The following is a 72,089-nucleotide window of genomic DNA, read 5'->3' as shown; positions in this document are numbered from 1 at the left end:
CCCTCCCAACCAAAAAACAACCTAGGCTACACCCCATGGAATGGAGTCCTCGGGCTGAGATTGGCCCTTTGTACGGTGGCCATGAGGCACTCCCCCACCAAATAAGAAATAATAATTAGGCCTCGCTCTGGGGGGTGGGGTCCCCGGGGCTGACATCAGCCTGGGGAAGGGGGCCTTTCAGGGTTGGATTGTTATAGGGGTTGGCTGCAGGGACTGGGGGCCTGCGGCCACTCCCTGCTGCCCACAGCCAATGGCCATGCACAGAGCAGAACTGGGTGGGTATAGGGGTTGACTGCAAGGCCTGGATTAACATATAGTTATCAAAATTACTTTACATAAAAAAAAAATAGAAATTCAGTGAAAAAATATATATGTATATATTTATATATATATATATATATATATATATATATATATACACATAGATTTACATATATATATACATATTTACATACATATATAATAATTTGACGTCTAATATTTAAATTATATTTTCATTGCTATTATGGAAGTTGTCATGAGTGCTGTAATATCTGGGGTAATTAGCATTTGTTGGAAAGTGAATTACTGGTAATGGCAGGTAAGTACCTACACTTAGCAATAGGCCACTAACCCCTACTAGGTCGAGTCAGATATCAATAAATTAATCCCCACTCAATCCTTGGTAGCTTGGCAGTGAGCAACAAGACTTAACTTACGAGACAGGTTTGTAGCATTTAAAAATCATAAAATAGTAAATAAGTAAAACACAAAATACAATACAAATCCAACAATTTATAAAAATAGAGTGTATTTTTATCTTTAAGATGACACCACAACAATTAAATTTGGATAAGGGGAACTAGAGATATGAATTTTTTAAGAATTAATGTTTTTTAGCGCATAGCAACTAAAAGAGCCAAACTGGTTTTCTGGTCACACTAGACCGGGACAAAGTGAAAGTTTGAAGCCAACCGCGATGGAGCTCTGCTCGGCTACAGCAAGTGGGAGGTCTCGGTCAAAGGTTTACCTTGGGACTCAGGTGGTCATTATGACATTGGCAGTCAGCTGACCGCCACACCGGCAATGGAGGTAGATCCGTCGCCTAGCTGGAGGTAAATACCACCAAATTATGACCATGGCGGTGATCTCTCCCATAGGCAGTCAAAGTATCACCCGAACTGCCAGTGCGGTCTGTCCTCTGACCTCGGCGGTTGCCGTCTTCAGGCTGGCGGAACACCACACCCCGCCAACCATATTAGGACATTGCAGACCGCCAGGATATCTGAGACGGGACTGCCGCCACCAAAAGCCTGGTGGAAACGAATCATATAAAGGAGACACTCACCTCCAGGGACACAGAGGAGTCTGCGGCCACCATGGAACCCGAACTGGAAGTCCTGCCGATGCTGTACCAGGGATGGCAGTCCATGAGCAGCAACACCGATGACGACAGTGAGTACAGCCACCTAGCACACAAGGGAGGGAGGGTAGAGTGACACACTCATACCCACAACACACAGCATATACACATACCACACACTGAGAACTATCTGCAGAGCAATTCAACAACAACAGAAGCCAGGAGCAAAGAAAGCCAGGACACATTTGGTCCAACCAATTCTGTAGGAACAGCAACCTCAATAAAATAAATTGTATATATATATATATATATATATATATATATATATATATACATACACAGAAAGGGCCATTGGCCAGTCCAATGTTAGTGAAAAGCCACAGGGCAATGCCCAAGGCCCAAATTGACTCCTGACAGCCAAGTCACTCCACTGGGCAGGGGCTTCATGCTGATGGTAGGAAGGCACCTCAGAGGGCAGGGAGGGTGGTGGGGTTTCTTGGGAGGGAGGTCATTGGACCTGGTTTTGGGAGGGTGCGGATCCTTGCTTTGTTGCTTAGGGGGCGGAGGTGATGGCTTGGAGTGGTGGGCAGGAGTGCCACTCTTGTGCCCCTTAGTGGCAGGTGTAGCTGCAGGGAGAGGGACATGAGTGGACTAGGAACGGGAGGTACTGGGCTGAGGGAGAGGGGGCTTCTTCTTAGGGGCAGGACGGGGAGGAGGAGGGAAGAGGTGAAAGCGGGAAAGGAAAGGTTTCTTAGGTCGAATGGGATGGGTTGTGGGAGGAGTTTTGGGAGTGGAGGTAGAGGGAGTGGTTGTAGGAGGAGTAGGTGTGCTGGAATGGGTTGCAGGTGGATGGACAGTGTGCGTGTGTGAGGTAGATGGATGTTGAGTGTCTGAGTGGGAGTATTTATGTGTCTTTGGAGGGGCAGACAGGGTGGGAGAAGACAAACAGGACGTGTGTATGTATGTTGTGGTATCTGCAAGTGAGGTGGGTGTGCTGCATGAGGTAGTGATGGTGGTGGTGGTGTAGTGAATCCTAGTTTGTTTTAACAGGAAGACAGGAGTTAGCTTAGCTGTAGGCTTGTAAACTCGTGCCCCCTGTCACCTAGTGACTTTTAACCTACTTAGCTTGCTCTGTCTTAGTCCATTTAATTATTTATTTCCTTTAAGATGGCGGCCTTGTTTATAGTTAGGCCACTTGTTATGAGTCTTATTATCAGTGTCACTGCGCCAAGGCATCAAGTTCAAGCATGAAAGACAAACAAACAGTAGATGTTCACACTTAGGGATTTTCCCTCTCTATGCTTTCGAGGGATTGTTGATATTAATTGCCGTCCCAAGCATGCCTGTTATCTATTGTTTTGAATTACACCTACGTCAGGGGACCTTGTAGATCTGTATAAATACATCACACTTTAGACAGATAATCAGAGGGATTCCGACCAGAGGGCATTGCCACCATCGCTGATACCGATGCTGCAGTCATCTTGACGCTGACCCAGTCTTCGTGTCCCTGCGGAGTCTGAGATAGAGACCTCATTCCAAGGTAACGAGGGTTGGGGGCTCCTCTCATGGACACAGCTTTGGCAGATTAGGTTTAACAAACCCAGCTCTCCTTTTAGGTAGGAGGTTAGACCTATTCTCCTTAGGGTATTAGGGTTTATTCCATCTTATACATATACATACATTTCTTTCATATATTGCACAATGGTGGGGGTCTTTATAACAATTACTCTCTTCTTCACAATACTGTTGCTTGGTATATTCATTATCCTAATCATTGCAGTTCATGCAACTTATCACAAATTGCAGTTATGTTGAATAAAGACTATTATAACTTCACTGCATCTGTGTTATTGCCTTTGTTTGTATGAGACATAATAAATCTGTGAGAAAAGGGTAATTTCCGTTTAACCACGACAACCCTGAGATATCATACTTTGAGTCCATGCGTAAGCGATTGCTACAAATCACCTTTTACTATTGTGTTTCTGGTGAGGTACTGCTAGTGAGCCGGTAAGGTTTGGACAACAGTTACAACTAGTTGTAGGAAGAGACTTAGGGGGTCATTCCAAGTTTGGCGGGCGGCAGTCGCCGCCCGCCAAACTTACCCTGCCAATTGGCCGCTCCGCGGTCAGAAGACCACGGGGGCCATTCCGACTTTCCCGCTGGGCCGGCGGGCGCCCGCCAAGGGAGCACCCGCCGGCCCAGCGGGAAAGGCCCTGCAACACAGAAGCCGGCTCCGAATGGAGCTGGCAGTGTTGCAGGGGTGCGACGGGTGCAGTTGCACCAGTCGCGATTTTCACTGTCTGCTATGCAGACAGTGAAAATCATGCTGGGGCCCTGTTAGGGGGCCCCTGCCCTGCCCATGCCAGTGGCATGGGCAGGGCAGGGGCCCCCAGGGGCCCCACGACACCCGTTCCCGCCATCATGTTTCTGGCAGTGAAAACCGCCAGAAACAGGCTGGCGGGAAGGGGGTCGGAATCCCCATGGCGGCGCTGCTTGCAGCGCCACCATGGAGGATTCTCCCAGCTGGGGGAAATCCGGCTGGAAACCGCCGGACCCGGCTGGGCGACCGCGGCTGTCGGAATTCCACATGAAGCACCGCCAGCCTGTTGGCGGTGCTTCCGTGGACAGCCACCCTGGTGGTCTATGACCGCCAGGGTTGGAATGAGGGGCTTAGTCACCTACAAACGAAAGTACTGTCATCCTGAGACCAGCAGTCTTGCTCAGAGCAAGAGTCCAAACTACGACAGCGGTGACTGCACATGTGGTGTATGGGGTGCTAGTCTGCATGTCTGCTGTTGTGGTGACTGTGGACAGGGCTGTACAGGTAGCAGGATCTGGGAATGAAGATGCAGTGCTTGCAGGTGTGAGTGTAGATGTGACTGTGAGGGAGGAGTAGGAAGGGGAAACAGTGGAGGCAGTGGCTGTTGCTGTATGTGTTTCTGTGTGTTGGCTGTGTGTGTGCGTGTAGAGTGAAGTGTGGTACCTGTGCTTGTCTGTGCGAGTCCCGTCTGTTTTCTTGGGTGCAGGCTGGTCTGATTGTATGCATGGGATGGTTGGGGAGAGAGGGCTTTGGAACTGGGAACAGGTAGTTGGAGGGGGGATGGAAGAACCAGAGACACTGGCTGTCGTCAAAGAGGAGGCCTGAGCCTGAAACTATCTCTGTAGGGCAGCCAAGCCACAATGAACTCCATCCAGGTAGGCATTGCATTGCTGCATCTGGGATGCCAGCCCCTGGATGGCATTCACTATGGTTGACTGCCCTACAGAGATGGATCTCAGGTCAATAGCCTTCTCAGTGAGGGCAGCATGGCTGACTGGGGTAGTACCTGAGGTGCCTGGGTTGAAGGAGATGCCCACCCTCCTGGCTGAGCTGGCACGGGCAACAGTTGGGGGGCTACTGGGAGGGCAGTGCTGGTACGGGGGTGGCTGAAGGTGATGTAGCTGGGGTGGTCCCAGAGGGTCTGCCACCACCAGGGAGCTTCCATCAGAGGAAAAATCAGATTCAGATGTCGTAGTACCTGTCGCCCGTGGTGCTCTCCTTGCCCTCCAACCCACTGGTCCCCTCGGCATCGGTGGACTCTGCCTCATGGGTCCCGTGGGCTGCAGCTCCCCCACTCGCCAGTGCCCATGCTCCTTCACCAGATGATGCTAATGCACACAAGGACAAGGTGAGAAAAGGAGAGAGGGTGGGGGAGAAAGAAAGGGAGCACAGGGTCAATCACTCACTGGGACTAACACTGTGCAGTATGAACCACAATGCCAAACCATAACCCGAGAACAACAGCAGAAATTAATTTAAACCATCTGCACTCCTACTGGGACTCACCAAGCCTTGTGTGCCATGGTATGCCAGCTACTTGCCATTACCAAATATACATGCCACCCTACATTGCTAAGCAGGACACCATGACAGGCAACAAAAAAGAATATCACACAGTGTGTACTCACCCCCTTATGGCTGCTGTTCTGCCCTCAAGCACCCATCCAACACAGGGTTGGCTACCGCCATTAGGTGGGCCATCAGGGGGGTCAGGGTCTGACGGGCATAGCTCCCCTCATTGGGAGGCCGTCCCTAGCTGGGCCTCTGTGGTCTTCCGGGCCCAGCATCTCAAGTCCTCCCACCGTTTCATGCAGTGGGTGCTCCAGCGGCTATGGACCCCCCAGGGTCCGCATGTCCTTGGCAATGGCACGCCACAACCCTTTCTGCTGATGGGCGCTGACGTGCAAAGGGTACACAGACAAATAGACACCATGAACTCAACACTCCATTGTGTAACAGAAATGGCTTACATGCTGCATAGATCCCACATCAAGCCACACATGACCCTCTGCATACACATTGCATACAGCAAAAATACACTCCCCAAATGGCACGCTGCCAGCACACATATACATCTTCATTCAGCCATGTCGCATCCAACGTACCCATAAGGTATTCACCTGTTGGGCTGGAGGCCCATACAACTGTCCATACAAGGGTAGGACCCCATCCACAAGCTTCTCAAACTCCTCCGATGTGAAGGCTGGGGCCCTTTCCCCTGTAGCATGGGCCATCACGGTTTCCAGACACAGGACACAGTAGCACACGCAGTGGAGGTGTTGATCTGTAAAGAGTCAGGAATCAAGTGAAGTGGGACAGAGAAAATGGCAGTCATGTCTGCGGCGGTGATCCTCATCAGTTCCTGTGCTCCATAGACCTCCATGTTAACCAATGAGGAGTTGCTAGGTGGTGCAGACCGCCTTCCAACATGATGCCAAACGCTAGTGTAGTAAGGTCACTTCCACCTGTCCCTGCATTCAGGAAAGGCGGTTGCCAATTCCTAATGCTGGTACTCAAGGCGGACAATATAATGTGTATCATAGGTACTGATGGTACACACCAAGACAATTCCAGTCTGCTACATACATACATGCTCTGTGTACTGTGATATTGTGTGTTCATACTTCCTGTAGTCACACACATCTCATGTTTGGTTTACTTAGATATCTACCATTGCGGAGGAGGAAGCAAACACCTGTGTATAGACTCCTAGTGGACTTGGCTACACTGGAGGAACGTCACATCCTTTATGACCTATTGTCTGGACAGGGGCACAATTACGGAGCTGTGTCAACAATTTGAGCCAGATCTGATTCCTGCTATCCATAGCACTACAGCAATACCCCCTGCAGTACAGGTACTGTCAGTGCTTCACTTCCTGGCAAGTGGTTCCTTCCAGGTGACTGTGGGCTTGGCTGCTGGAATGTCACAGCCAATATTTTTGAATGTACTTGGAAAAGTTTTGGCTGCCTTGCTAAAACACATGAGCAACTACATTTTATTCCCTCTTAGAAGCTTGACATAAGCAGTCAGGCTTATCTCAGAGGCAAAGTACAAAATATAAACACACGCACACACACACACACACACAGTAACACAGTGAAAACACCACAAAAGTACTCCACACCAGCTTAGAAAAATAGCCAATATTTATCTTAGTAAAACAAGACCAAAACAACTAAAATCCAACATACACAAGGAAACATGCATATTTTATATAGCACATAGAAACCCAATAGCTCCAACAGGTGCTGTCACAGCATCTTCACGGAGTGGTTCCCAACAGTACGATGCCACTCACGAGGGAGGGTGGGATGGTCACGGAATCACACAGACCCCAGGTACAGTACCTTGGAAAACCATGAGGAAACAAAGACATTGCATGGAGTTGGGGCGGTGAGATGTTGTTGTCACTGGTGAGGCATCGGTTTCTTACTGCTACCGGGGAGGTGAGGCATTGATTCCTTACTGCTAGGCATCAGAGGTCAGACTTTGGTTCCTTATGGTTACAGGGGAGGTGATGTGGCATTGGTGTGTCGAGGCAGGGCCACTCACCTGAAAAGCAGGATGTCTGCAGGGGCGATGGTATGCCCCCGACCTCCTGGAACACCTCTCAGCACTTCCTGGTGGACACAGAAACCCCGGAAGGTGTCCCAAAAGGAAAAGGGGAGTGGAAGAGAAAGAGAGAAAACACTGCCACGTCTTGCCGGTCCAGCCAGGCACCCTGTATCTTTCAGGGCAGGTCGTTGTTGACAGAGTGATAGTAGAGTTAGTGCACTCAACTTCCTTGAAACTGAATCTCTCTTTCTGATATGGGCACGGGAGCGGTGGAAGAACACCGGGATGCTCCAGCACTTTTCTTGGATAATAATAACTTGGCACAATTACTAACACTGCATTACCAAAAGCCCAAACTGAGTACCATAACAATAAGTACTGCAACACTAGGGCTGGCTTCACAGATACTCACTGTTGCACACTACAATTAGAACTGTGGTTGCACTTATCATGCACAAGAAAGACAAACAAGGGCATTAATTATATCACGTATAACTTTCCTCCAATCATAGGGTTAAACTAAAAGGAACAAAAACAATCCAATAAATACAAATGTCCACTCTGGGTTTAAACATTTAGGGGGTCATTACGACCCTGGCAGAAGGTGGAGAACCGGCGGTAAAACCGCCAACAGGCTGGCAGTCTTACTGCATGGAATTATGACCATGGCGGTTACCGCCATGGTCATCCGCCGGTTCACCATTCCGCCCGCCGGCCGTCACTATACCGCTGGCGGTATTTTGACCCGGCTTACCGCCGTGGATTTCCAGCGGTTTGAACCGCCATGAAATCCATGGCGGTAAGCACTATCAGTGCCAGGGAATTCCTTCCCTGCACTGATAGGGGTCTCCCCCACCCCTCACCCCCAACCCGACTCCCTCCCCTACCCCCCAACACCCCTGCCGCCCCCCAAAGGTGGCAGGGCCCCCTTCCCACCCGACCCCCAACATCACTTCACCCATACCCACACGACATGCACGCAGGCACCACCTACATACTTACACGCACACACACCGACATACATGCCAACATCCACACACACAGTCAGACACGCACACCCACATTCAAACATACACGCACACATCCATGCAGACATACCCACAGACATACACGCACTCATTCCCATACACACAACACACCCGCAAGCATACACGCACTCACACACCCCCTCTACATACACAGACGCACACCCCCATGGACCCACACAACACACAACACCCCCCACCTCCCTCCCCTCACAGACGATTGACTTACCTGGTCCGACGATCCTCTGGGAGGGGACGGGAGCCATTGGGGTAGCTCCGCCAACACCACACCGCCAACAGAACACCGCCACGGCGAATCACAGGATGTGCGGTGTTCTGTTGGCGTGGCAGTGGGGCAACCTCCACTTCCCCGCCGCCCACCAGTATGGCTGTTGGTGGCTCTCCATCCGTAAAGGGACGGAGAGCTGCCAACGGTCATAATAGGCCGAGCGGCAAACCGCCTGCACTGGCGGTCTTCCGCACGGCGGTCCCTCGGTGGTCTTTAAAAAAGACCACTGAGGTCAAAATGACCACCTTAGGGTGGCACAGTTTGGTTTGGTTTCACTGTGTGTGTGTGTGTGTGAAAAACCCTTCAAAAGCAAATTCCTCAAACCTGAAATACAGACATGAATGACACAATTTAAATCCAAGAGTTATGCTATTAGAGAAAGAAAAGTCACGTAAATGCTCTTTTAAAATTGCACTGTCACTTTTTGTAGTACTTGAGCTCAAGCAGATTTCCTGAAGCACATTTATGCAAGTAACTACAATAATAATGTAGAATGTTCAGAAATGTAATTGCCTCTTCAAGATAAGCACTCTGCCAAAATATAAGGTCTGAAAGACACCAGCTGTTCTAGGAAAGCGCAGTGCTCAAAGAACAAACTCCCTGAAGAATACTAGTCACATAGCTGCAGTCTTTTCCGGAGTGCTGGAGGAATGGCTGGTGTCAGCTGGTACAGGAACGAAGAAAAGAATTGCCTCAAAAGTCCTGAATATGAGGATGACAGCAAGGGCTGGACTGCCAAATCAGATGCTGAGATCAGGAAGCAAAACAAAGCCAAGCAGGGAGGCATGCTTCACTCTGCTATTGATAGCCATTCAGGAAAGCAGTTGAGTTTCCACATGTGGATGAGTCACCACATCCAATTAGAAGCATATGTCTACACCACACCCAATTAGAAGCACATGTCTACACCTGCTCACATTAGCAAATGAGCATTGGTAAAACAAGCACTGATAAAACCAATTGTGTAACACAGCACATTATGTTTACTTAGAAACATGAAGGTTTAACCAAGAACAGAGATATGATTTAACCCTAATCCCTAGGGATGCTGACAGATAACGCAGGAGGCACCTTGGGGATTCCTGACACGGTGTTGAGGTGTTGGTTCGTTACAACCTGACGAGGGTCGATAAATTCACCAGGTCAATATGCAAGGCATCAACTTTGTGGTATCGTGATCTTCCCAGGGGGCCACCGGTGCTGTGCGGTGTCGGAGCTGGGTGCCATGGATGTCAGTGACACAGTGCTCTGCACTCAGGTGATGGTGGCACTTTGGAGGTGCTGGGGTGGTGTTGAGCCTGCGGCGTCAGTCACTGTCATTGCACTCAGCATGGACTATGGCTCTAGTGCAGGCAGCAGCGCGGATTCAGACAGTGGCGCTTGTTCCAAAGTCACTCTGGAGTCGATGTGCTTGGCTTCTTCTTGGTTGCACCTGAACTCACCCCCAGGGACAAAGGAACTTTATTTGGCACCACTTGGCAAGTCAGGACTCTCAGTAAAAGGAGCTGGCAGAAAAAGTCTTTGATGTCCCTGAGACTTCATAACAGGAGGCAAGCTCAGTCCAAGCCCTTGGAGAACCTTTGTAAGCAGGATGTGGAAAGCAAAATCCAGTCCTTTCACTCCCAGGACAGAAGCAGCAAGCAGCAGGCCAACACAGCACAGCAACAGACAGAGTGGCAGTCCCTCCTATAGCATCCAGAACTTCTTCCTGGCAGAATGTCTTCAGTCCAGAAGGATTCTAACTTTGTGGTAACAGAGATCCAGTCCTTATACCAATTTCTGCCTTTGAAGTAGGCCTTTGAAATGACCTTCTGGTCAGCGTCTGCTCATCCCATCTGCGCAGCTCCACCTGTTGCTGCTGCTGATATGGGTGAGAGCCTTTCTGACTCTCAGTTTGAGGCCCACCTCCACCAGCAGGCACCCACCTGCACCACATCCCTGGTGGTTTAGTGACCATCTGTCCCTGTCTGTGTGTGTCTCTTTGCCTTTTTGTCATCTTTTTCCTCTTTTGGTCTTTTTTTTCTCCTTTTTTTCCACTCTTTTGCACTTTCCCCCCGCACTCTCAGTCCTTTCCGCTGCTTCCCCTGTGGCCCGCACCCCTCCCTGTGAGGGCCTTTCCCATCCTCCTGCCTCCTAGCTGACTGGATCCCTCCCACCCCCCTTCCTAGTGGCGGCTGCGTGCAGCAGGCACACCAAAGGCACCCAAAAGGCAAGCCCATCTGTGCCCATCAGCGCCTGGACCGTGCCCAGCACAACGGACCCTGGTTCCCGCACCACCCATTGGTACGACACCGGCACGCTGCACGCCCTCAACCCAAGAAGATGCTCAGCCTGCCACCAAGCTGATCCAAAGAACACTCATGGACCATTCTCCACATGCCACACTGCCCCACCCATAGCCCAGATGGACACCTCAAGTACTTGCTCCTCAAAACCCTGATCCATTGGCAAACACGCAGTAGAAGTCTGGGACCTCCTCAACTCAATCGCCCCTGAAGTTGCCTTCCTCACAGAGACCTGGATCACCCCAACCGAAGCCTCAGACATCACCACTGCCATTTTCACTGGCTACAAAATTGTCCACAAAGACAGAGTCAATCAACCAGGAAGCCATAGTCTACAGGAATACCCTCCACCTCTCAACCACCATCAAAACACAGAACCAGCCAACTAGCACAGAAAACCTACACTTCCAAATTCAGACCAGCCCAAACACCTCCCTTCATGGCACGCTCGTCTACAGATCACCTGGACTGTGGCCTCACTTCAGTGAAACCTTTGCCAACCTCACCACCCCCACGCACTCGCCTCCACTGACTACATCCTACTTGGCTACCACAACAAATCACGACAACCCTAACACCATATCCCTCCTGGACAACCTCGCCACTCTCGGTCTCAAGCAACTAGCCAACCTCCCCAACCACCTACTCAGCAGATTGCACCCTCAACTCGTCTTTTCGGCTGGAAACCATCCGAACACCATTGACCCGACCACAGGTGCGCCCACTTCACCTTTACTAAGACCACCACATGCCACCACGCCCACTTCCCCTGGCAGAAACTGGAGCAAAGTCACCAAAGCCCAGCTCACCAATGCCCTCAGCAACTCCCCCCACTGGATGCCACAAATGCGAAAAAGCTGACCACGCAACCTGCACAGCTGGATTACAGAATGTGCCAACACCATAGCCCACCTCAAAATCCACTGGAAACCAGCACCGGAGGAAACCTAACTGGTTCACAACAGAACTCCAAGAATCCAAACACAACTGCAGATGACTGGAACGAAAATGGAGGAACAGCAAAACAACCGCAGATTGCACAGCCTACAAAGACGCAGCCACCATGCACCACCTGTGCATCAGAACCTCCAAGAAAGCTGCCATTCAAGAACGGACACAACAGCAAGGAGCTATTCACCATAGGCAAGGAATTGATGAACCCCGCATCAGACATCTCGGACATCCCACCATCTCAAAACCTCTGTGACAACCTTGCCATCTTTTTCCACTGGAAAATCCAGGGCATACACAAAGAATTCAAGAACCAAAAACCGGCCCCACCACCCACCAGCATCACCACGGACCCCACGCAGCAGTCCTGGAACCACTGAACCCCCCAGAAACTAATGAACTCCATCCATTCAGAGGCACCATAGGACCGATGCCCACATCACATCTTCAACCCGGCCAGTGCCACCATTGCACGAGAGCTCTGCCAGACAATGAATCATTCCATCAAAGCTGCCACCTTCTCATCCAACTGGAAACACGCAGAGTTCAACCTGCTCTAAAGAAACCCTCCACCCACCCAAGGGAGATAAAAAACTACAGACCCATCTCTCTGCTTCCCTTGCCAGCCAAGGTAACAGAAAAGGCCCTCAACATGCAACTGCTGGAGTTCCTCGAGTCAAACCAAATTCCGGTTTCTGGAGCAAATACAGCACTGAGACAGCCCTCCTCGCAGCCACTGATGACATCCATGCCATACAGGACCACGGAGACATGGCGGCCCTCATCCTCCTCGACCTCTCTGCTGCATTCAACACAGTCTCCCACTCCACCCTTTGCACCAGACTCCGCAATGTCAGCATCCACGGCAAAGCACTGGAATTGATTTGTCCCTTTCAGACCAGAAGAACCCAGAGTGTCAGACTCCCACGTACACTTCGGCACCCAAAGAAACCTGCTGCAGATTACCCCATTAAACCTCACTAAGCCAGACCCTCTTCAACATCTACATTGCCCCGCTCACCAAAATCCTCTGACAGCAGGGACAAAACATTTTCTTCTAATCTGACAATACCCAACTGATCCTCTCCCTGACCAATGACCTATCAACAGCCAAGGAAACTTCCACAATGGTATGAGTGCAGTTGCTGCCTGGATGGAAGCTAGCTGCCTCAGGCTCAACTCGGACAAGACAGAGATCCTTGTACTCGGCTCCACCCCCTCCAGCTGAGACGAGTCCTGGTGGCCAGCCACCCTAGGAAACGCCCCACCGACTGCGCACGCAATCCAGGCATCATCCTGACTCCACACTTTCCATGACCTGTCAAGTCAACGTTGTCTCATCAGCCTGCTTCCACACTGTGCGTCTCCTTCGGAAGATCATCAAGTGAATCTCCACTGAGACTAGAAGGACGTTCACCCATGCTCTGGTCAGCAGCAAATTGGAGTAAGCAATGCACTCTCTGCCAGCATCACAAAGAAGCTACAAGCATAGCTACAGCGAATCCAGAATGTAGCAGCAAGACTCATCTTGGTCATCCCCCACTACAGCCACATCTAGGCCCACCTCAGAGACCTCCACTGGTTCCCAGTCAACAAATGCATCACCTTCAAGCTACTGACGCACAACTACAAGGCACTTCACAAAATCGGACCAGATTACCTCAGCCACTGCCTGACCTTCTACACCCCCACAAGGCAATTTTGATCCTCCCATCTCGCTCTTGCTGCCATCCCCAGAATCAGGAATAGCACAGCTGCAGGCGGATCCTTCTCCTACCTCGCAGCCCGGATATGACGGACACTGGCTTTTCAGGTGATCAGATTTCCCACAACAGTGCCTTGAGACCACACAGGTGAAAAGACACGCTCTACTAGTACTGATTGAGTGATTGATGGGCAAACTTCAAAGAGAAGTCTTTGTCATGCACAAGGCCCTGCCTTTCCTGCTGTGACCCCAGACACATTTCAGGGGTTTGGAGACTTCTTTGTGTAAGGACAGGCACAGAGTACCAGCTCCTCACACCAATCTAGCTCAGGAAGACCCATTAAGAATTGCATGGCACACCACAGCTCCCTTTGTTTGACTGTCTGGAGTGAATTCACAAACAGTCCAACTGTCATCCAGTCCCAGACGTGTATTCCACAGCCAGGCAGAGGCACAGAATGGTTAAGCAAGAGAATGCCCACTTTCTAAAAGTGGCATATAAAAACTTACAATTTAAAAACCAACTTCACCAAAAGATGTATTTTTATATTGTGAGTTCAGAGCAATATTTCATTGTCAAGACATGTAAAACACACCAGCACATGCCCTACCTTTTAAATACACTGCACACTGTCCATGGGGTGGCCCTGGGTCTAATTTAGGGGTGACTTACATGTAGTAAAAAGGAAGGTTTGGGCCAGGCAAGTGGATGTAGTTTCCAGGTCAAAATGACAGTTTAAAACTGCCCACACAGACACTGCAGTAGCAGGTCTGAGACAGGTTTACAAGGATACTCATGTGGGTGGCTCAATCAGTGCTGAAGGCCCACTAGCAGCATTTGATTTATAGCCCCTGGGCATACCTGGTGCAGTATACTAGGGACTTACTAGAAAATCAACATTGCCAATCATGGAGAAACCAATCGCCAATACAATTTAGACAGCGAGCACTTGTACTTTAGCACTGGTCAGCAGTGATATAGTGATAAAGTGCCCACAGTCCCAAAGCCAACAAAAAAAAAAGAAATTCAGCACACTGTCAAAAACAGGAGGTCAGAGGCAAAGGTTTGTGGATAGCCATGCAAAAAGGGCCATTGCCAAAAAAGGTACTATCCTGAGTATGAAATGATACATGGGGAGTACTTGCTACTGGGGGTTGTGATGAGAAGGTGGAAGAAATGTGATCACATATACTATGATATGGAAGGTAGAGGAGTGATGTGGTGGTTGTGGAGGGTTTTGGGCACATGGTCTATGAAGACTGAGAAGAGGCAGACAAAATATATTTTGATAGAGTGGAAGTGCAAAGACAACAATGGGATTGCCTAGTAGGACCATGTGTCAGTCTTTGTTGAATGTGTATTTGCAATATAAGGTATATAGCAATATAGATTGTTAAGAGTCAAAGTGTAAACATTTTTGCTTGGTAAGGGTGTTTTTTGCAGTAAGGGTTCGACCTTTCATCATTTTAAACATCCTTTTTGTTATAAGTTTTTTTCTGGTTGGCAAAGGTTTGCACCTTGTCTAAGCAGGAACCACAATCCTAGCCATGGTAAGTCAGAGGCACACCCTAAATTAACCAGTGCTCACCTCCTGGTAGCTTGGTACAGAGAAGTCAGGCTTAAATTAAGAGACAATATGTAAAGTATTTGTACGACATTTCAAACAATAAAACAGTGAAAACATACACAAAAAGATACAACACCTGATTAGAAAAATAGATCGTAATTTAATGAACAAAAGACGACCAAAATGACAGAAATCCAATAAGCAGAAGTCAAGATATGATTTTTTAAAGAATAAACTTAGTTGTAGTGCTTAAAAGCATAAAGCGCCAACCGCGGCTATCTGGTCATGCTAGAACAGCCAAATTTAAAAAGTCAGGCTGACAGTGATGGAGTTTGGGTTGGGTACAGGGACCAGCCTTGTCCCGCTTAAACAGTACCTTGGGTTGAAGATGCCTGAGATAACGGAGGAGGAAATCCATCACCAATTGTTGAGTAAAGGTACGTTTATTGTGAGTCAAGTAGGACATCAAGAAGCCTCATCCTGTCAGCAAGACTCCAGCTCCTAACTCCCACAGACAAACATTCTTACTATGTCATCCACATTCCATATTCTAAGGACTGTCTTGCTAACTAGGATGTGTGGCTCTCATAGCAACAGAACCCCTCCTAGTTTACAAGTTACAATGAAAGCATGAGTAAATGGACATTACCACATCACCTCCCTTCCATTATAACATCAAATAATTAAATAATAAAATATAACAAATCCATAGTTTCAAAACTTATAAGAAATCTTACACCGACATAGAAAATCATGAATAGTCTTGCAACCACATTGGTCTCTTTACAACCCTTTTAGATCTAGAGCACAAGTTTCCAGCTGAATTGGAATCAGGTAAAGAACTCTTCCCACCATCAAGAGTAGCGGGAACTCTTGTTTCTCCTTGTTCACAAAAACAACATTTCGCTACTCTATTTAACTTCCATATCTTATGGTCATTGGTTTTCATAGCGTTTTAAAATAATTTTTTCACTTTAAATGGACCCATAAACTTAGTAGGACCCTTTTCATGCCTTGGAGACATTATCTTCACCCAATCACCAATTTTTATTCTTGTATCCTTCACACTTTTGCGTATATCACACCATTCTTTCCTCTGAACTTTCTTACTTTGTTCTCTTCTTTTCCATCCATCCACTTCACTCACAAAAGGGTCAATAGCTAACCGTTTTTCTTGTACCCACCCAGGAGCCACTTCGTGGCAATGCAATCTCCCTCTGAACAGGTGAAAGGGCATTACACCTGTGGAAGAGTGTGGTGTTAAGCGATATTCACGCACCTTTCTTTTAATTTCATATTCCCACTTAACTCCTCATACCTTCGCTAGCTGCATACTTTCCTTAAGCACTTTAATAAAACGTTCCACAACCCCATTCGACTCAGGATGATACCAGGCCGCCTTTTTGTGTTTAATACCTCTATCCTTCAAAAAGGACTCCATCATCTTTGAAGTGAACTGAACCCCATTGTCAGTAAGAATTGATGAACGAAAGCCTTCCCTCTCAAAGAGTTCTTCCAAAAAATCAATCACATCACCAGACTCAACTGAATTCACAATATTTATTTCAGGCCACCTGGAATACATGTCAATGGATACCAAAACAAAACGATCTATTGATCCTAATCCCACATCCATTCATGGCCCTGAAGCCTCCCATCTTAACACCATGGGTTGAACCCTGCATTTTAAAACTTTGTCAGATCGAAGACATGCTTGGCAATCTCTTGCCTCCCTCTCCACCATAGTATCTATGGCAGGCCACCAATATGTAGCTCTTAGCCTCTCTTTAGTTTTGGAAATACCCATATGACTTGCATGTGCCACTAATTTATTCTGCAAAGAAAACGGAGAACTTAACTTACTACCTCTTACCAGGACATGGTCAACAACTGCTAATTCATCTCTTACCTGCCAGAAAGGTACAAGAAGCTCATCACAACCTTTTTTAGCACCCCAACCATGCACAGTCATGTCTATTGCTTTCTGAAGAATGTCATCCTTTAACAACTCTTCCCTCCATTCTGATTCTTGAATCACTGTGCTTGTTACAAGACAAACTTTTACATCCTGATCAAAATCCTCACCAGCAAAATAATCACCATCACCATCATCCTCAACTCCTACGCCCTTGGAAGAATGCACATTGCAAAGTCTAGAAAGGCAGTCAGCTTGTACGTTCAACACTCCTGGTATATAAGAAACAACATACTCAAATTCCTGTAAAGCTACAACCCACTTGCGAATTCTATGAGAAACCAAATCAATTCCTTTGTTCTTGAACATTTCTTTCAATGGTATGTGATCCGTGATGACTTCAAAGTTGCGACCCCACAAAATGTTCTCAATTTTCTATCTGCCCAATAAACACTTAGCACTTCCTTTTCAATTACTGAGTAATTGCATTCTGCTCCCTTCAAACTTCTAGAAAGGAATGGAATAGTCCTATTCACTCATTTGGCTCTCTGCATAAGAACAGCACCTATACCCTTAAAACTGGCGTCACACATCAACATGATGTCATCTTTAACATCAAAACTGCCCAAATCAGATGCACTTCACAAACTACATTTAACATCATGGAATTCCTGTGTGCACCGATCACACCATACAAATTCAACACCTTTCTTCAAAAGACTTCTCATACACCTTCTTCTCTTTGCAAACTTAGGTACAAATTTGTTGTGGAAGTCCACCATGCCAAGAAATTTTACTAACTCTTCCTTGCTCTCAGGAACCGGCATATTGGTGATAGTGTCAACTAAAGCCGCCTTTGGACGAATGCCTTTTTCTGAGATTTCATGACCCAAGTATTCAATAGTCGAAGTATCAAACATGCATTTTCCAGATTTTAGAGTCAAACCTGAGTCTTTTAAACTGTGTAATACTTTTTCTAACTTCTCATCATGTTCAGTTAAGTCAGCTCCATATAGTAAAATATCATCTTGATAAATCTTAATATCTTCTACCCCTCTCAAGACCATTTCAAGTGCTCTTTGAAAAACAGATGCCGCAGAAATTAGACCAAAAGGCATCCTGAGAAATTGAAGGTCCCAAAGGGAGTTATAAAGGTCGTGAGACCCTGAGATAACAGATGTAATTTTATCTGATGATACGCTGACGACAGGTCAAGTGTAGAAAAGTGCTTGGCACCATTAAGGGAAAACAACATTTCACTAATATTGGGCAGAGGATGATGATCTACTACCACAGCCTTATTTAGTTCTCTGAGGTCCGCACATAGTCTTGCTTCCCCATTAGCTTTCTTCGCCATTACCACCGGGGCCACCCACTCTGATGCTTCAACTTCCTCAATGATACTGCTAGAGAGCAATTTATCAATCTCTTCCTTCATCTGTTGTTTCACAGTTAAAGGAACAGTTCTTAAGTTAGCAACTTTAGGTTAAACCCCAGGCTTTAATTTGATCTCAAGTAGGTAATTGTTTAGACAACCTATTTTTTTATTGAAGACTTCAGGGAATTTACTTATCCATCTTTTCCCAGAGTCTTCCACCTGGTTAACAGAAGAAACATCTTTCAAGATAACTGAAGGAACTTCATTTGGATCCAGATTGACACGTAGATCACGCTGATGGAACCAAGAATCACCCTTTAAGGAAACATAAACTTTTGCCGGAATAATACGTTCCTTAAATTCAATAGTGCCCCAAAAGTACCCAAGTAATTTGATCGGTTTCCCACCATATCCTCTGGGTCTGATATCAGGCTTCAACAAGTTAAGATTTCCTTTTAAGTGTTGATCATAAAAACGTTTTGGAACAAGAGTTATTTTTGCTCCAGAGTCAAACAAGATCTTGACTGCTACACCATTCACCAAGATTGTTTCTCTGGGGTCACTCAAACATCCACTTCTGGTTTGCAAGATATCAACCTCATTTACAAAATCCACCTCATCACTTAAATCTTCACACTCAACTTCTCTCACTTTCTTAGTACCCATTTTTGTCCTGCAACATTTTGCCAAATTACCTTTCTTACCACAGTTTTTGCAAATTATTTTCCAACCTGGACACTTCTTGTTATTAGCCATGTGTCCTACGGTGCCCCACCTAAAACATTTCCCTGGAAAGGATTTCATTAATTTAGCATCATTGTTCCCTTTAGAAACTTAGAAATCTGCTTTATAATTGTGTACCGTTTTAACTGTAACACCCTCTTACACATTAAGGTCACCTGTTACCATTTTATGATTCTTCAAAACCTCAACACAATTCTTAGAATGTTCACATGTTTTTGCTACAGTAAGTACCTCATCCAATGACGGATTGTCCTTTTGCCACATGCTCTCTTTAGCCTTTTCTAACAAGCATCCCAGCATGAATTGATCTCTTAAGCATTCCTCATATGAATCTCCAAATGCACAGGTAGCGCAAGACCTCGCAATGAAGTGATGTATTGCTCTATTGATTCTCCTTGTCGCTGCATTCCTTTCCCAAACTGATAGCGTTCTAGAATTGTGCTAACTTTAGGAAAATAATGCAAATCACGTTTTTTTATACATACTTCATATTCGTTAGGACCGGCAGCGTCAGTAGCTGACAAATCAGGTACGTTTTCAAATATCTCTTGCCCTTCAGTACCAAGACAGTGCACTAGTAAGGACATCTTCCTTTCCTCACTGAGAGAGGTACCATAAACTTTATCGTAATTTGTAAACACCTTTTTCCATTTTTGCCATTTAATCGGAGGCTCCCCTGGAGATACCAAAAAGAAAGGTGCTGCCGGTACATTCTGCATGTTGTTATCAAATATCACAGAAAGAAATTTACACTATATAAATTTAGATATCACAAATAGTATACCAGTATTTCTATAAATGAAAGTGAAAATCAATAGCCTTTCAGTAGATTAAAAGGTGTGCACAACACTGTGGTGCATTCAAGTCAGAGATATTACAGCCTAGACTCCTCAAATGTTGATGTGCGCGTGAAGGTGAGCTCATCACCGTGGTATATTCACATTAAATGGTGTGCATATCACCGTGGTGCATTCAAGTCAGAGATATTACAGCCTAGAATCCTCAAATGTTGATGTGCGCGTGAAGGTGTGCACATCACCGTGGTATGTTCACATTAAATGGTGTGCGCATGACCGTGGTGCACTCACATCAACGATTAAAGAAATCTCCAGACGTGAGTTAGCGTCTTTACGGTGTCCTTGAAATATGCGCCACGCGTTTCGTGCTGGAGAGTCAAAGAACCCTGGATGCGTGTATGTATACAACCTGGCGTCCTATCACTACCATGGAAATGGATGCAAATGCATAGACGGTGTCCTTGAAATATGCGGAGCACTCGTTTTATGCTAGAGAGTCAAAGAACCCTGGACGCGTGTACGTATGCGACCTGGCGTCCTATTGTTACCATAGAAATGGATGCAATTGCGTAGACGCGCGTTACCATAGAGGCTAACATTCCACTTGTTCTGCATGTCGAGCCGTGCACCTGCCTGTTGTCCTCGAGGATTCGTGTAGGTTTTGTTTTTAGGTTGTAGTATTTACAAACAAAATCTCAGTGACAATACTGAGTGAAAGACTTGCCTGAATAGTTTAACATGCCAGATGCCTGCATCTGTTGAAGTTAGTTCAAATGTCCATTGCCTGTATCAAATTTGCAAGTGTGATATAAGTAATAATAATGGCCCAAAAGGTGCATTTAACCCCAAGTGCTAGTGTAAAATAAGCCAAAACATAATTTGCCCCAGATTTGGCATTAGTGGTTATAAGTTATGAAAAGCAAATTGCACTCACATGGACCACTGCCTGCTTTCAAAAAATTAAAAGACATTTTTTCAGTGTTCTTTTTGAAGTGCATTCCATTTTACTTTAAGGAAAGCTGGCTACAGTTTACAAATGCAGTCCATATTCCTTAAATGAAAACGGTATGCATTTCAAAAAGAAAAATGAAAATCTTTCTTTTCATTTTTTCAGAGTAGGCAGTTGTGCATGTGAGCATGAATTCACACAGGGGAAGTTGTCCAGTGGGGATGCCAATCTGAAATTGGTGTTAACTGCAATTTTTTTGTGATCGCATTCACAGTCACAAAACAATCACACATACCACTGCGACTCGCAGTTAGGAAGGGACACCCTTGGGACGCACCTTCTTAATTGTGAATCACAATCCCTAATTTGTGAGTCGGTAACTGCATACCGACTCACAAAATAGGGATGTTACAATGTATCTGCCCAGTTTGCAGTAGCAAACTGCGATTTTCGCCTTTTGCGACTGCAAAAATGCATCGTACATTAGGCCCATGGTCACTAAATCCAGAAGGCTAAAAAAGCATACCACCAAACACAAACACATTCTAATACCAGGTGCGGCAAATGTCCACATTATCAAGTTGAATAGTTTCATCAGTAAAAGCAAAAAGTCAGACTACTTTACCTTTTTGCCAAGTCAGGCAAACTGGTGCACATATAGCATCACTACTGCAACAGGAGAGGTTCCAATTTTAACTCTTGCAATAAAAAGGGGGCCTCCATCAATCACTGTGAATGTAGCTAGAACTGCAAATTAACTTGACAAGTGCATGTTCAACCTTGCGTATGGCTTTACGGCAGTACACTCATAGTATAAAGAAGCTTGCCCCATCTTAATCAGATTTTTTGCTCACCAAGCCATTCCAGTTTGGACCCAGCCATTTGCAAATCCGTCATGACCCTGTTCCCCATGGGAACAGTCCAGCTCGAACTGCCAGGCCAGGTCCTCCCTGGACCAGAAACAAGCATCCTGGGACCGGTTTCAGGGTATCACCCCTCTTCAGCCAGGCTGGCTTGAATTTGGTGGCATAGTGAGCACGGGATCCACGTCTGGGCATTCCCTTCCCACTTGGGGCAACAAATGCAAAAATAACAGTTGATGGACAGAATGCAGAACATTTTTGCTCACCATGCCATTCCAGTTTGGCCCCAGCCATATGCAAATCAGTCTTGACCCTGTTCCCCATGGGAACAGTCCAGCCCAAACTGCCAGGCCAGGTCCTCCCTGGACCAGAAATAAGCATCCTGGGACCGGTTCCAGGGTATCACCTCTCTTTAGCCAGGCTATCTTAAATCTGGTGGCATAGTAAGCACGGGACCCACGTCTGGGCATACCCATCCCACTTGGGGCCACAAATGCAAAAAGAACAGTTGATGGACGGAATGCAGAACAAATCAAACATTCACCCCAGTCACAGATCTGGGTTTAATCAATCAGTTTTTTTTCTCACCATGCCATTCCAGTTTGGACCCAGCCATATGCAAATCAGTCTTGACCCTGTTTCCCATGGGAACAGTCCAGCCCGAACTGCCAGGCCAGGTCCTCCCTGGACCAGAAACAAGCATCCTGGGGCCGGTTTCGGGGTATCATCCCTCGTCAGCCAGGCTAACTTGAACCTGGCCTGGCAGTTCGGGCTGGACTGTTCCCATGAGGAACAGGGTCAAGACTGATTTGCATATGGCTGAGCAAAAGAATTGATGGATTAAACCCAGATCTGTGACTGGGGTGAATGTTTGATTGGTTTCGTAATGACAGCTGTGTTGAAGATGAAATCAATCCAAATGAAAATCAAGCCATAGAATTTCAAGGTGTGGGCGTAGAAAATATTATGTTGACACTGTTTTCAGTTCATAGGTTGTATGTGCAGATATTTAAGTTTGTGCTGTGTAGAAATGTAAAGAAATATGTTTGCTTAACAATGAACACAAATATGTTATTGCCAGGTATAAGTGCATAAATAACAAATTAATCCTTGTAAAGCAAATTATGATATAATTGTTACCTCAGTGTGGTCAAATGTGTACTTCTGTATGCCAATGCATTAGGGACCCAGCAGTAATAAAATGACTGTAACGTATGTAACATTTATAATGTGTCATCAATAAATAAATGAGGTAATGTGTTTTCAAATCTGGTTGTGTGACACACATAAGTTGTACAGTGTAATGCTGCACTGTCTTTCCTCACCTGAGTATTGAGATGTGCCTTGTTGGTTGTAAGATGTTTGAAAGACATATACACATCTGTATGCCCTAAGCCTTTGTCACTTGTATCCTGGTCCTGAGTAACATGACTAGGTGTAGCCGCAAGTTGTACTCTGCACATAGCTCACAGAGAGCCACATCGAAAAAGTATTCGGCATGACTTGATGGGCTATCAGTGGACAGGAGGGGTGGGCGGTGGAGCTGCGCCATTCTCACTTGTTATTCAACTGGCTATGCCCTGTATTGATGCATAGGACCTATCACCCCTGCATCATACTTGCAAGCATTTTGGATGCATGGCAGGCTGACAGCTAACATCAAAGGTAACAAATTAAATGTCCCATAAACTTATCCTACTACCAAGGAGGCCCCAGGTATGAAACTAGTTCCACTATCCAGGTTAGTTACAGGACCTGCAGAAGGTCTCTCAGAGGGATGGCTACCTCTGTGGTCTGCTGTGTACTGCAGAAGACTGTTTTATTGTACCTGGAAGGGCTGCATTGCTGCCTTAGGAAGCCTTCATGGAACATTGATAGCAGCCCTGCTGTTTCAAAGAGGTTCTCATGATGAACTCAGGACTACCACAGTAACTCCAAGGCCAAGTAGACTGGCCTCCTGATGAATGCCTTAGGGACAGAAAGCATCCAAACATGAGCAAGGCACACCTAGAGTTTGCCTGAGTGAGTTGAAACCCCTCAATGGTGCCCTTCAAAAGCTGGAGCTTTGCTGTTTGTGCTAAAGGTGCCCAGATACTCAAAAAAATTGTAACAAGCATTTCATTTTAATAATGCTTTGACAACTGATTGGAGACTGGGACAAACATGCTTGTCTACATGCCCAAGGTGCATATGCATGTCTTACAGACTGCAGCATCTCCAGCTATGTTCAATCAACAGCAGCAAATACTGTCAACTAGTTATTTGCCAAATGTCTACAGTCTTGTAGAATGCTTGTTGGCTACATATCCCAGCCGAGTACCACTTGACTTTTAACAGTTCTAAAAAAGAGAACATATGCAAACAAATAAATCACTGTCCCGCAGCTCCCCAATAAATATGCTTCCTCCTCGGACTTCACCTTGAGCCTTGCCCTATTTAAGTTGACTTTTTTATCCGAATAATCTCCACATTAGGCAGATCATGAGCATCTACAGGTGTACATACACTCCATGTTGTGACTTGTCCTCCACAGTGGTTGCCCATATCTTAAGCCAATGACTTGGTTACATGCAACAAGAGGACTGCGTCTGGAACTTGGATCTGTGATATAATATCAATTATCCTAAAGTTGTAAAGATCATAAGTCTTGTCCTACATAATGTTTTGTACTTGTTCTGTCAAGCAATTTACTACATCGAAAACTATGTCAATTAAAATGTTGTGGGATTTGTCTTGTGTTGGGTTTCCAATACATCGCTGCCTGTGTGTTGCATTTACACTTTGGACATTCCATCTATGCTGTTAAAGACTGCTTTTGTGTGGCTAGCAGGGTACATGTTACATGCACAGGGTAAATGCAGATACATTAGTGGGTCGTCCAACAGAGATTATGGTTGCTGCCTGAGCAGGGTTAACATCCTACTCAATCAACAACCCTACTCCTAACAATCATGCCTAGTAGGTATCTACCATAGGATTCCATGAATGTGCTGTACAAATTGAGACTTGGGGGAAGAATTTCAAACATTGGTGGGATGCTTAAGTGCCACTAAAATGATGCTAACCTGCAAAAACACTTACTTTTGCATATTTATCTTCCATTGCAAAAATGGTTTTGCTCTGGAAACTAGCCAAAGAGTAAAGCCAGGCAGCGCTGAGCACTGTTCTGTGTTCCATACTGCCAAGTGGGTGTAACATGGGTGGTACATAGGCATTCTCATGCAACCACCCATGCTTATTGATTCTAAACCCTATCTACTAATATTAATCCACTGGGCTTCTTGAAAAAATTAAGGCTTTTCAAAGCAAGCGTTAAATGGCTAATTGTTTCCATTCCTCTGCACATTGCTAAATTTGCATGTGTGCTGCACTGTACAGCACATATACTCAGTATGAAGAACATCAAAACTTTCTAGGTAAAGTATGTTGTACCAGAACAGTACCTTTCCTGTGCAAAATTCATGCTATACTCACACATATACACTCACACACCTCAACACTGTGGTGCTAAGTTCTGTGCCTGGCGCACAGCAGCTAAATCATGCACTGGCCATAGGGAGAGGGGAGGAGAAGCCATATCTCTGTGAATCTGGAACTCTCCTGCTCCCTCCCTGTTATGCACAACAGCACAGCTTTTTGGCAGCTGTGCTGCGCTCTGTGAATAGTTTGAGATACCTGGTCTAATCATGAGCATTTACAGATACCACTAGTCCTGAATCAATATGTTGTACATGTTGGCATTATGGACATCATTTCTTCACATTCACAAATAGATGGTGGAGTTACCCATCAAAAACGTACTGAAATCACAACACATACTTTATACACACGTGAAACACAAGTCTATGTACACAACCATATCACAGTCTTTGAATAGATGTGAGACATAGGTTAAAAATTAATGTACATTTTGGTCAAGATTCTTTCTTTTGATGGTTTCTTTTGTAATGCAAACCTGATGCTAAACGTATTTGGGTATTCACAAACCAACACAAATTGGTATTTGTGTTGGTTTGTGGGGCAAAGCAACTGAAATCAATGCAAAATGCTGGTTTGCATTACTTTGCATCAGGGGGGTGTTACATGGGTGGTACATGGTGTATCCGTGCTAACCCCCCCATGTCAGAACCTTATTCTGAAACATCAGAATGAAGGGGTTAGCACCACAAATTTACGTCACTGAAAAGTAGATGTTAGACAGAGAAATGTTTTTATTTCTCCCTTCTTTGCCGACTTTTCATTTGTGCTGCACTGTACAGCACATATACAAAGTAGGAAAAACATTTCCACTTGTCTAGGCATAGTATCTTGTCCTGGCAGGGCACCCTTCCTGTACTAAACCTTTGCTAGACTCATACACTCACCTATCCCTTCTGGTGCCAAAGTCTGCGCATGGTGCATGGCAGCTGAAATCAGTGCCAATGTTAGGAAGAGGGGAACAGTGAGCCATATCAATGTGAATATGTCACTCTCCTGCTCTCTCCTTGTCATGCAACATAGCCTTGCATTTTTGGCTCCTGCGCTGCATTCCTTGACACCTTTCATAAACAGGGCCTATGTGTCTTATTACCATATATATTTTAAGGACATATATAAAAGAATGACACAAACATAAATATGTCTTACTGTTGATTTCATGGTGGAACAGAACCTGTCAGTCCTGAGGATTTGAATGTTGATATCTCTTCTGAAGGTAAATATAAACGTATTTAATGTATTTAATTATCTGTTTCATCAAACATGTGAACCTTTTTGTATTGTGGTGCTACGGTTTTAAGTCACAGTGGTAAACTTGACACATAACTTGGTATAGCTACCATAGATTTTTTGGACCATGTACGCTTATCCCAGTCAGTTACTATGCGTGTTCCCTTTTATTATTTAAACAAGCCATTCTACCATGGTGGTGGTGGTGGCCAATGTAGATTTACTGATTGTTATAGGTTTGAGGATAACAGCCAAGTGCTGTTATATGTGACTGGACAGGTGCACATTTATGTGCGTGTCAGACTTTTGCTCTACATGTGTAACATAATGTAGTACCAAACTAGAAAATTGGAGCAATGTTTTTAATACATTTGTAACACACACCCAAAGCAATTTTTTTTAGGTAATTACAAACCATAGCACAATAGAGATTTCCTTTTCTTGGTATTAAACAGTTAAGCATATCAGGGCCAATCGCACCTTTGTGTCAGTCAGCATACAGGGGTTGTCCCATGGATGTCAAATGGTACAACCTGTGCACAAACCCAGGAGTTTTTTGTCAAAGCACAAACAACCAACAACAGTAGATATGGTATAGACATGACTTGAATGCCACTTGGAAGCAGGCATCACAATCGGACAAATCCCTTGTTTTTTCATGGAAATTACAGATTTCCTTGTGTTCCGCCTTGTACAATTCATATCAAACAAATGCACTGAATATCTGCATAGTCATGGGAAATTTTATTGGAAGACTTACTTTCCTGTCAACCACCTATGTTACACTTTGGCAGACACACTTGCACTGTCTGACCAAGGTGTTTGCTTTGGCATTGACTACCTATAAGTATATCCTCCTGGCTTGTGAAGTTGGTCCTGCAGAGCAATTTTGTAGGCCATTGGAATTGCAATGGCAATGTTCAAAAAGCTGTGTGTGAGGGAGAGGATGCATGACTGCTCTGCAGGTGCCATATTGTTAATGTTTGTTTGCTGACTGACATTGTGTTGAGAAGCATGAATACATGGAATGTGTGTTGACATGCAGGTTTGATGTAGTAGATGGTGTAGGGTTGAGTGTAGGCATTGTTGGTGCATGTGTGGCATGTGTGTTGGGAATGGTGTTCCAAACTTTGATGAGTTGGAGGGGATGTGTGTGGCAGCTAGAGAACTGTCAGTAGCTGTACAGTAAAGCTCCTACTCTGGTGTGAGGTACCACTCAGCAGCTGTCAGTTGAATAGTGTCAGTGGTTGAGCATCCTAAGGAGTGCTGGAGAGTACTTCTGGGCCCTGATCAGACCTGGATTCCTTGTGCTATGTGCAGTACAGGTGCTAATGGGTGCAGACGGTGTGCTTTTGGCACATCATAGGAGTGCTTGCAGGGCTGCCACAGCAAACGCCCCCTGTGCAGCTGTGTTCTAGTTCAGAAACAGTAGGCCCTGTTAGGGTGGTAGAGTTCAGGGTCTGGTGATGTGATTTCCTGGGCTGGTGGGTGATGTCAAAAAGAGTCCATTTACTTGGCTTCTTCTCATGAAGAACATTTGACAAATGAAAGCATGAATAATCACTGAGCATAAGGGGCATTTGTGATCTGCACTGTCTCTTACTGTTATGTTGAACACAGTTGTACTGTAATCCAAGTATTTTAAATTTCAAAGCATAAGTACATATCAACATATTGCTCTTGTTATTGAGTTAGGCTTTCTGGATCCATGGTGTGGTGTGGCAGCAGCCAAATTGTGAGTCAACATAAGTGTTACACATATATATATGATGCAACACATATTAAGTACTTAATACATGGGTTATCTAAGTGACATATCTGAGGTTGTTGGCCATTATCAATCATTAGATGTAGATCAGGCTTTCCATGAAGTACAGTGTCAGCAATATATCTTTGCTACCTTCACATTCATGTGACAGTAACGTATGGTGTTTTACCTACATGTAATAATGTTTTAACTATAATGTTATTAGTTCCATGTCAGCATTATGTAGTGTGAAACCATGTCTCAGAAGTGTACATATATATTGCTACTGTATTGTGTAAATCGATACTTGTGTTTTCACTTGTATTTTAATTTGATCATGTTTCATTTTTGGGTGAAGTCAATCTTGATGCTGGGGCAAAGCGCATACTGGAGAAGAAGAAGACACTTCTGCAGCATATGGAGGATTTATCTAAATATGTCTGGGCTATGGTTGTAGCAAAAAAGGAAAAAGGGAACAGACAGCAGAAGAGTCACAGAGTTCAGGTGCAACTGGAGGCAAAGCACCAGCCAATGAATCCAAGCACACAATGCCAGAAGGCAGGGCACAGATTAGTGCTTCTCGCTCTGGCACTACTGCTAGCAAAGATTCCCCAGTTCCTTTGTTATTGTGGAAAACCAATAAGGCGTGAGGCCAAATTTTGTAGGAGATAAGGCTGTTGAGGAAAGATTTTAGAAGAAACCATACCCAAGGCACAGAGTGTAAAGTTTTGTGTTTAGCCAAGGTCTTATTTTGTGTGTTTTCCCAACCGATAGTTGCATGTTGTTCACACACATACTGTGCCAAAGCTTATGTTGTTATCGTTATGAGACACCATAGATAATGTTTTAGTCAGATTTGTTCATACAAATAGAAATGTTGTAATGTTGAAGCATTGTTTCAGACAATAAAGAAGGACACAAATGTATGTATTTGTTTTATTTAAATTTCGAGACTCCTACTTTAACAAAAATGGCACAGGCCAATTGAGTTTGCCTGATTACACCACATATTTTTGATGAATCTATGTTTTGCCAAAATATCTGAAGTCACTTGCTCAACAGAAAATCTTACATGTGCACTGGAAATTTGTAAGCTAAATGGTTATCCAAGCAGGATAAATTAAATTAAGATTACAGGTGACTTAATCTTCATTATTGTCTCACATTTCTAAGAGGAACTTCCTCTTCCTTAGACAAAATATTTGTCTCAGCATTAGCAGTCAAGACTTTTTCTTTCATTATATGGCTTTTCAGACATATCAATGGAAACAGACCGTGACTAATGTGATAATGCTATACGCTCAAGAGCTGATGCCATTCTTTCCTGAGAGCAGACCATTAACCTGTCCATGGTTATAAGAGTTTTCATATCTTCTCTTTATCCACTGACTGACTCTAACAAAAGTTCCATTATTGATGTTGCTTCAGCATCGTTTGTAGGGAAACAAGCACTTGACCTTTGATCATGTGACAAAGTGGTAGGAGCTAATATCTTCTTTTCATCTTTATGTTTTATGATCTTCAACATATCCTCATGGATGTCCATGAGGGAACTATCCATGCCATGTAAAAAATGATATAACCCTTCTATTTTTTTCTGGCAGGGACATAGTGGCCTTTAAGGAATTATTTGCCTTCTGTAGATCATCATGTAGTAGTCATAGTCCTTCTTTAACTACTTCCACCATTGTCTCCTGTGTAGACACGTACTTCAAATTCATGTACATTTTCAAGATTGTGAGACTGCAGGATGCGTGTTCCTGCAGTTGATGATACCACATTAGAGGTTTGCATTGTGGTCTGTGTTTCTACCTGTATACAATTAATTTGTATGTGATTTGGGTCTTAAACATTTTGGAGTAGTACATATAAGCTTTCTTCATCTATACTTGGTAAATACGAATTGTCATTTTATTGGGCTACTTCAGTATTGTTCTCCTGATTCTCTAACATGACGTTACCTACACATGACAGGAACCCATTTCCATCATCACAGGTAATGTGAGTGTGAAATACATGCAGATTTTCTGTTTATACTATGTTATTGATTTTTCAAAAATTATGTTATACTCTCTTGGAATTGCAAGGGTTTAGATGTGTGTATGTGTGTTGAGAAAGGTTTAGATGCTTCATCAGTTTATTGTGAAAGACTGTGTTCAAGTAGATGATATTATAATATATGTGCATAGCAATGTACAACACATTGTGGGCAATTTTCACAAAGCTATCAGGGAATGTAGCACTGCACCCAAAGATGCTATACTGTATTGTGTGACAGAGAGGGAGCACTGCAGCCCCATACTGACATCAATATGGCTCTCTCCTCCCCTCTCACTAGTGCCAACACAGAATTTAGCCACCATGCGTCACACACATATTTGCGCCATAGAGCTAGGGTGTGTGTGTGTCTAGCATGGGTTTTGCACTGCCGGCTACGCTTTCAGTTCAAACCTTTATCCTTGGACACACTTTAAAGTTTATCCAAAATGTGTATGTGTGCTGCATTCTTGCACAGTCACTTCTGCTATTAAACTTTCAACCTTCTCCTCAGTGAATTTGTATTTTCTACTCCGACTGCCTTCCTGTGAGCCTTCAAGGGAGGTGTTTTGGGTAGGATCCTGGGTCACCTGATGTGTGGTTATGGTCTCCTCAGGAGGTTGATTCACTGCCATTCTTCTCTATCTGTGCTCTCAGAATTCGTTGCTCTGTTTGGCACCATTTAGCGTGCATTTTTGTAGCTAGGGTGATGCATTGACTTTGTACGCTGTGTCACAATGTTTTTTTTTTTGCACGCATAGATTGGCGGTGCCTGGCTTTGTGAATATGATGCAATGCTATATTTTTAAAGTCACAAAGCGCAAAGCAAACAATTTTTGGTGCTGCACTTACCCATGAGAGCTTTGTGAATCTGGGCCACAGTTTAGGAGTCTGGCATTAGAAATCTTTTTAGGCCTACAGGGTGAAGAACACCTCTTTTGCATTATAGCACAGAAAAATAATTGGGCTGACATAGATCTTGCAATTCAGGCCCTGATTTATACTTTTTTACAACAAACTGCGCAAACGTATTTTAGCGTCAAAAAGTATACCTCCGGATATCGCCATCCCAAGTCGTCGGCCGGGTGTCATATTTATGGGAAGATGTTAGCCGGCAGTAAGGCCCGGTTAGCGTCAAAATAGTTGACGCCAACCGGGTGGGGGAGGCGTAGGGAAAACTGGAGGTTGTGCATCAAAGAATGGCGCTAGTCAGGTTGGAGTCAAGAAAATGACTCTAACCTGATTAGCGCCATATTTTGGCACACAACCCCCATGGACATGACTCCTGTCTAAGTAAAGACAGGAGTCATGCCCCCCAGCCCAATGGCCATGCCCAGGGGACTTATGTCCCCTGGGCATGGCCACTGGGCCCAGTGACATGTAATGGGGCCCAAGTTAGGCCCCCTTATGGCACTACAATAAATAAAACTAAATACTCACCTCTACTTACCTGGGATGGGGTCCCCACATCCTTAGGTGTCTTTCTGGTGTGGGGGGTGGGTGAGGGTGTCCCTGGGGCCAGGGAAGGGCACCAGTGGCCTCTTTCCATGGTCTCTGATCATGGATATAGGCCCACAGGTCCCCTAACGCCTGCCCATACACATACATTAAATAATGGCACTAAACAAGCTTAGCGCCATTATTTAAGGCCCCCATTCCCCCGTGCATGAATTTAGCACGGGGGATAAATATGGCGCAAGGGCCATAATGTTGTTTTCCGCACGGGAACGCCTACCTTGGATCTCATTGAAGCAAGGTAGGTTTCCACGTCCAGAAAATGACATTAACTCTATAACTTTGTCGCTAGATGTGCCCAGAGCCAAATTATTAATATGGAGTTAGGTTTGTGCTGAATTAGCGTTAAAAAAATGATGCTAATTCAGCGCAAACCGAGTATAAATACGCCCCTGAGTCTCTTCAATGGGAAGGTGCGTGAAACCAAGTTTAGAAATTCCTTTTGGTCCTGTCACCATGATTCAGACAATTAAACTAGCCCTTGGTCTTTATGTGTGCTTGACATAAATGCAGGAGTTCAGTTATTATGATTATTGGCAGACGTAAATAACCCAGAGTCAATCTCTAATTCAGAGAGAGCATTGCCAAGCTCCTGCGGCATTCATTTTACATAATTGCTGCACTTGCATTAAGTGGAAACAAATCAGATTTCGGTACCGGCAGTCACACTGGAAGCGACCCAGAGAATCACCACTAGTGGTGTAGTGTGCCAGTACCAGGAAACACACACCAGTGATGAAGCACATTCAGGGCCTGATTACAACCTTGGTGGATGGTATACTCCATCACAAACGTGACGGTTATCCCGCCTGCCATTTTACAAGTTCCATAGGATATAATTGAACTTGTAATACAGCAGAGGCAACACTCAGAGTGTCACGTCAGAGACAGCCTCATATTTAAGAGTGTTTTTGACTTTCCAAAGCACTGTATCTTTGTCAGTAATGTAGGTCTATATTCTCTGTCGCAGAGATAGGTGTGTCCGTTTTCTTTTCTGGCACTAACAATAACCTTTACATAACATACAGTGCAAACTGAATGTGTTGAGGCCAATTCTGCTTGCAAAGAATCCAGATCTATGTCCTAAAGTTACATTAAATGCTTTGCAGCATAAGTGTCATCTCTCTGAAGAATTATATTATGATTCAAACCTGTGACCAGAGTTTACGCATACACGTCTCCAGCAAGTGCTTTAAACACCAGAGTTCTACAACCAGTATTATACCATAAAACCTGTAGGTTACACATAGATCTATTACGCATGTGCCCTATTGCCCTAATATTTCTTGAAATGTGATTGTGACCAATTAAGAGAGCCACGTAGCCTCAATATTAGATTTTCATACGACCAAATCAAATGGAGACAGTTTGCTGACTCCCACTGTTATCTCTCAAATTTGAAAAAGGCGAATCAGCCCACCGAGATTATTTTTTTAAACATTTTTTCAATCAGGTTTTAAAAGTTTGCTCTTTCGTCCACATGGAAACATGAAAACATTTAAAATGGCCGCACTTCACTCATTTCCAGTTTAGTAGATAATAAACAGGCGTAGCTGCTTTCCAATAACAACAAAACTATAGCTGAGAAGAACCGGAATAGCGATGATATGTTTGTCGCCTAATCCTACATCCATTCGGATCTTTTTAAACTCATTCATTTTAGGTATGTTGTCATAGGAAGTAGTAAATTATTTTAGTCTTAAATAAATGTTCGTTAGTAACGGAAATAATGTTGACTGGATTAAATATGAAGAGCAATACTCCTTATTTGGTAAATTTATATACTGCAGTCTGGAAAGGGGCAAGGTTCACGCTAATACATCACTTTTATGTACTGCTGTCCAAGTGTAAACAGAGGTCTATAAATCTATCGCCCTTCCTTCAGATTCATATCTCCGACAAACAGAATTATATCTAGGCATATTTAGACGCCAATAATTATTGTCATACACAATTTGCCTTTACCGTTACTGCATATCATAACGTTTTTCCAATTGCATTAAAATCATGACTCGCTGCTCAATAGCCACATTTTATATAGATTTCAAGAAGAAAAAGCAGAAGCTTTTTTGAAGTCCTGAGTGCGCGTTTTTCTTTGCTGTTTTGATCATTATTTACCGGTCTGCTCTTACCGGTTCCGCGCCACCTCTCACGGGCCGTCTTTGCCCGTTTTTGAGCACTTGTTGGATATATATATATATATATATATATATATATATATACATATATATATACATATATAGATAGATAGATAGATAGATAGATAGATAGATAGATAGATAGATATCCACTGAAAAAGATAAAGGTCACAGGGACTTCGGAACCAAAGCTTATAAGGGTTGGGTTATAGGCACTTGTAGTTAGGCTCACATTTTAAATGTACAAAACCAGAGAAATTCACTATAGTTACCTCACCTAGCTATAACGTACGCCCCCGCAATGCACTGCTTATGATATCGCATACACCATCACTCATGACGTGGTCAGTGATATCACTGGTGATATCACTGATGACACCTCAAATGACATCACTGATGACATCATCCAGTGAGTGCGAGTGTTTTATAAAGGTTTCTTAGACTTTAAGATATGTAATAAACTACTGCATAATTTAAATTATTATTTGTTCTATACTACTAATAAGTGATACTTATACTAACATATGTCATCTAGTGGCTGTGTGACTATGAGTGTGGGATTGGGTGTCTGATTGGTTGTATGGGTGTGTGACTGGGTATGTGAGTGGCTGTATGGATGTGTAAGTAGGTTTGTGAATGGCTGTACAGTTCTCCCAGTGGGTGTGTAAGAGGCTGTGCAGGTCTGTGAATGGGAGTTTTTGGGGGTTGTGAGCGGCTAGGTCTGTGGTGGTATTGAAGTGTGAGTGTTTCTATGGATGTGTGAATGGGTGTGTGAGTTGCATATAAGTGTGTGAGTGGGTACATGTAAGTAGCTGTATCGGTGTGTGAATGAGAGTTTTGAGTAGCTGTGTAGTTGTGTGAGTGGGTGTGTAAGTGGTTGTGTGAGTGAATGGGCATCTAAGAGGTTATATGGGTGTGTGAGTGGGTTTGTGAGTGAGTGTTTGAGTGGGTGTGTAAGTGGTTGTATGAGTGTGTACATGGATGTGTGATTATATGTGTTTGTGTGTCAGTGGGTAAGTGAGTGTTTGTGTGGGTGTGTGAGTGATTGTATGGATCTGTGAATGTCTGTGTGAGTGCTTGTGTGGGTGTGTGAATGGGTGTGTCAGAAGTTGTATGGGTATGTGAGTGGTAATGTGCATCTGTGAGTGGTTGTATACATGTATCACTGGGTGTCTGAGTGGTCATATGGTTGTGTGAGTGGTTCTGTGGATGATGTCATCAGTGCTGTCATCAGTGATGTCATTTGAGATGTCATCAGTAATGTCATCAGCGATGTCACTGACCTCCTCATGAGTGATGTAATATGTGAGGTCGTAAGCAGTGTGTTGCGGAGGCATAAGTTATAGTTACATGAGGTAACTATAATTGGTGAATTTCTATAGTTCTGTACATTTAAAATGTGAGCTCAACTCTAATGTCCCTACATGCTTTGTATTCTTAGAGAATTTGTAAGGTTTTTCAATTCTATTTTCCTACCTGTACCGTCCCTGTAACTGTTGTTTTTTCCATTAATTTATAAGGTTTTTTATGTTTCTATTTCCTGACAACAACATCCCTGTAACCTTTGTTTTTGTCGGTGAATTTCAAAGGTTTTTTAAGTAAGTATAGTGTATCTATACTTTCTATATTTTGGTGGATTTGTCATAGTTTCAAATTTAATTTTTATAACTTTGCATCTGTATTTAATCTTCGAAAATTAAAAAAAGTGTTATACTACAAAGTGTAATACTATTTACTTTTGCTATTTAATGTAACCGTTTTTATTATTTAAATTGATAAATACTTTTTAAACATTTTAAAAATTTAAAAAACAAATTTTGTTAATGTAAAATATATATTGATTTTGTGAAGTGAGTATAATAATTTGTTTTTTTTATTTCTTTTTTGGAACAGCGGATCTTCTGTGGGTCTGAAAAAGCAAGACAGGACAAAAAGTACTCTATGGTTTGTAATTCCGATCACGTAATCAGAACGAATCTGCAAATTCGGAATCACAGACTCATCAAAAATAAAAATAAATATTTTACATATATATCCCCCTATATTCTCATTAATAACACCATTGTGGACATATTTATATGTATACATGGCACCCTATATTTGCTTTCAGACACAATTGTTCATTTTTCACTCTTTGCGAATCCGTGAATCTATAGACTGGAACTGCGAACTTGCTCGATGACATAACCAAACCTTGCCTTTTCATTGGGTACATTAGGACCCCACCCACCTATATCTGAAACCACATCCTAAAGCAGTTATTTCTGCTTTTATCTGTGTGGAGAACAGTGCTGCTCTTGTTTTCAGTTTTATACATTTTGATTGAAAATGGCTGAAGCGTTATCTTCCCAGGAACCACATGCAGATCCTGTTGTGGATGAAGAACAGGACAGAAAACCTCCCAAAAAGGAGAGTGATATTTGGAACCATTTCACAATTCCATTGGGAGAGAAGAAGGTTACTGCAAGGTATGTGCATTGTAATATCTGTGGCAAGCAACATTCAAGGGGCAGGGCAAAGAAGTATTAACATGGAGCCAGCTTCATGTGGAAGCACCTAAAAACAATATATGACAGGGTGCAGGAGAAGGCAGGTGCAGCAGGTCCAGCAATATCTTCAGCACCGTATAGAGAAGCATCATCACCATCAAAGGTGAGTGTCCCAGCTGTTTGGCCAGAGTTGAGCATAATGGTAACCCACCACAGCGACAGATGCTGATAGCTCTCAAAATGTGCCTTCTGACACTGTGTGAAATCATCGCTGTTATTTTTTAAAAATTCCAATTACCAGTTCCTAGTTTTTGAACACTGAGACCAAATGATTCCTTCCATTTCCCTGTTTTACTACCCCTTTTAATTTTGTTGAAAAAAAAAACAATTTACAAAACCATTCTACAGAAAACATGCAGTTCTTTTTAGAACCATTCCATCTGATTAAACAAATAGATTACTACATGTTTTATGTTTTTGTACATTAGTCTATGTGTTCATGAATTTTTTCTGTTTATACATGTGATAGATGCCATATAAGTGAAATTAAAATTGTACATGTGACTGTGTTTTAATATTCACCTAGGGTAATTAACAAATAATGTATTGAAGAAGAGATTAGCACATATTTTACAATGTCATCTGTAATACTTATATGGAAATTAATGTGTATGTATCTGTTACTGAGTATGTCAGTGGGTATATGGTTGTATGAGTTCTTCATGTAAGTGTAAGTTAGTCTGTGTCTGTGGTAAGTTTGTTAGTAAAAGTGTCGGTTTTTGACTGGGTGTGTTAGTGTCTGGATTGGTGTGTGCTTGGGTATGTCAGTGTCTGCATCTGTGTGTGCCTGGGTGTTTCAGTGTATGCATCAGTGAGTGCCTGGTCACGTTAGTGTATGCATCAATGTGTGCCTGGGTGTGTTAGTGTACACATCAGTGTGTGCCTGGGTGTGTTAGTCTATGCATCAGTGTATGCCTGGGTGTGTTAGTCTATGCGTCAGTGTGTGTCTGTGTTTGTTATTGGATGTTTTATTGTTTGGTTGGGTGTGTCAAGGTCTGTATCAATGTGTGAATGGGTGTGTCAGTGACTGCATTAGTATTTGGCTGTGTGTGTCACTGTATGTCTCGGTGTGTGCCTAGGTGTGATAGTAGTTGTGTTAGTGTGTGGCAGGGTATGGAAGTGTCTGCATCGGTGTGTACCTGGGTGTGTCAGTGGCTGCATTAGTGTTTTGCTGCATGTGTTAGTGTCTGCATCGTGTGTCTTTAGGTGTGAAAGTGGGTGCATTAGTTTGTGTCTGGGTGTGTCAGTGTCTGCATCTTTGTGTGCCTGGGTGTTTCAGGGTATGCATCAGTGAGTGGCCGGGCACGTTACTGTATGCATTAATGTGTGCCTCGGTGTGTCAGTGTATGCATCAGTGTGTGCCTGGGTGTGTTATTGGATGCTTTAGTGTTGGGTGGGTGTGTTAGTGTCTGCATTGGTGTATACCTGGGTGTGTCAGTGTCTGCATCAGTGTGTGCATGGGTGTGTCAGTAGCTGCATTAGTGTTTGAGTGGGTGTGTTAGTGTCTGGATCGGTGTGTGTTAGGGTGTGTCAGTGGGTGCATAAGTGTTGTGCCTGAGTGTGTCAGTGTTTGCATCCGTGTGTGTCTGGATGTGTTAGTGTATGCATTAGCGTGGGCCTGTGTGTGTTATTGTGTGCATCAGTGTGTGCCTTGATGTGTTATTGGATGCATTAGTGTTTGGGTCCGTGTGCTAGTGTATGCATTGGTGTATGCCTGGGTGTGTTGTTGGATGCATTAGTGTTTGGATGGGTGTTTTGGTGTATGCATTGGTGTATGCCTGGATGTGTCTGTGAAGCATCAGCGTGTTCCTGGGTGTGTTAGTGTATGCATCTGTGCGTGGGTGTTTCAGTGTGTGTATCCGTGTGCACCTCGGTGTGTTAGTCTATTCGTCAGTGTGTGCTTGACTGTTGTATTAAATTTATCAGTATTTGGCTGGACATGTTAGTGTATGTATCGGTAAGTGCCTTGGTGTGTCAGTGGATGTATTAGTGTTTGGTGAGTGTGTTAGTGTCTGCATCAGTGTGTGCCGTAGTGTCTCAGTGTATGCATCAGTGTGTGCCTGGGTGTGTTAGTCTATGCATCAGTGTTGGCTGAGTGTGTTAGTGGATGTATTAGTGTTTGGCTGGGTGTGTGAGTGCTTCAGTGTGTGCCTGGGTGTGTTAGTGTCTGTATCGGTATGTGCCTGGGTGTCTCAGTATAGGCATCAGTGCATGCCTGGGTATGTTAGTGTATGCATCAGTGTGTCCCTGGATGTGTTATTGGATCTATAAGTGTTTGGCTGGGCGTGTCACTGTCTGCATTGGTACATGTCTGAGTGTGTCAGTGTATGCATCAGTGTGTGCCTGGGTGTGTTATTGGATGCATTGGTGTATGCCTGGGCATCTCAGTGTACGCATGAGTGTATGCATGGGTGTGTCAGTGGATGCATTAGTGTCTGTCTGGGTGTGTCAGTGTCTGGATCCATGTGCATGGGTGTGTCAGTGGCTCCATTAGTGTTTGACTGGGTGTGACAGTGCCTGCATCGGTGAGTGCCTGGGTGTGTCAGTGGCTGTATCAGTGTTTGGCTGAGTGTGTTGAGGCCTGTATCAGTGTGTGCATGGGTGTGTCAGTGACTGCATTAGTGTTTGGCTGGGTGTGGTAATGTCTGTCTTGGTGTGTGCCTAGGTGTGTTTGTAGTTGTATTAGTGTGTGGCAGTGTGTAGCAGTGTCTGCATCGGTGTGTGCCTGGGAGTGTCAGTGGCTGCATTAGTGTTTGGTTGGGCATGTTAGTGTCTGCATCGGTGTGTGTTAAAGTGTGTCAGTGGGTGCATTAGTGTATGCCTGGGTGTGTCAGTGTCTGCATCAGTGTGTTTGCATGTGTTAGTGTGTCCATAAGTGTGTGCCTTGGTGTGTTAATGCATTAATGTTTGTGTCTGTGTGTTAGTGTAGGCATTGGTTTATGGCTGGATTTGTCTGTGTAAGCATCAGTGAGTGCCTGGGTGTGTTTGCATGAGTGTGTGCATGGGTGTGTCAGTGGATGCATTAGTGTCTGTCTGGGTGTGTCAGTGTCTGTATCCATGTGCTTGGGTGGGTCAGTGGCTGCATTTGTGTTTGACTGTGTGTGACAGTGCCTGCATTGGTGAGTGCCTGGGTGTGTCAGTGGCTGTATCAGTGTTTGATTGAGTGTGTCAAGGTCTGTATCAGTGTGTGCATGGGTGTGTCAATGACTGCATTAGTGTTTGGCTGGGTGTGTCACTGTCTGTCTCGGTGTGTGCCTAGGTGTATTTTTAATTGTATTGGTGTGTAGTAGTGTGTGGCAATGTCTGCATCTGTGTGTGCCTGGATGTGTCAATGGCTGCATTAGTGTTCAGCTGGGTGTATTAGTGTCTGCATCAGTGTGAGCCTGGGTGTTTCAGTGTATGCATCAGTGTGTGCCTGGGTGTGTTAAGGGATGCTTTAGTGTTGGGTGGGTGTGTTAGTGTCTGCATTGGTGTATACCTAGGTGTGTCAGTCTCTGCATCAGTGTGTGCATGGGTGTGTCAGTGGATGCTTTAGTGTTTGGTTGGGTGACTTAGGGTCTGCATCAGTGTGTGTTAAGGTGTGTCAGTGTCTGCATCCATGTGCATGGGTGTGTCACTGGCTGCATTAGTGTTTAACTGGGTGTGACAGTGCCTGCATCAGTGAGTGCCTGGGTGTGTCAGTGGCTGTATCAGTGTTTGGCTGAGTGTGTCAAGGCCTGTTTCAGTGTGTGCATGGGTGTGCCAGTGACTGCATTAGTGTTTGGCTGGGGATGTCACTGTCTGTCTCTGTGTGTTCCTATGTGTGTTAGTAGTTTTATTAGTGTGTGGCAGAGTGTGGCAGTGTCTGCATCAGTGTGTGCCTGGGAGTGTCAATGGCTGCAATAGTGTTTGGTTGGACATGTTAGTGTCTGCATCGGTGTGTGTTAAAGTGTGTCAGTGGGTCCATTAGTGCATGCCTGGGTGTGTCAGTGTCTGCATCAGTGTGTGTCTGCATGTGTTAGTGTGTCCTCAGTGTGTGCCTTGGTGTGCTACTGGATACATTAGTATTTGTGTCCGTGTGTTAGTGTATGCCTGGGTGTGTTATCGGATGCATTAGTGTATGCCTGGGTGTCTCAGTGTATGCATGAGTGTATGCATGGGTGTGTCAGTGGATGCATTAGTGTCTGTCTATGTGTGTCAGTGTCTGTATCTATGTGCATGGGTGGGTCATTGGCTGCATCTGTGTTTGACTGGGTGTGACAGTGCCTGTATTGGTGAGTGCCTGGGTGTGTCAGTGGCTGTATCAGTGTTTGGTTAAGTGTGCCAAGGTCTGTATCAGTGTGTGCATGGGTGTGTCAGTGACTGCATTAGTGTTTGGCTGGGTTTGTCACTGTCTGTCTCAGTGTATGCCAAGGTGTGTTAGTAGTTGTATTAGTGTGTGTCAGTGTGTGGCAGAGTCTGCATCAGTGTGTGCCTGGGTGTGTCAGTGGCTGCATTAGTGTTTGGTTGGGAGTGTTAGTGTCTGCATCAGTGTGTGTTAAGGTATGTCAGTGGGGGCATTGGTGTGTGCATGGGTGTTTAGTATCTGAATCAGTATGTGCCTGGGTGTGTTATTGTATATATCAGTGTGTGCCTGGGTGTGTTATTGGATGCATTAGTGCTTAGCTGGGTGTGTCAGTGTCTGCTTCAGGGTATACTTGGGTGTGATAGTTTCTGCATCAGTGTGTGCCTGGGCATCTCAGTGTATGCATCAGTGTGTGCCTGGATGTTTTTTTAGATATATGAGTGGTTTGCTGGGTGTGTCAGTGTGTGCATCAGTGTGTGCCTCAGTGTGTCATTGTATGCACAAGTGTGTGCCTGTGTGTTAATGTTTGGCTAGGTGTGTCAATTTTGGCATTGGCATATATCTGAGTATATCAGTGTATGGATCAGTGTGTGCCTGGGTGTGATATTGGAAGCTTAGTGATTGGGGGGCTGTGAGTGCATTGGCGTATGCCTGGGTGTGTCAGTGTATGTATGAGTGTATGCCTGGATGTGTCAGTGGCTACATTAGTGTCTTGCTGGGTGTGCCTGTGTCTGCATCAGTGGGTGTGTCAATGGCTGTGTTAGTGGCTGCCTGGGTGTGTAAGCGTATGCATCAGTGTGTTCCTGGGTGTATCAGAGGCTGCTATAGTGTCTGGCTGGGTGTGTCAATATTTACATTAGTGTGTGCATGGGTGTGTCAGTAGCTGCATTAGTGTTTGTCTGGGTGTTTCAGTGTCTGCATGAGTGTGTGCATGGGTGTGTTAGTGGCTGTGTTAGTGTTTTGCTGAGTATATCAGTGCCTGCATCAGTGTGTTCATGGGTGTGTCAGTGGCTGCATTAGTGTTTGGTTTGGGGTGTCAGTGTCTGCATGGGTGTGTGCATGGATGTGTAAGTGACTCAAGTAGTGTTTGGCTGGTAATGTCAGTGTCTGTCTCGGTGTGTGCCTGGGTGTGTTAGTAGCTGGATTAGTGTTTGGCAGGGTGTGTCAGTGTCTGCACTGGTGTGTGTCTGAGTGTGCTATTAGCTGTATTAATGTTTGGCTGGGTGTGTTAGTGGCTGTGTTAGTATGTACCTGGGTGTGTCATTGTCAACATCGGTGTATGCACAGGTGTGTCAGTGCCTGCATCGGTGTGTCCCTGGGTGTTTCAGTGCCTGCATCAGAGTGCGCCTGTGTGTCAGTGGCTGTTTTGGTGTTTGACTGGGTGTGTCCCTGTCTGCATCAGTGTGGGCATGGGTGTGTCAGTGTCTGCATCAATGTTTGGATGGGTGTGGCAGTGTCTGCACCGGTGTGTGCTTGGGCATTTTAGTGCCTGCATTGGTGTGTGCCAAGGTGTCTCTGTAGCTGAATTAGTGTTTGCCCGTGTATGTCAGGGGCTGCATCAGTGTGCGCGTGGGTTCGTCAGTGTCTGCATAGTTTTCTAAGATTCTTTCTCAGTGTGTCAGTTACTGCCTAGGTATACCACTTTTGGGTCTTTTTTGAGACTATAACTGGGTATGTACGTGCAGTGGCTATGCTGTGTGTAGCATGCACTGGAAGTCTGTTACTTTAAATTTATAAATGTGTTTATGAGTTACGGTATGGATAAGTGACTCAGTGCATCAGAACCTAAGTACATATCAAAGTGACTGTATAAGTGCTGCTGTGGCATTGGATTTATAAGTAACTGTGTCAGTGTGTGACTGTCTTAATAACTCTACAGGTCTCAAATGGGTATGTAAATGCCTCTGTGTATTGCTTACTGACTGTGTTAGTGAGCGTTGGCATTTCTAATTGTGTCTGAAAGTGTTTCTGTTTCTTTTGGGTACATAACTTATATCTAGATGTGTGAATAAATGTGTAAATGGTTATGTCACCGTCTGACTGGACGCAAAAGGGACCCTATGGTTTTGAAAATAGATATATCAGTAGCCAAATTAGTCAGTGACTAGTTTTATACCTGGATGAATGGTCGTCTGCATCTATCAGTAACAGAGTTATTTTTGGGTAAAGAAATGGCTATATATTTTTGTGAGTGAATCATACAATGTCTGGATGGTGGTGTCAAAGTCTATTTTACTGCAGTGTGTCAGTTACTCTCTAGCTATACTAGTATGGTGGTCATGGTCAGTTCTATAAATATGCAATTTGATGTATAACTACCTCTTTGAGTTTCTGAGTGGGTACAAAATATGTACTATTCATTTATTTACGTTAATTAGTCATCTACATCTCCTTACAAAACATTAATTTTTAGCAGCTTGATAAAATAAGTGTTGTTACTCCTTACAGATTGTTCTTCTTCGTTTGCTATTCACTGTACTTTACCGTACTATCATCATGTACCCTCCCATTTATATTCCCTTTTATTCTTGTATATACCCTACACACTTTCATCCACTTCATATACACACCTGACTTTTCGAAATACAATTTTAAAAAAGTACAATCTAATGCACATATCTGTTAAATGTGGTTGTTGGTCTGCAAGGTTTTTGACAGTATCGGTTAGACTCTCTTCTCACTGACAATGTGAATTCTCAAGCACAAGAGTCGTATATCACTCTCATACAAAGGAACAATGAATGGCAACCTTTTCAACTATGCTATCAGTGATAATCATGTAGGAATTGAATCACAACCTTCCTTTTATATTTAACTTTTGTTATACTACTTCTGAATGGTCAGTCATTTTTTCACCCTTTTTAAGACTCCTGTAAAGAAGTCTAATTTGATATGGGTTTGTGTGGATCCGCTGCAGCCCTCAGCGCAGACCCCCAGTATAAATTGGCAGTGGATCCACACAGAAGCCCATAAAATCATTCACTATTCTGCTGATAAACAATGTCATTTATACTCCAGTTCTTATAAATGACTATGGGCCTGATTTAGATATTGGTGGATGGGTTACTCTGCCACAACAGTGACAGATATCCCGTCAGCCAGAATCTAAATCCAATTAAATCCAATGGGATTCAGATTTCGGTGGATGGGATATTCGTCACCATTGTGACTGAGTACCCCATCCACCACTATCTAAATAAGGCCCTAAATTTGAACCCAAATACTCCTTATTCATTTCTTTTAATAGCTGTCTCCTTTCATTTTAACAGTCTAGTTTTTGTTGTTCCCTTCACCCCATGCTCTTGTAGCTCTGTTTCCACAGTGACCAAGTTTGAAACATTCACTGCTATCACTAGATCAAAAGTTCAGAACACTCTTGAGAGCAGCATACTAGCTTCAAAACCAGCTGTAGCTGGTGTGGTTGGGTGTTCGGAGTTATAATCATATCCTAAACACCATTACTTTTTGGTTATTTCTCCAAAGCCAATCATACATTTACTTACTTCTAACTCAATATCACTACCTAGTTTTAGCCAGTAGCATATTTACGACATCCAATCAAAAATGATTTTTTAAATTTTAGGAGCTATCCTCTATTTTAATTGCCTTTCATTTAAAATCTGTCTCATTCAGCTGCAGCCTTCTCGTGTCTGCTACTCCAGCTTCCCTCCAAAATGCTCAGAGTGTGGATTGTGGGGCATAGTTTTGTGTTTTGGGCCAGAGAGAGTGTTTGAAAGAGTTGCGTCAACAGGCACCTTAGTTTACCTAATGTGGATATTCGGTGGGTTGGCCAGAGAGGGTTAAAGTAGCATCCATTGCTACCTTTGGTTGAAAGCCTTATGAATTGCCAACAACCAGACCTCATGATTGTACACTGTGGTGGCAATGACCTTGAGACAATTACTGGAGTAGGACTCAAAATCTTAATGATGGATACCTTTGGTAAATTAATGGCATTTTTACCACACTCTGCCTTGGTGTTCCCTAACATTTGCTAAAGGCAGAAGTGGAAGTGGTCAACTGAGTTCTGTCCACAAATAGAGAAATCCAGGAAACATGTGAATAAAACAGTTTCCTCATTCCTCAGAGATCACAATATGGGTTCAATATACCACAAGAATTTACACTTTGATATGAACAGTATATATAGAAATGATGGAGTTCATTTGACAGAGGAAGGCAACAGAGTGTTCCTCAGGAACCTGAAAGACTCCATCCTGTTTTATGTGTAGTTATCCTCTACACATCATAAACACAAAAACTCTTTTCAGAGCCAATCCTTTTGCCAAAAACAGATTTCTTGATTTTTCATTTCCTATATTTAAAATCTCATTCGGATCTGCAGATCCATCCAAGATTCACAAACTCAAAGCACTCATCTAATACACACCAGCGACACTCAATGGGTGTATCAATGGATGTGTGGGTCTGTGTGTAGGTGTTTAAGTCTTTGAGTGGGTCTGTGAACGGCTGTGTGAGTATCTGAGTGGGTCTGTGATTGGGTCTGTGAGTGTCTGAGTGGGTCTGTCAGTAGGTATGTGAGTGTCTGAGTGGGTCTGTAAATGGGTCTGTAAGTTTCTGTTAGCGGGTGTGTTAATGTCTGAGTGGGTCTGTGAGTGGGTGTGTGAGTATGGGAGTGGGTCTGTTAGTGTATTTGTAAATGTCTGTGTAGGTCTGTGAGTGGGTGAGTAAGTGTGTGAGTGGGTTTGTGAATGGGTGTGTGAGCATGTAAGAAGGTCAGTGTTAGAAATGGGGTCTTTGGTTGACAGTCAGGCTACCCCCTGTTCTAGCAAGGACCCTCACTCTAGTCAGGGTAAAAGAGAATCACCCTCAGCTAACCCCTGCTTACTCCCTTGGTAGCTTGGCAGAGCAGTAGGCTTAACTTCAGAGTGCTAGGTGTAAAGTATTTGTACCAACACACACAGTAACGTAATGAAAACACTACTAAATGACACAACACCAGTTTAGAAAAATAGGAAATATTTATCTAAACAAAACAAGACCAAAATGACAAAAATCCGACATACACAAGTCAAGTTATGAATTTTTAAAGATTAAACTCAAAAATAGCGCTTAGAAACAAAAATGCTTCAATGAGATGTTAACAGGGCGTCATGACGGAGTCGTTCTCAACAAGCCGACACTAGCAGCACCGGACACGGAGTCGCGTAAACCCCCAAGTACAGTACTTTTGGTGAAGATTGAAAACAAGTCAATACGCGAAGTCGGGGATCGTGGCGTCGGTGCGAAACGTTGAATCCACGCACTTCGAGTGATGTCGGTCACGACCTGGTGCAGCGACTTCCATGGAGTCGCGGACTTCAGCGGGGCTGCAGCGGCGTCGGGCCTGCGAAGAGCGTTGCGTTCCAGCGAAGGTCACGGCATTGGGTGCAGGCGGCGTCATCGGATTCAGCAGCTGCGTCGGTCCGAAGTCGATTTCCTTGGATTTCCACCAGTTTTACCTTTCAAGGGCCCAGGGACTGGATAGGGCACCACTTGTCAGAGCAGGAGTCTCTCCAGAGACTCCAGGTGCTGGCAGAGAGAAGTCTTTGCTGTCCCTGAGACTTCAAACAACAGGAGGCAAGCTCTAAATCAAGCCCTTGGAGATTTCTTCACAAGACCGAAAGCACACAAAGTCCAGTCTTTGCCCTCTTACTCTGGCAGAAGCAGCAACTGCAGGATAGCTCCACAAAGCATTGTCACAGGCATGGCAGCACTTCTCCTCAGCTCTTCAGCTCTTCTCATGCCCAGGCCAGGCCCCAGACACTCACCAGGGGGTTGGAGACTGCATTGTGTGAGGGCAGGCACAGCCCTTTCCGGTGCGAGTGACCACTCCTCCCCTCCCTCCTAGCACAGATGGCTCATCAGGATATGCAGGCTACACCCCAGCCCCCCTTGTGTCACTGTCTAGTGTGAGGTGCAACCAGCCCAACTGTCAAACTGACCCAGACAGGGAATCCACAAACAGGCAGAGTCACAGAAATGGTATAAGCAAGAAAATGCTCACTTTCTAAAAGTGGCATTTTCAAGCGCACAATATTAAAATCAACTTTACTAAAAGATGTATTTTTAAATTGTGAGCTCAGAGACCCCAAACTCCACATGTCCATCCGCTCCCAAAGGGAATCTACACTTTAATCAGATTTAAAGATAGCCCCATGTTAACCTATGAGAGGGACAGGCCTTGCAACAGTGAAAAACAAATTTAGCAATATTTCACTGTCAGGACATATAAAACACATTACTATATGTCCTACCTTAACCATACACTGCACCCTGCCCTTGGGGCTACATAGGGCCTACCTTAGGGGTGTCTGATATGTAAGAAAAGGGAAGGTTTAGGCCTGGCAAGTGGGTACACTTGCCAAGTCGAATTTACAGGTAAAACTGCACACACAGACACTGCAATGGCAGGTCTGAGTCATGATTACAGAGCTACTTATGTGGGTGGCACAACCAGTGCTGAAGGCCCACTAGTAGCATTTGATTTACAGGCCCTGGCACCTCTAGTGCACTTTACTAGGGACTTACTAGTAAATCAAATATGCCAATCATCGATAAACCAATCACATACACATTTTGTAAAGGAGCACTTGCACTTTAGCACTGGTTAGCAGTGGTAAAGTGTCCAGAGTAACAAAAACAGAAAAATCAGAGTCCAGCACACATCAACAACCTGGGGAACAGAGGAAAAAAGTTAAGGGAGACCACGCCAAGGATGAAAAGTCTAACGCGTGTCCCCCCCAGCTGAAAGTGGGGAGCAACTACCCAACCTCATGGGAGTTCTCATCACTAAGGTGGAAGAACCTGGACAGACCATCAGCATTAGTGTGTTCTGTACCAGGACAGTGTTCCACCGTAAAGTCCATCCCCTGTAGGGAAATGGACCACCTCAACAGTTTTGGATTCTCACCCCTCATCTGCATTAACCATCTGAGGGGCCTGTGGTCGGTCTGAACTCGGAAGTGAGTCCCAAACAAGTAGGGTCTTAGCTTCTTCAGTGCCCAGACCACCTCAAATGCTTCACGTTCTATGGCACTCCACCTACGTTCCCTGGGTAGTAACCTCCTGCTAATGAAGGCTTCGGGTTGATCTAGGCCCTCTTCATTAAGCTGTGCGAGTACTGCTCCAACACCATGCTCTGAGGCGTCTGTTTGCACAACAAACTCCTTGGAGTAGTCAGGTGCCTTCAGCACAGGTGCTGTGCACATGGCAGCCTTCAGGGCATCAAAAGCGTTCTGGCAAGCCTCTGTCCAGATCACTTTCCTTGGTTGCTTCTTAGAAGTCAACTCAGTTAAGGGGGTAACAATGGTATCATATCCCTTAACAAACCTCCTGTAATATCCTGTGAGACCTAAAAAGGCTCTCACTTCAGTCTGGGTCTTGGGAGGCTCCCAAGCCAGAATTGTGTCAATCTTAGGCTGTAGGGGTGCCACCTGGCCACTCCCCTCCCGGTGTCCTAAGTACACCACAGAACCCTGCCTTATTTGGCACTTGCTTGCCTTAATAGTGAGGCCTGCCTTCTGCAGGGCCTCCAACACTCTCCAGAGGTGTTGCAGGTGTTCCTCCCATGTGGAACTAAACACAGCAATGTCATCCAGGTAGGCGGCACTGAACTCATCCAGTCCTGCCAACACCTGGTTGACCAACCTCTGAAAGGTGGCAGGGGCATTCTTCATCCCAAATGGCATCACTTTAAATTGAAAGTGTCCTTCTGGTGTAGAGAATGCTGACCTCTCCTTGGCCCCCTCAGTTGAGGCAATCTGCCAGTACCCAGATGTTAAATGAAACGTACTGAGGTACTTGGCAGCTCCCAACCGGTCAATGAGCTCATCAGCTCGGGGGATGGGGTGTGCGTCAGTCTTGCTGACCGCATTGAGTCCCCGGTAGTCCACACAGAACCTTAGTTTGGAGTGGCACCAGGTGCAGCAGCCTTTGGGACTAATACCACTGGGCTGGCCCAAGGACTGCTGGAGTGCTCAATAACCCCTAGGGTAAGCATTTTGGATACCTCATCTTTAATGCATGCCCTGACCCTGTCAGTCACCCTGTAAACCTTCTGTTTAATAGGTGTACTGTCCCCAGTGTCCACATCATGTGTACACAAGTGTGTGACTCCTGGGATCATGGAAAACAGTGAGGAAAACTATCCAAACACGTGGCGACAGTCACCTTGCTGTTCCTCAGTCAGGGAGGGGGAGAAGATCACTCCCTCCACTGACCCATCTTTCTCTCCTGCAGACAGGAGGTCAGGAAGAGGCTCACTCTCCTCCTCTACCCCATCATCTGTTGCAAAGAGCATGGACAGTTCAGTCCACTCAAAGTGAGGTTTCAGGGGGTTGACATGCAGGACCCTTGAAGGGTTCCTTGGAGACCGCAAGTCCACCAGATAGGTGACTTCGCTCTTGCGCTCCACCACCATAAATGGCCCAGTCCACTTATCCTGGAGTGCCCTAGGCTCCACTGGCGCCATCACCCACACTTTCTGACCAGGTTGAAACTCGACCAGAGTGGCATTCTGGTCATACCACCGTTTCATATCCTCCTGGCTTGCTTCCAGGTTCTCATGAGCGAGACTCCTGAAGCGGGCAGTCAGGTTTCTCAAAGCCAGCATGTAACTGAATACATCCTGGGGGGGTTTACTAGGAGCTTTCTCCAAAGCCTCCTTAACCAGACTCCAAGGACCCCTCACAGGGTGGCCATAAATCAGCTCAAAGGGGCTAAACCCAAGTCCCTTTTGAGGCACCTCCCTGTAGGTGAACAGAAGGCATGGTAAGAGGACGTCCCACTTCCACCTTAAGGGCTCTGACAGGCCCATGATCATTCCTTTTAATGTGCGGTTGAATCTCTCAACTAGACCATTACTTTGGGGGTGGTAAGGGGTGGTGAACTTGTAGGTTACCCACAATCCTTCCGCAGAGACTTCATATACGTCGATATCGATATCAGATACCACTTCCTTGGGGAACCCCTTTCGGGTAAAAACCCCCATCAATGCACGACCCACCACAGGGGAAGTGATTGATCTCAAAGGAATGGCTTCTGGGTACCGGGTGGCGTGGTCCACCAAGACCAGGATAAACTTGTTGCCCATGGCTGTCTTGGGATCCAGAGGCCCCACAATGTCAATGCCTACCCTCTCAAAGGGAGTACTGACAACAGGCAAAGGCTGGAGGGGCGCTTTACATTTCCTTCCACTCTTGCCACTTGCCTGCAAGTCTGACAAGACCTGCAATGTGCATCTGAGTGCCTGCGCATTAGGGGCCAGTAAAAGTGGGTGACAAGCCTCTCAAAGGTCTTGTCCTACCCCAAATGTCCAGCTACAGGCACATCATGAGCCAATCCCAGTAGGAAGGCCCTGAAGCACTGGGGTACCACCAGCACACAGGCTGACCCAGGCTCAGGAACCTTAGGCTCACTATACAGGAGGTCATCCTCCCAATAAATCAGGTGTGATCCTGGCTCCTTGCCAGCCGCCTGGTCTGCAGCCTGCTGCCGCAAACCTTCCAAAGTAGGGCATGTCTTCTGTGCTGCACAGAATGCTTCCCTGGTGGGCCCCCCTTCATGCTGCTACTGCGACATCTCAGGGACCTCTCCCAGTTCAGCCACCTGTTCCCCTGTAGGCTCCGGGGTGTCACCCTCTGGCTCCGCCTCCTCCCGGACCGCGGGAACTTGTGGAGCCGGTTTCCCGCGCCCCCTGCCCTTCCTCTTCTTGGCGGTCCCCTGGGCCACTGTTTTAGGCTCCAGGGGCTCTTGTATACCCTGACGGGCTGCCATTGACCGGGTGTATACTCATACATACCCAGGCAGACCCAACAACTCCAAGTAAGACTTGTGTTCCACCTCCTTCCAAGGGGAATCCTCCAGGTCATTGCCTAGAAAACAATCAACATGCATGGTTGGACTCACAGGTACCTTCAAGAAACCTGAGACCCCCCCCCCCACATTCAAAGGGAACCTGCGCCACTCTGCACAGGTGCTCTGAGTTGTCCACTGCAACTACTTGGTGAAGTACCCGGGGATCAATCTGCTCTTCAGACACCAGCTGAATCCCCACTGTAGTCACACTGGCTCCTGTGTCTCTCAGAGCCTCCACCCTCTGTCCATTAATGGTCACCCACTGCCTGTACTTCTTAGTGTTTTCAGGCAATAGGGTTCTCTGGACCATCTTACTGTCCCCTAGTGAGACAAGGGTCATCTCAGCTGGTTCCCACCCACCTGAAACCAACTCCTCCCCAAGCGCTACACTGGCCAAACCCTGGGACGTCGCACCAGTGGGTGCCGGTGTACTTTTGGGGCATTTGGGATCCCCCCTCACATGACCCACATGGTCACATGCATAACACTTACGTGGGGGACCACCTGCCACTGGCTTCCCTTTGGAGAACCATGGCTTCTTTTCACTGGGGAGTTGGGAATCCTTACCCTGGGAATCAGTTTGAGGCCCATTAGAGAACTCCCCCTGTTTTCCCTTACCCCCCCTTTCTTCTGAGAGGGACCCTGCCCACCCTTGGCGTGGTCTCCCCCATACCTCTTTTGGACCCTGGTGCTCTCCCAGTGGTCTGCTTCCTGCGCAAGCTTCCTGGGGTCAGTCAGCTTGCTCTCAATCAGGTGTTGGCGCAGCTCTGGAAAAAATAAACTGTACAAGTGCTCCCAAGCAATCAGATTGTAAAACCCCTCATACCTAGGTACCTTACTGCCCTTCACCCAACCATCCAGTGACCTGCAATAAGAATCAACACATTCCAACCATGTTTGGGATTCCTTCTTCTTGTAGGACCTAAACTTATCCTTGTACTGCTCAGGGGTAAGACCATACCTTGTAAGCAAGGCATCCTTCATCTTAGAGAAGGTGAGATTCTGAGCATCCCCTAAGGCTGTCAGTGTATCCCTCCCCTCTACCTCAAAGTGCTTCCACAGACCCGCCCCCCAATGAGCTTCAGGGACCAGATTCATGTGGAGAGCAGACTCATACCCCTTGAACCACAGGTATATGTGATCCTCCCTCTTGTAATCTTTCACAAGGTCTTTAGGAATGTGAACCCTCCTCTCGGGCTGCACTGTAGGGTTGCTGCCACCATCACTACTGGACTGGCTTCTATGATCCATCTCTTTCAAGCTAAGCTCATGAGCCATTGCTAACTTCCTCTCCTCAAGGGCTAGCCTACTCTGCTCCAATTGGTACTCCCTTTCTGCCTGTCTGTCCTGTAACTTCTCAGGCATCAGACCCTTGGATGAGACACTGCTACCTGCCCTGGAGACCTTCTCCCTGGACATAACAGGCCCACCCACAATACCATTGAGTACTGAACACTCTTCCTCATCCGCCTCATCTCCCTCATCATCTGTGTGCCCTTCAGTGCTCTTAGCTGTCACTCAGGCCCTCAGCGCTTTTTGCAGCTCCTCCTTCCTGGATGAGCTCCTAATGGGACAGCCAAAACTTTTACAGAACTGCTTCAACTGAGCTTTGGTATAACTCTCCAATTTCTCAAGGTCAAAGTCAGCTCCAACTGATGCATCTCCAGCACGGGACATGATGAAGATTAAAAAACAAGTGCAAAGTTCCAAAGGCAGAAAAACAAGTTCCCAAATGAAGTTCCAAAGAAAGTCAATCAAGGAATCAGCAAAAAAAAAATGGAACTAGAACAAAAACAGTCCCAAAGAGAAAAAAATCAAAAGATCACCAAACAAGTAGTATGTGGTCATGTAGTGGTCTGAACTCAAACAGTAGTGTACACTTAATCACTGTATGTCAAGTACAAATACAAGTCCAAATCCCAACCGCTGATCACCAATGTTAGAAATGGGGTCTTTGGTTGACAGTCAGGTTACCCCCTGTTCAAGCAAGGACCCTCACTCTAGTCAGGGTAAGAGAATCACCCTCAGCTAACCCCTGCTTACCCCCTTGGTAGCTTGGCAGAGCAGTAGGCTTAACTTCAGAGTGCTAGGTGTAAAGTATTTGTACCAACACAGAACAGTAACTTAATGAAACACTACAAAATGACACAACACCAGTTTAGAAAAATAGGAATAATTTATCTAAACAAAACAAGACCAAAACGACAAAGATCCGACATACACAAGTGAAGTTATGAATTTTTAAATATTAAACTCAAAAATAGCGCTTAGAAACAAAAATGCTTCGATGAGATGTTAACACTCGTCGTGACGGAGTCGTTCCCAACAAGCCGACACCAGCGGCGCCGGACACGGAGTCGCGTAAACCCCCAAGTACAGTACCTTTGGTGAAGAGTGAAAACAAGTCGATGCGCAAAGTCGGGGATCGCTGCCTCGGTGCGAAACGTTGAATCCGCGCACTTCGAGCGCCATCGGTTACGACGTGGTGTGGTGACTTCCACGGAGTTGCAGACTTCAGCCGGGCTGCAGCAGCATTGGGCCTGCGAAGAGCATTGCGATCCAGCGAAGGTCACGGTGTCGGGTGCAGGCGGCGTCACCGGATTCAGCAGCGCCTTCGGTCCGAAGTCGTCCGAAGTCGATTTCCTTGGATTACGACCAGTTTTCCTTTCAAGGGCCCAGGGACAGGATAGGGCGCCACTTGTCAGAGCAGGAGTCTCTCCAGAGACTCCAGGTGCTGGCAGAGAGAAGTCTTTTCTGTCCCTGAGACTTCAGACAACAGGAGGCAAGCTCTAAATCAAGCCCTTGGAGATTTCTTCACAAGATGGAATGCACACAAAGTCCAGTCTCTGCCCTCTTACTCTGGCAGAAGCAGCAACTGCAGGATAGCTCCACAAAGCACAGTCACAGGCAGGGCAGCACTTCTCCTCAGCTCTTCAGCTCTTCTCCAGGCAGAGGTTCCTCTTGTTTCCAGAAGTGTTCTAAAGTCTGTGGTTTTGGGTGCCCTTCTTATACCCAGTTTCTCCTTTGAAGTAGGCCTACTTCAAAGTAAAGTCTCTTTGGAATGTGAAATCCTGCCTTGCCCAGGCCAGGCCCCAGACACTCACCAGGGGGTTGGAGACTGCATTATGTGAGGGCAGGCACAGCCCCTTCAGGTGCGAGTGACCACTCCTCCTCTCCCTCCTAGCACAGATGGCTCATCAGGATATGCAGGCTACACCCCAGCCCCCTTTGTGTCACTGTCTAGTGTGAGTTGTAACCAGCCCAACTGTCAGACTGACCCAGACAGGGAATCCACAAACAGGCAGAGTCCAGAAATGGTATAAACAAGAAAATGCTCACTTTCTAAAAGTGGCATTTTCAAGCGCACAATCTTAAAATCAACTTTACTAAAAGATGTATTTTTAAATTGTGAGCTCAGAGACCCCAAACTCCACATGTCCATCCGCTCCCAAAGGGAATCTACACTTTAATCAGATTTAAAGGTAGCCCCCATGTTAACCTATGAGAGGGACAGGCCTTGCAACAGTGAAAAACAAATTTAGCAATATTTCACTGTCAGGACATATAAAACACATTACTGTATGTCCTACCTTAACCATACACTGCACCCTGCCCTTGGGGCTACATAGGGCCTACCTTAGGGGTGTCTGATATGTAAGAAAAGGGAAGGTTTAGGCCTGGCAAGTGGGTACACTTGCCAAGTCGAATTTACAGGTAAAACTGCACACACAGACACTGCAATGGCAGGTCTGAGTCATGATTACAGAGCTACTTATGTGGGTGGCACAACCAGTGCTGCAGGCCCACTAGTAGCGTTTGATTTACAGGCCCTGGCACCTCTAGTGCACTTTACTAGGGACTTACTAGTAAATCAAAAATGCCAATCATGGATAAACCAATTACATACACTTTTTGTAAAGGAACACTTGCACTTTAGCACTGGTTAGCAGTGGTAAAGTGTCCAGAGTAACAAAAACAGAAAAATCAGAGTCCAGCACACATCAACAACCTGGGGAACAGAGGAAAAAAGTTAAGGGAGACCACGCCAAGGATGAAAAGTCTAACAGTCAGTTAGTGGATATGTGAGTGGATCTGTGAGTGGGTGTGTGCATGTCTGTAATGGTCTGTGAGTGAGTGTGTGAGTGTCTGTGTGGGTCTGTGAGTGGGTGTGTGATTGAATGTGTGGGTTTGTGAGTGGGTGTGTGAGTGTCTGTGTGGGTCTGTGAGTGGGCCTTGGAGTGTTTCTGTCAGTCTCTGAGATATCCATTGCAGATTTACACAGGGGCTGGGCTGAGAGCGGCAGTGGATCCCCAGATCTCGCAAATGGAAAAAAGGGTTCTAGGCAATTTCTTGCCCATCATACCTAATTTTGCCACTTCTGTAAAACAAACAGGGAGCCTCTTCCCTAATCCCTTCATCTAAAGCACTCACCAGTTGTTGGCCCTGTGACCATTTCCCGATACATAAAATGGTGGATGCAACCTCCCTGTCAGGTTGCGGTCAGCCAATCACATTACTGCTAGTGCCATGTGAACCTGGGAATCCACCTCCGTGGAGCCACAGAGGACCCACGTCCCTAAATATCTATATTTGTTTTCCTTTAATAACTGCAAAATTGCTAAATGGATTGCCACCAAATCACAAAAGGGCTCTTTCTGAACCAATTGCTACTTTTCTGCCAAATTTGGTGTAATTCTGTCCAGCAGTTTGGGCTGTAGTTGTGTCTAAATTCCATATGGGAAATTGCATGGGAAAAAATGTTGTGGAACCCCCCCTTTTGCCCTGCTCCAGCTTGACGAATCAACCGAAACCTTTCAAGACCGTAGCTGAACTGACTGGCGTGCTAGTTTTGAAAATTTTTGAGGATTCATCTAACAACGCCAAAGTTATTGGGGCAAAACAAAAAACACATTTCCTATAACTACCTACTGGCAACAGCCAGTAGATAATATATATATATATATATATATATATATACATATATATATATATATATATATATATATATACATACATATATATATATATATGTATAAATAAATTTATATATATATATATTCAGTGAAAAAACAAAGGTTACAGCGACTTAATAGTTAAGTTGACATTTTACCTGCCTATAACCACAGAAATTCAGCACTTATGTCTATACTTATGTTAAGAAACTCTCTCTCATTGCCTACAGTTACTCCCTGGCAGGATTTATACTTTCTTCAGATAACTATAACTTGTATGGGTAAAACATCAACTTAACTATAACATCCCTGTAAACCTTGGTTTTTTCATTGAATTTCTATGTTTTATTTAACACACACATTAATATAACCAGCGCCTTTAGCTTTAAGTGGCAGGGATTGGCCCTGCAGCCAACCCTCTCGCATGCACCCAAACCCAAGCTGCACACTGCCAAAGGCAGTGCCAGCATGCGGTTGGCTGCAGTGGGAGTTTTTTTTTAATTTTTCTCTGGATCCCCAGAACCACTGCAAACTTACACACTCACTGAGCCCCACAGAAGAGCTGTGGATCCGAGGATTAGATGATAAATAAATATTGGCAATTCTTTAGCCTAAGGGGTTAGGATACCTGTTTCTGACCCCTTGTGTGTTTTTGCACTGCCCCCCAGCTGATGCAACAAAGAAAATGGCGACCACACCATTTCTGTCAAGTTGCAGCCAGCCAATCAGGGCCTTGCTTATCCCCCCAGATCCGCATCCCTACATATCTATATTTTTAAGCTCTGAACCTACTGAACAGATGACTTACACTAAAATCACAAAAAGCACAATCTGCTGACCAAGATCTAGCTTCCTGCCAAATTTGGTGTAATTCCATTCAGCGGTTCCAGCTGTTGCTGTGACTGAAGAATGCAAAATCCCCATAGACACAGAATGGGGGAAAAGTTTTTGGGACCCTCATTTTTACTAGGCCCCCACTTGATGAATCACTTTGAAACTTTCAAGACACCAGCTAAAGGAATGTTGTATTAGGTTTGAAACTTTTGTGAAGCTTCATCAAATTGTGCCAAAGTATTGGCAAAACACAAAATGCTCTATGGAAATAAACGTGTCTTAACTTTAACTATCTACTGGCTTTCACCAATAGGTAAAAAACTTTTTTTAAATATATATATATATGTACATATATATATATATATATATATATATATATATATATATATATATATAATTAAAACCCAAAGATTTCAGGGACATTAAAGCTAGGTTCAAATTTTACATGCACAAAACCATAGAAATTCATCAGTTCAGATTGATACGCATAACCATAGAAATTCAGCTAACTAGTGCCCTATGGTAACTATAACTCGCACCCCCACCATGCACAGTTTTCTCATCAATAATTTTACTGCAAATGATACAGTGGTATTATGAATGATCGCATAGAAGATGTCATGTGTGATGTAATATCTGGGGTAATTAGCAGTACATGGGGAAGGCGCGAGTTATAGCTACCTTAGGACATGAGCTATAGTCACTTGAAATAACTCTTGCTATAAGAGCTGAGTTTACATTGTTTTGTGCATGTAAAACAGAAACTAACTATAAAGTCCCTGTAACCTTTGGTTTTATCAGTGAATTTCAATGTTTTTTTAAAAACGTTAAGTGGAATCCCCATCGCAATGCACAGTGAGGGGGATTGGATGCAGGGCCTGGCCTAGCATTGTGCTGCGCCTACCCAAGCTTGCTGCTTCTGACCTGGCTCCTCCTTGCAATCCATTGCCCAAGTTCATGCCCCTGCTCCCTCGTTACAGCCCTGTGTGGCCATTGTTCTGCCACTGCCCATCGTGCCTGCCCTGAACAGTTAGCATGCTGCCCCATCCAACTCCTCCCTACAATCCGTTGTCTGAGTCTATGCACCACCCCCTCCCTCCTGCCCTGCCTAGTCTAATGTGCTGCCACTGCCTCCATTTAGCTTAATGTCCCTACCCAATCCTCTTCGTTGCCCAATTCTATGCCACAACATTACCCTCCTGCTTAGCCTCTGTGGTTACCTAGCTACCCCTACACTCCTTCCCTTGCCCTCAAATGTCTGTGTGCATGCCCCTGCCCCCTTCTTTTGGCAACCACGTTCCATGGACCTGTCCCGGCTCCTCCCACCTGCCTAGCATGGCCATTTGGCTGCCATCTGTCCCTGCCACCTCAACCCTGCCTATCCGAGCTCCATGCCGCTATCCCCTCCCTCCTGTACTCTATGGTCCATTTTGCTGCCACTCCCTTCTGCCATCTATGCTCTGTTGTGCTGAAACTGCTCCTCCTGCCTGCCCTGAGTGGTATACTGGGAAGCCCCTTCCCCTGCCCTGTCTTGTCTGTGTCCAGCCCCTACCCCTCTCTTGTGTTTTCAATGTTTTTTTGTGCATGTCCCTGCCCACTCCCTCTTGCCCACCATGGCCGTTGTGCTGCTATTACCCCTCTCGCTTGCCATGCATGGCCTTTTGACCTGCCAGAGCCGCTCCCACCTGCCTGTGTGGGAAGCTTGCTGCCCCTGACCCCACTGCCCTCCATTGTCAGTGTTTGCTATCATAGTCTCACATTTGCCCTCCAAGGTGTGTTGTGCTTCCGCTGCCCATCCCGCCTGCCCTCCATGGTCAGCCTGCTGCTCCTGCCCTGACCCCTTGCCCTCCATTTTCCATGTGCAGGCCCCTATCCTCTCCCTTCTGCCTTGTCTGGTCCATTTTTGTACCCCTGCCCCCTCCCTCCTGTCCTTCATGGTCCATTAGTCTGCAACTGTCCCTCTTGTCTGTCAGGTATGGTCAGCTTTCTGCCCTTGCCTCTTCCCCCTCTGCTCTCTGTTGTCCATGTGCATGACCCTGTCCCCTCCCTATTGCTTTGCATGGTCTGTTGTGCTGCACTGTCGTCCTCCTTGCTCTGTGTGGTGTATAGTGCTGCTGCAACCCCTGAAGCCTGTCCTGTAAGGACAGTTTGGTGCCCCTGCCCATCTCCCTCCTGCCCTCTGTTATCCAAGTCCATGTCCAAACCCCATTCCTCCTGCCCTCTGTGATCCAATGTACCATACTTGCCAACATTTTGAACTTGGTAAGAGGGTGATTTTGAAAAACAACCTGGGGAATTGATTTTCCCCATTGACTTACATTGAAACAGATGGGATTTTAGGCAGGTGACAGATACATAAAAGCCCTTTGTGGCTTAACAACATTAGGAGTCTCCTGCCTGAATTGGGTCTGTTGGCATGTATGGCTGTACTTCCACTGCCTCTTCCTTCTGCCCTCAACGTTCTGTTATATTACCACAGCCTCGTTTGCTTACCCTGCATGGTTGGTTTGTTGTCCCTGCTCCCCTTTCCGTTACCTCCATGATCTGTTGTGCTGCCACTGCACCTCCCCCCTGCCCAGCATAGTCAACTTGTTGCCTCTGCACCCTCCATCCAGTCCTCAATTATCCAAGTCCATGACCTCTACCTCCCCACAGCATTCTAATGAACAACTCGACTGCTAACATTCTAGATGTATAACAAATGTGTGGCATGTCTGACGTCATCTTGATGTAATCAGATCTGTAATGCCTAAAATAGTTCCTTTAAAAATTATAAAAATGAGAGGAGCTTATTTCCATAGAAATTATGGTTAGTGCTCTAAAAAACTAAAGTGAGGACATATTGTATGAGTTTTCAAATAGCCACAAAGCACTTTTAAATTATTTGCTCACTTGATTAAATCTTTCACTTAAGGGAGAGGAGGTGGCGTTGTGGCCAGAGATGTAGACTTTGCAACTGGGGAACCACCTTCGAGTTTCAGCGTCAGCTTGACATACTGTGATTCTGGGCAAATCACTTATTCTCCCCATGTCTAAAACCAAAATGAAGGTGTCCTTGTGTAGTGTAACTGATGCTCAATGAAAGCACTCCAGTACCTTTGGGTCAAGTCTGTGCTATATAAAAATGCAAAAAGAGTAATTATGTGCACACATCTGTCATTGGACTATACTTGGGCTACATTTAAGTGATATTTGTGCTACATTTGGGCTCTTTTTTCTCTGGAGGCCATCCCGGGAGACTTATTTGTTATGAAGCTCCCTAATTTCCTGATTTACTGCAATGTCGTCAGTAGAAAATGCTTTCAGTTTTTGACTTTGATTCCATCAAGATGGCATTCAGATGTGTCACACTTTTGGCATCAATTCAGAATGCTGGCACTCTAGTTTCTCATTAGAACATTGTAGTAAAGCCACTGCTCACCTGGGAGGTAACTGGCAGTCTGCTGCTGAATATGCATGTTTCAGTCTGCACGTCAGAATGTTTTAAGGAAATAGAAGAGGAAGATATTAGAGAACTCACTTAAAATGTGTCCTAATTTTTCTTTCTACTGCACTAACCATAATTTCTATGCCAAAATGAACCTCCACATTTTGTTCCTTTCTAAACTAAGGACCTCATTCCAACCCTGGTGGTCAATGTCGCCAACTGCTGTGCTGACGGCCGCCAAGATACCGTGACCGCGGCAGTATACCGTTACAGGTATTATGACCCACACAGAGAAATCTGCCACTATACAGACACCCACACAAGTCTGCCAGACCAAAGGTCAGTGATAAACTGGCGGTACCAAAACCCACACCTTTACGCCAACAGAAATATGCCCACAGCATCAGGACCCATGGCGGTCACCGTGGCGGTCTTTCAACTGCGGTAAGCCATTGGCGGTATACACCGCCGCGCTCAAAATACATACACTAACAAAACTACACCACATTGGACAATTCAAACTACAAACACCTGACACACATATACACACCACACCCACACACCCAATCCAATATAAAACACACACCCACAATACCCAAAATACCTGACAATGAAAAAAAGATTGCCAACTGACAGAGAGACAAGCCAGGAGCACCCACTCAATCTGAGCCACATAACACCATCACCCTTAAGCAATCCACGCACCTCACAGCCCACAACCCAACACATCACCCCACACACCCTCACACATACCACTCACACTACACCCATGCCACCACAAAGACACCCCAGGTTTTCAGAGGAGGAGCTAAGGGTCATGGTGGAGGAAATCATCCGGGTAGAGCCACAGCTATTCGGATCACAGGTGCAGCAGACGTCCATTGCAAGGAAGATGGAGCTATGGCGGAGAGTCGTGGACAGGGTCAAAGCCGTGGGACAGCATCCCAGAAAAAGGGATGACATCAGGAAGAGGTGGAACGTCCTATGGGGGAAGGTGCGTTCCGTGGTTGCAAAACACCAGGTAGCCGTACAATCGACTGGCGGTGGACCCCTACCTCCTCCCCCACAACTAACAACATGGGAGGAGCAAGTCTTGGTGATCATGCATCCTGAGGGCCTCGCAGGAGTAGCAGGAGGACTGGACTCTGGTAAATCAAATTTTTACTACTTTATACCCCCCACCCTACCTGCATGCCATCATAAACTCCCACCCCTACCCTCACCCCCATCACTCCACCACCTCACATATACCCCATCATCACAACCCACCCATCCCAATACCAAGCCCTGCATGCATTAACAATGCATAGACACCCATCAGAGATCTGCATGGACACCCATCACCACAGCATGCACACTAGTGACCATCACTTAGCCAACCAAATAAATCACAAATCACACAAGCCAAAGCTCCCTTGCCAATAACAACCATAGAGGGAAACATACCCATGCACAAGATGGCACACATAGTAACAATCACACTGCATTTACATCCCTACAGGACCCCCGCTCAATGTCACCGGAGAGGAGGTGCCACCAACATCCAGTCCCCCCGGAAGAGGCCCAAAGTGATGACAGCAGCTCTGCAAGCCTGGATCACGATGACCAACCTGGCCCATCAGGGACCCCTGGACAGTCGGTTACCCTGCCACAGTCCCAACCCTCCACAGAACCTCCCCCCCCCAGGAAACACCACCACAGCACCCACCCAGCGGGCCCATGTCTCTGTCCCCAGGACACGTCAATCAGCAGTGTGTCCACCACTACAGGGACCCCAGGCAACCCCACAAACCCAAGACAATCAGAGACCTGGGGTCAGTGGCAGTGAACACACGGTTCAGGGGACAGAGGCACAGGACAACAGGGAAGCTGGGAGGACTGCTGTGCGACAGGGGGAGGACAGGCCCAGGGAACCCACACTCCACGAGGCACTTGCAGGGATCCTGGGAGCATACCACCATTCCCAGGAGAACTTGGGCCAGATACTGTACAAGTTGCAGGATACCCAGCAGATGCAGAAGGGACAGTACCTGTGGATCAGGGAGGACCTCAAACACATCCACACCATCCTGGTCACTATTGCAGGGGTGCTGGCTGACACGGCCAACACCATGAGGGAGGCATTGGCACAACAACAGGCCCCTGACACTAGCCACATCGAAGAACAGCCCTCCACATCCTCCGGCGCTAGTGGACAGGAGGCCCCGCCACAGGACCAAGAGGCCCTACACCCCACCCCCTGCAGAAGGAGAAAGACCCCGCAAACGGTCCCTGTGATCCAGGCAGAAGCCAGAAAACATTGCCAAGACCCCCACCAGGAAATAAGACTCTCCTGAATGTCATCCTTCTGTCCCACTCTGTCACCCTGTCCACCTCGTACTGCCATTACTCCCCTTCCCATGCCCCCTTGGACAATTCACCTGTGATACAAATAGACTGGACTTCTATCCTGGACATTCCTCCACCATCACCCCAGCCCATTGCACATCCCCCTCTACTTATTAGCACTTAAATTAACACTCTTGGAACAAATACAAGTATGGAGTCTGTCAAATGATTGAAATATGTATTAGTTTAACAAGCTGTAAACATTACAATTCATATGTACAGACATGTATACATAGGTATGACCTTTAATGGGCAGCAGGGAACACACCAGGAGCCAGAGTGGGGCTCAGAGATCTGAAAATAGAGATGCCAAAGGGTACAGTAAGTGGCTATACAATATGGAAAATCAGGCTGCCATGTACAATGTCCAAAACAAACCTGCAATGGAAAGTGAAGTTACAGTGTCTTACCTGTGTGTCACTGGAATGACTGTTGAATGAGTGAACATCTGTTGTCCACATCTTCTTCCTCTGCCTCCTCTTCCTCACTGTCCACAGGCTCCACTGCTGCCACAAGACCTCCCCCAGCCTCATCTTCCTGCAGAAAAGGCACCTGGCGTCTCAAGGCCTGGTTGTGCAACATGCAACACGCAACAATGATCTGGCACACATTCTTGGGTGCGTAGTACAGGGATCCACCTGTCAGATGGAGGCACCGGAACCTGGCATTCAGGAGGCCAAAGGTTCTTTCAATTGTCCTCCTTGTTCAACCATGTGCCTCATTGTAAAGTTCCTCTGCCCTTGCCCTGGTATTCCTCACTGGGGTCAGTTGCCATGAGAGGTTGGGGTAACCAGAGTCACCTGCAAATATTCGAGGGATACCTGTTAGACAGACACTCACCCTTAGGGACAACCCCTCACCCATATTCCTACATCAACTGGGTGGGGACCATGGGCTCACCTATTAGCCACCCACGGTGCCTCTGGAGTTGAGACATCACATATGGAATGCTGTTATTCTTCAAGATGAAGGCATCATGCACAGAGCCAGGATACTTGGCATTGACATGGGAGATATACTGGTCTGTCAAATAAACCCTCTACACATTCAGAGAGTGATGGCTTTTTCTATTCCTGAACACTTGTTCATTCCTCCGGGGGGGGACAAATGCCACATGTGTACCATCAATGGCACCAATGAAGTTGGGGATATGTCCCAGGGCATAGAAGTCAGCTTTTACTGTGGCCAAATCCTCCACCTGTGGGAATACGATGTAGCTGCGCATGTGTTTCAGCAGGGCAGACAACACTCTGGTTAACACGTTGGAGAGCATAGGCTGTGAAATGCCTGATGCCATGGTCACTGTCTCTTGGAATGAACCACTTGCCAGGAAATGGAGCACTGACAGGACCTGCACAACAGGAGGGATACCTGTGGGCTGGCGGATAGCTGAAATCAGGTCTGGCTCCAATTGGGCACACAGTTCTGGGATTGTGGCCCTATCTAGTCTGTAGGTTAGGATAATGTGTTTGTCCTCCATTGTCGCCAGGTCCACCAGGGGTCTGTACACAGGAGGATGTCTCCATCTCATATTCATCCTCAGCAGTTGAATTCTAGAGAGAAAAACGGTGAGCAGAGGGTCATATTCACACATCTGTTGAAATAATGATGCATTTCTTCCTATACAGAAACAGTATGTGAATTTGAGAGTCAGTTGATTTGCCAATGTATGCTGTGACGCAGTTAGGTGCCATGGCCTGTGCCCCCCTGAAATGGGGGCTGCCTGATCACTGAGGAGAGACAAGTGGAAATTAGGTCATTCCTCTGGCGTTGTGCGCCGTAGCGGTCGTTGGTCGATGACCTCCGCGCAACTTCGCAATGGTTAACATTAGGCCCTATGGGTTCCAGAAGCCAATGGCGAAGTACGCCGGCGGTGACGGTACGCACCGCCGTGGACATGACCGGCATTTTCTATCTGTTCACTCACTTGCTACCTGACCTGCAACAGGAGAGGACCTACACTGCAAGTGCTGCTGTGACCTGTGTCTGGAGGCGACAATGGCCCAAGTGTCTGGGGAAATGGCCCCTGCCTTTACTTCGGAGGAGTTGGAGAGACTGGTGGATAGGTCCTACCCCAGTACACTTTACTCTAAGGTCGTCCAGACAAACAGATGCGTACAATGTGAGCATGATGCGTGGGCCATGAATGTATGATGTGCTGTGTATGTAAGTCTCATGTAGGAGGGGTCCTGGGCAGAGTGCCTCATGTATGGTGGTCAATGTATGTGCGTAAGGGGATGGGAGGGATATGGTGGGCCATGAGTATGACAGTCCGGACGATATGACTAATCTGTTTTCTGCTGTCTTGTTTCCTGCAGTTCACTACCCATCAGAAAAAGGGTATTTGGCATGCCATCGCCAAGGAGGTGCTGACCCTGGGGATCTTTGACAGGCGGAGCACCCACTGCCGCAAACGGTGGGAGGACCTGCGCCGCTGGGCAAGGAAGATGGCGGAGGCCCAGCTGGGGCTGGCCTCCCAACGAAGAAGGGGTGCCCATCGTACCCTGACCCCACTGATGTTCCGCATCCTGACGGTGGCCTATCCGAAGTTGGATGGGTGCTTGAAGGCATCACAGCAGCCAGAAGGGGGTGAGTACAGATTCAGAATCATGCCTTTGTGCATGTTAAGGGTTTACCTGGGTGGGGAATGTGGGCTGTGGCTTCCCCTAGGCCAGGGCGAACATCGCAGGGTAGGTCCCTTGTTGGGCAGGCTCTGAAGCACTCCAACCCCAATAGTGTTAGTGGCCATCTACTACTGGGCAGGGTCCTGTTTGTTTCAGGTGTGCAGCTGATGGCGTTATACCATGTACCCCATGGGCTGGTGACAAGCTTTGTAACTGGTAGTGCATGGCCTAGTGCATAGGGCTGCTCCCTGTGTGTTGTGTACACCAACGGTAGTGTTGTTGCTGGCATTGACCAAGTATATCCTCTGTCTCTCCCACCCTTCTTGTTTTGTCACCCTGTCCTTGTGTGCATTAGCATCATCTTGCGAAGGAGCAGAGGCACCGACGACTGAGGGAGCTGCATCCCACCTGGGCCTGGAGGGTGAATCCACCGATGGTGAGGGCACCAGTGGGACGGAGGGCGAGGGGAGCACCACGACAGAGACAGGAGGGGACACTACAGACAGCGACTCCTCCTCCAATGGAAGCTTCCTGGCGGTGGCAGACACCTCTGTGCCCACCCCAACAACAGGTACAGCCGCCACCCCCCGGACCAGCACCACCCTCCAAGCAGCCCACAGCTTGTTTCCCGTGCCCGCTTACCCAGGAAGGTGGGCATCTCCTTTGCCCCAGGAACCTTAGGCCCTGCCTCAGTCTGGTTCCCTCAGTGAGGAGGCTATTGACCTCCTTAGATCCCTCACTGTTGGGCAGTCAACTATACTGAATGCCATCCAGGGTGTCGAAAGGCATTTGCAACAAACAAATGCATACCTGGAAGGCATTCACTCTGGTGTGGCGGCCCAACAGAGAGTATTTCAGGCTCTGGCCGCCACACTGATGGCAGCCATTGTCCTTGTCTCCAGCCTCCCCCTTCCAACTTCCTCTACCCAGTCCCAGTCCCCTTAAACCCCAACCTATCCCAAGCACACCTACAGACCAGCATTCACCCAAATCAACACACAGAAGTGGCTCAGGCAAACACAAGCACCACACTTCATCTCACAGGCACGCGCACAAGCACCATCCCCATGCAGACCCACCAACATCCACTGCCTCCACTGTGTCCCCCTCCTCCTCCTCGTCCACCTCCCTCCTAGTAGCGTCTCCACTCACACCTGCATACACTACATCCTCATCCACTACCTCCAGCATGCCTATCACTAAACGCCCCTCAGTGACAGTCACTACCCTCACATCCATGCACACATCCCCTGTGTCCTCTCCCACTGTGTCTGTGACACCTCCTCCCAAAGTACACAAACGCAAGCACACACCCACCCAACAGCCATCCACCTCACAACAGCATCCAGCTCATGCACCTGCACCCAAACACAGCAGACTGACACCGCCTACAAGCACTCCCTCCTTCTCCTCTCTCAAACCTTCACCCTCTTCCCGCCCCAATGTCCCTAAGAAGCTTTTCATAGCCAACATTGACCTCTTCCCTACCCCGCCGTCCTTCACCTCAGGCCAGGGTGGCCAGAACCCAGCCCAGCACCTCAGCCACCAAGTCCACGTCCACTGTGGCTTTTGCCGCTGTCAGAGGCTCTAAGGGGGCACCCGCCAACCCAGCCAGTGTGCCACCAACCCCTGCCAAGGCCAAGAAGGTTCTGCCACCTGGCAAGGGAAAGCAGGGGACAGCATCCAGCAAGGAGAAGGAGCCACAACCACCCAGCAAGACAACATCAAAGATTTCAGCTGGCAGACCCAAGGAGGCACCACCCTCTGCCAAGGGCAGGAAGGGGCACAGAAAACCAGCCAAGGCACTTCAGCCATCCAAGCTTGCAGGTGAAGGACTGGTGGCTACCAGCACAACCGCCAGCACCGACACCTGCACCGCGGCCAGACTGCCACATGCACCGCCACCTGCACCGTTGCAAGCACCGCAACCTGCACTGTTGAAAGTAGCACCACTGCCAGAAGCAGCAGCCCCAGTGGGCAGCCATCCAGGGCTGCAGGGGAAGGGCTGGAGCCTCCCCCCACCACTGGCAGCACCCCCACCAGCACCGGCACTACTATTCAGCCATCGCCACCGGCACATGGACTGTAGTCCTGCTTCCATGGAGTATCATGCATCCTGCCCACTTCAAATCTCGTGGCTTTGACACCCAGGTGAGGTACTGTGACCTGGCACTCCGCAAGTGCTGCATCACTTGGCACACAGCCCCCTCCAGACCAGTGGAAGAAGGCATCCACTCACCCTAAACTTGGCAGGATGAAGCACACTGGGCACAAAGCCCCCTCCAGAACCAGTGGAGAGACTGTGGCTTTGCACACCCCAGGACCAAGCAGTGGGCAAACCACCCACTTGAGAGATTGTGGCCTTGCACTCCCCAGGACCAAGCAGTGGGCAAACCACCCACTTGAGAGACTGTGGCTTTGCACTCCTCAGGACCAAGCAGTGGGCAAACCACCCATTTGAGAGACTGTGGCTTTGCACTCCCCAGGACCAAGCAGTGGGTAAACCACCCACTAGAGAGACTTTGGCTTTGCACTCCCCAGGACCACGCAGTGGCATTGGAGCCCCCTCCAGGAGCAGTGGCTGTTAGACCTGACAGCCTTAGGGTAGTCACCCCTAACTTTTTGCCTGCCTCCCTCCACTTTTTGGACATTGTTTTTGCTGGTTTATAGACTCTGCGCACTTTACCCCTGCTAACCAGGGCTAAAGTGCATATGCTCTCTCCCCTAAAGCATGGTAACCTGGAATCATACCTGATTGGACTATTTAATTTACTTATAAGTCCCTGATAATGTGCACTACCTGTGCCTAGGGCCTGTAGATTAAATGCTACTAGTGGACCTGCAGCACTGGTTGTGCCACCCACTCAAGTAGCTACCTTAACCTTGTCTCAGGCTTGCCATTGCAAGGCCTGTGTGTGCAGTTTCACTGCCACTTCGACTTGGCATTTAAAAGTACTTGCCAAGCCAAGAACTCCCCTTTTTCTACATATAAGTCACCTCTAATGTGTGCCCTAGGTAACCCCTAGAGCAGGGTGCTGTGTAGGTAAAAGGCAGGACATGTACCTGTGTAGTTATATGTCCTGGTAGTGTAAAACTCCTAAATTCGTTTTTACACTGCTGTGAAGCCTGCTCCCTTCATAGGCTAACCTTGGGGCTGCCCTCATACACTGTTGAGGTGACAGCTGCTGATCTGAAAGGAGCAGGAAGGTCATATTTACTATGGCCAGAATGGTAATACAAAATCCTGCTGACTGGTGAAGTTGGATTTATTATTACTATTCTAGAAATGCCACTTTTAGAAAGTGAGCATTTCTTTGCACTTAAATCCTTCTGTGCCTTACAATCCATGTCTGGCTGGGCTTGGTTGACAGCTCCTTGTGCGTTCACTCAGACACACCCCAAACACAGGGTACTCAGCCTCACTTGCATACATCTGCATTTTGAATGGGTCTTCCTGGGCTGGGAGGGTGGAGGGCCTGCTCTCACACAAAGGACTGCCACACCCCCTACTGGGACCCTGGCAGACAGGATTGAACTGAAAGGGGACCTGGTGCACTTCTTAGCCACTCTTTGAAGTCTCCCCCACTTCAAAGGCACATTTGGGTTTAAAATAGGGCCTCTGCCCTACCTCATCAGACACTTGCTGGAGAAGAAACCTGAACCAGAAACTACATCCTGCCAAGAAGAACTGCCTGGCTGCTCAAAGGACTCAACTGTCTGCTTTCTACAAAGGACTGCTGCCTTGCTGTTGCCCTGCTGCCTTGCTGAACTCTTGTCTAGCTGTGAAAGTGCTCTCCAAGGGCTTGGATAGAGCTTGCCTCCTGTTCCGTGAAGTCTCAGGACCAAAAAGACTTCTCTCTTTTATTTGGACGCTCCGTGCGCTGAAAATTTCAACGCACAGCTGGTTCCGCGGCGAGAAAAACGGCGCACACCGACGCTGATCGACGCGACGCTCTTGGGACGATCGAAAATCCGACGCACGGCCTCGCAAGGACAACGCCGCCCGACCTCTAGAGGAGAAATCGACGCGACGCCTGCCGTGAGATCGTAATTTCAACGCGCAGCCCCGCAGATCGACATCCAGAGGAGAAATCGACGCGACGCCTGCCGTGAGATCGTAATTTCGACGCGCAGCCCCGCAGACCGACGCGCAGCCGGAGAACAAGCAGGAAAATCCACGCACAGACCCGGGACATCTGGTAATCCCCGCGATCCACAGAAAGAGACTGTCCGAGCGCCGGAAAACGACTCCGACTTCCCCGCGTGAAAAAGACTTCTCTCTTTTATTTGGACGCTCTGTGCGCTGAAAATTTCAACGCACAGCTGGTTCCGCGGCGAGAAAAACGCTGCACACCGACGCTGATCGTCGCGACGCTCTTGGGACGATTGAAAATCCGACGCACGGCCTCGCAAGGACAACGCCGCCCGACCTCTAGAGGAGAAATCGACGCAACGCCTGCCGTGAGATCGTAATTTCAACGCGCAGCCCCGCAGATCGACATCCAGAGGAGAAATCGACGCGACGCCTGCCGTGAGATCGTAATTTCGACGCGCAGCCCCGCAGACCGACGCGCAGCCGGAGAACAAGCAGGAAAATCCACGCACAGACCCGGGACATCTGGTAATCCCCGCGATCCACAGAAAGAGACTGTCCGAGCGCCGGAAAACGACGCCGACTTCCCCGCGTGGAAAATAACGACGCAAGTCCGTGTGTGCTGGGGAGAAATCGACGCACACATCCTTTTTCCATGCACCTCTTCTCTGGTGGCCCTCTGAGGAGATTTTTCCACTCCCAACCAGGTACTTGTGCTTAAAAGAGACTTTGTTTATATTCTAAAGACTTAAGACACTTTATATCACTGTCCTGTGATATTTCTACAATTTTCCATTGCAACTTTATTCTTTTTGACCTACAATTATCCTGATAAATATTATTTATTTTTCTAAACACTGTGTGGTGTATTTTTGTGGTGCTATATGGTGGTATTGTATGATTTATTGCACAAATACTTTACACATTGCCTTCTAAGTTAAGCCTGACTGCTCGTGCCAAGCTACCAGAGGGTGGGCACAGGATAATCTTGAATTGTGTGTGACTTACCCTGACTAGAGTGAGGGCTTTTGCTTGGACAGAGGGTAACCTGACTGCCAACCAAAAACCCCATTTCTAACAGTGGCGTGGTATCATCTTCCGGCTAAGGTGCTCCCCCTCCCCGTCCTCCTGAGATGCCTGTGTGTTTTCGACCCTGCAGTGTTCACCCCATTTTGAGGCAGGAGTCAAGTATGGGCTTGGCCTATGTGTTATTGCCCAGTGGGCCACGGACTATTTTTGTGTGGACATTGTCCCTCATTTTGTATATATTGTATAAATTGTACATACTGTTTATTTATTTATGAACTTATTTCTAAGTATTTCTAATGTTACACTCATTTGACTCACATTGTGTTTATGGTGTTAGGGGTTTGGGTGTTGTGTGTTACATGTGTGTGTCACTCTCTTTTTCCTCCCCATCCCTTGTGTGCTAGGTGCAGTACTCACTGTGGTCGTCGTCCCCAGCGTTGGTGCTCCCGGTATATGAGCAGATACGCCAGCATGGGGAAGACCTGCAGCTCGGGCTCCATGGCATCCTGGTTCTTCCTTGAGTGTCGAGAGGTGAGTGGTTTCCCTTCAAAGTACTGTTTCTGTCGTGCTTTTGATGGCGTTGGTACTGCCCCGGAAAAGCTGGCAGATGGACGGGTTGGAATGGAGTGGGCGGTACATTGTCTTACGCCTGGCTGTTTGCGGTTATTTCCGCGGTGTTTTTTGCTACCGCCGTGGCGGTCGGAGTGTTAAAGTGGCTGTCTGTGTTGGTGGTTTCTGCCATGATCATAATTCCATTTTTGTTACCGCCAGCCTGTTGGCGGTATTACCGCCGCTTTAACACCGACTGCCAGGGCTGTAATGAGGGCCTAAATGTTTTAGGTTTTACCAGTTTGTTTCAATCAAGATGGCTTCAGATGTAACACACATTTGTCATAAGTAAGATTTCATTCTCATATTGTTGAGAAAGATAGTCTGAATTTACAGAAAATATGCTCTTGTTTTAGCTTCTGGAGCACCTTCCATAGCCTTTATGGGAAAATCATGAAAAAACTGTTTTCTCTAAAACATGATTCATGAGATGCCAGCAGGGTAAAATCACCTTAGAACACAGCACAATTCCTAAAATTAGTATGGTACTATCAGCAAATGATTTAAAATTTAACTAAAAGTTGTTGTAATTCTTTATATGTTCTTCTTCTTGTGACCCTCAAAACCTGCCATTCACTGCAATGCATTTCAATGGGGTGCTATCGTGCTATCTTGTACATTGGTCCTAAGATGGCTGCCAGCACTTCCTGGTCGAAGTGCTGACAGCCAACCAGATCTCACCATTAGATCTATGCTTAGGATCCACCAAGATATTTGTTTTTCCTTTAATATCTCAAAAACTACTGATTGGTTTTACACAAAATAGCAAAAAGAGTGCTTTCTGGACCAACAGTTAACTTTCTGCCAAATTTAGTGTAATTCCATTCAGAGGTTCGGGTTGTAGTCACGTCTAAAATCTCAATGGGAATTAACATGGGAAACACACTTTTTAGACCCCCCCCCCTTTGTCTCATCCCCCGCTTGACAGAAGACCCCAAATCTTTCCATGCACAACTAGACCAAACAAGACATTTGTTTTGGAAAATTTAATGAAGATTCATCAAACTGCGCCAAAGATATTGCCAAGGCAAAAAACACTTTTCCTATGGAAACTAGGTCCTAACAGCCACCAGTAGGTAAGTAGGTAATATATATCCATATCTACATATATATATATATATATATATATATATATATATATATATATATACTCCTTGTGCCTGGAGTGAGATGCACTTTGCACTTCCAGGGAATTATAAGCTGCTCAATTTATTCGTGAAAAATACATAGGGAAAGCAACACCCACCCTTGATCACAATTAGTCCATTAATATTCGTTATGTCCCACGTTGTTGGATCGGCCGTTCCGCCTTAATTCCCATTGCTGCTGGGATTTGATGTTTCCTAATGTAGCAGCGGGTAATTTTCTTAAAGTGCTATTCAGGATTTGTGCAAACAAATCCTATAAGAGTCTAGTGTCCAAGTACATGCATATTCATTGCAGAAGGTTGGTAAAATATTGTGTTGTGTGATGAGTGTTTGCAACAATTCTCTCACAGAATTTTGGACATGTTCCTATTTTAGTTGTCAAAGCCAGTTATCCTTTTTCAAACAATCGCTTTCT

The sequence above is a fragment of the Pleurodeles waltl genome, chromosome 8 (genome assembly GCF_031143425.1).
Source record: "Pleurodeles waltl isolate 20211129_DDA chromosome 8, aPleWal1.hap1.20221129, whole genome shotgun sequence".
NCBI lineage: Eukaryota > Metazoa > Chordata > Amphibia > Caudata > Salamandridae > Pleurodeles > Pleurodeles waltl.
Note: the sequence above shows the minus strand (reverse complement) of the source record.